The sequence below is a fragment of the Acomys russatus genome, chromosome 8 (genome assembly GCF_903995435.1).
Source record: "Acomys russatus chromosome 8, mAcoRus1.1, whole genome shotgun sequence".
Lineage (NCBI taxonomy): Eukaryota > Metazoa > Chordata > Mammalia > Rodentia > Muridae > Acomys > Acomys russatus.
This window is the reverse complement of record NC_067144.1, coordinates 15,660,114-15,731,833: the sequence shown is the minus strand read 5'-3', so window position 1 is coordinate 15,731,833 and position 71,720 is coordinate 15,660,114. Positions and strand designations below refer to the sequence as shown.

The window sequence follows — 71,720 nt, the reverse complement described above, 5'->3', positions numbered from 1 at the left end:
GGGAAGTGCCTCCAGACTCCTTCCTGCTCTGCGTCATTTTCAGTGACTGGTTCCTCCTTCCTTTGTTTCTTTGTCATCCTCTCCTCTGTAAAGAGATGATGAATCTTGTAGGGGGGTTATTCTGTGTACTCTCCTATCCCCCCTTTAGCCCCTCTCTTTGAAGCCCAGGAGCAGGAAATGTCGGAAAGACAAGTGGCAAACAGTCCAAAACAAGATGTTGAAACAAACGCAAGGGCCTATGGAACCCAGCCACTGAGCATCACCCCTTGGCCACCAGCACTGTCTTTCTCCACTGAATCTCAGTCACTGAGGAAAGGACTGGATCCAGAACCAGTTCTGGCCAGCCTTTCCAGAGCCTCCCACAACTCATGCCACCATGCTGGCTGCTGGTGGCCTTAGGGAACACAGCTTGACTTTCATTGATTTTTGGTTTTCAATTAGTTATGTTTACTTTCTTTTCCATATCTCTTCCCCCCTGCCCCCTTCCCTGTTTCTTTTCTCACTCACTGCAGACTTGATGGCACCGTGAACCAAATTGAAGGTGAAGCCAAACAGAGCAACCTCTCAGAGCCGGCCAAGCTGGAAGTCAAGTTTTTCGAGTGTAAGTAATCCCTTCCCCTCAGCAAGTGCCAGGCACAGGGAGATCTGCTGACGGAAAGCCAGAGCCCTGTGTTCAAGCACATCTGAGCCCTGGCATCAGGTTTCAATGCAATGCACAGTTCTTTTTTGTGCACCTACTGTGTGCTGTTCCCTGGGCTAGGTACTGGGATGCACAGGGTAAGACAGAGCCAGCCGTGTCTTGACAGGCTGGCATCCTATGTGAACACTGAGGAGGAACCAGGAAACTTGGCATTTCAGCAGACAAGACTCAGGGAAAAGCATAGAAGTAGGAGAGAGAATCCAGTCTGATCTCACAGGAAACAGGAGCCCCTAAGTTACTAGCCGATAGAGGAACAATTGGCCTGTATGAGAGACATAGTGAAGGCAAGTCTGAGGCCCGGCTCTGCCAGCCCCTAGTCACATTGTCGATGACAGATGGCCCTCTGAGTTCTGGTCTAACTTAGCAATGCACACGAGAAGCAGAGAGAGAGAAGCTAGTTTTGTTGCCTCTGTGGATACACTGGAGAATTCAGCTCAGACCTGGGAGGCATTCTTTTGCAGAAAATGCCTGGGAGCCCCCTCTCCCTAACTATAGGGCAGAAATTGAAGTCACTCTCCACCAGAGAAACCACCATCCTTCTCCTTCCTACCAACCCCACCCTTTCCCCCCACAACCAGTCAAGTCCCTAGAGTAGGGCAGGGAGGAAGTTCTTATAAGCCAGGAAAGGGATGCCGGAAGGAAGGATGAAACAGTTCTTCCCACACATGTGACTACAAGCCAGCACCTTCAGGTGAGCACGCTGTCCAGCCTTGTGAAGGAAGACACACTAGCCGTGCTCCACACAGCGTCAAGAGCTCTGTGCACGCTTGTTTCTCTTGTCACTTGTACAAACAAGGAAGCTGGGTTGCAGGGGATCTGAGTAAGACAGATAGACACTGAGCTAGGCGTGAGCCTGACTCTCCAAACCCTCATGTGAGAGTTGCCCCCATAACATGGATGGGAAAGGGATGGGGACGGGAGTGAAGGTGATGCGCCTCAGTTTCTCTCTCTCTCTTACCCCTTCAATCCTGAGGTCTCCATGGTAACCGAGGCTATACCTTTACCATAGGAAGTATCATATGCATAGGGTACGGAAGGAGCCCTTGGACCAGAGCTAAGAGAGGCCCGAGCTATTTGCTGGGGAAGCTGAGGACAAAGAGGCTCATTTGGTATAAAGAGTGTTCTCTGCTGCTGTGATAAAACACTGAACAAAAGCAGTGTGGAGGGTGGGGGGGTATTCAGCTTATAGGTTGTAGTCCATCACTGAGGGAAGCCAGGGTGGGAACTGAAGCAAAGACCATGAAGAGACATTAATAACTGGCTTGCTCCCCACCACTCATTCAGGTTTTTAAAAGACTTTGTGTGTGTGTGTGTGTGTGTGTGTGTGTGTGTGTGTGTGTGTGTGTGTGTGTGTGTGTTCTATCTGTATGTATACCTGCATGTCAGAAGAGGGCATCAGATCCAGGTATAGGTGGTTGTGAGCCACCATGTGGTTGCTGGGAATTAAACTCAGGACCTCTGGAAGAGCAATCAGTGCTCTTAACCGCTGAGCCATCTCCCCAGCCCCCAACTCATTCAGTTTGGTTTTATTTTATTTTATACAACTCAGGACCACCTTCCCAGGGGTTAATATCACCCACGGTGGGCTGAGTGCACCCTCTGCATTTATCAGTAATGGAGAAAATGCCCTACAGGCTAATCTGTTAGAGGCACTTTCTCAAGTGACGATCTCTCCTCCCAGGTGACTCTGACTTGTGTCAAGTTGTCACACAACTAATGAGCCCAAAGGGATGAAGTGGCTGTGGGGACCTTCTAGGTTAGATGGGAGATTATGGAAAAGATGGATGTTCCAAATAGAGATAATGGCACGGGAGAGGCCTGCACAGATGTCTAGGGCACGGGAAAGTACATCAAGTACAGGATGGAGTTAAGGAGGCCCCCATGAGCAGCAGGGGAGTGGCAGCATTCTGCAATAGAGATGTGAGAGCTGTCTGTGTTAAGGGGAAATGCTGGGTAAATTTACTCTTGAGAGATAGACAATGTGAGGGAAGGACAAAATGTTTACGTCTGGGTGGATAGAAGACCCTTGATGCCAATGACAAGGTAGGAGAGATTTTTTTTCCCCAAAACTCAAATGCAGAGTGACTAACTTCACCAACTGTGTGTGTGTGTGTGTGTGTGTGTGTGTGTGTGTGTGTGTGTGTACACATATAAGGACCCCAAGTACCAAAAGGCAAATCAGAACCAACTGTCCATCCAGGCTTCTGTCTGCCTTCTCAGCACCTCTCAACTTCCGTACTTATTTATATATATATTTATTTTGGGTTTTTTTTGTTGTTTGTTTGGTTGGTTTTTTTGATACAAGTTTCCTCTCTGTAGCCTTGGCTGTCCTGGACTCACTTTGTAGACCAGGCTGGCCTTGAACTCACAGAGTGCTAGGATTAAAGGCATGAGTCACCACCACCCGGCTCAACTTCCATACTTATAAAGAGAAACTCCAAAGATAGGAGGAAGCATAGTGGCTGGTCCTCTGGGCCTATGTTTTCACATAATTAGCTGGACCCTTGACACCCGGGCAAACTCCCATCACTTGCACAGACCTCCTTTATCACTCAGCTTCTCAGACTGAGCTGACGAACAGGAGCCATTATGGTTTTTGAATGGAGGGAATGGGTTGTCTAGAATCCAAAAAAAAGCATCACCCTGAGGGTACCCCTGCCCATGCTCTCATACTCCTGAGGTCTGCACACAGCCTCCCCCCACCTGATGCATCCTCTACCACTGGGATGTGAGTCTCCTTTGGCCTGGACCCTAGCCGTGGAGGTTAAATTCACAGAGGAAGTTTCCATATTGAGATGGAGAGGATGAGGCCTCAATCTGTCCTCTGAAGAACCTCTTTAAACTCAGGCCCCTCCACTCTACAGATGCCCATCACTGGGTTATTCTGAGCCCTTTGGTAGGAAAGCCTTATAACCTCAGGTCTGCAGCAGACCACTCAGTGGTTAAGAACACTGGCTGCTCTTTCAGAGGTCCTGAGTTCAACTCTCACCAACCACGTGATGGCTCACAACCATCTATAATGGGATCTGATGCCCTCTTCTGGCCTGCAAGCATAGATATAAGCAGAACGCTTGAACACAAATAAATAAATAGTTTATAATCTGCCATACCACAATTTGGAGAGAGGGGAAGTGTCTCAAGATAGAGTTTCTCTGTGTAGCCATGCCTATCCTGGAATTCCATTTTGTAGACCAGGCTGGCCTCAAACTCACAGAGATCCACCTGCCTCTGCCTCCTGAGTGCTGGGATTAAATTTGTGCACCACCACGCCTGGTTTACCACACTACATTCTTTTTTTTTTTTTAAGATGTATTTCTTAAATACAGTGTTTTGCCTGTGCACCAGAAAAGGGCACATTATAGATGGTTGTGAGCCATCATGTGGTAGCTGGGAATTGAACTCAGAACCTTTGCAAGAGCAGCTAGCCCTCTTAACCTCTGAGCCATCTCTCCAGACCCCATACTACATTCTTAAAGCTGAAGGGTTTGCTGAGATCACAGAAGAAGAAAACCCAAACAAATCAGCCTCTGCTTCTTCCCACCGGCAGGCTGTGCAGGAATGGTGCAGGGCACCCTCCTGTGGTGCTCCTGTGTGCACCTGTGTGCATCTGTGCCTGTGGTGCTAGTGCAGCCAGTCAGCCCAAGGAGGCAGTCAGAATCCACAGTCACCCAGCAGGCTTTTTCCATGTTACTGTGGGGGGAGAAGGGCATAAAAACAGATCTTTAAGCCGAGCGTGGCAGTGCATGCCTTTAATCCCAGCATTCAGGAGGCAGAGGCAGGCAGATTGCTGTGAGTTCGAGGCCAGCCTGGTCTACAAAGTGAGTCCAGGGCAGACAAGACTACACAGAGGAACCCTGACTCAAAACACCAAAAAAAAAAAAAAAAAAAAAAAAAAAGACCCAAACAAAACAAACAAAAAACCCTGGATCTTTACAATTGTCTTACACTAGAATCTTTGGGGTAGTTTTACTGTTGTTTTGAAATACCAAGCATGGCGGTACACACCTGTAATCCCAAGCCTGCAAAGACTAAGGCAGGGGTATTAGTTATAGGTCAACCTGGGCTATATAGTAAGACTATCTCAAGATTAAAAGGAGGATGCCGACGAGTTAAAGCTGCAGAGAACTAACTCCTCCAACCTCCACATATATGCTGTAGCACATGTACCCGTTCCCATCTCTCTCTCACACACACACACACACACACACACACACACACACACACACACACACACCTTTTAAAAAAGAAAGTCAATCACCTGAAGGTCTGAAAATGGAGAAGGGTAGGAAAGGGCACTTACATCTCTCACAGCCCCATATGTGTCCCACGTGAAGGTAGACAGGACACCCCAAATTAGAGATTGGGTCCCCAGAGCCCTGGCTAGGAAGGAGGCTTCCCTTGCCCTGGTCCTTCCTCATGCTTGCTACTTCCGGTCCTCAGTGATGCCCCCCTCGCCGTACTGGATCCTGGCCACTGATTATGAGAACTATGCCCTTGTGTACTCCTGCACCACCTTCCTCGGGCTCTTCCACTTGGAATATGTTTGGATCCTGGGAAGAAACCCTTACCTCGCTCCGGAAACAGTAACCAAGCTAAAAGACATCCTTACTTCAGATCAAATCGACATCAGCAAAATGACGACCACTGATCAGGTGAACTGCCCCAACTTCCTGTAAAGGGAGGTGCAGCCACTCCAAGTTGCTCTGCTTTGCGTTCCCTGGCTCCACCCACGCCCCACCCCACCCCACCCCACCCCTCATAAAGAGGAGCCAAGCAACCCGGGCCTGCACCAGAGGGAAAGCCTGGCTATAGAAGCCAATGGAGAGGACGCGCAGAAAGTTGGCCCAAACCCAACCAGACCCTACATTGTCATCCCGCTAGCCCGATAATAAACATTTTGCTGATCAGCTGTGATTTCAGTGGCTTCTGAGCTGGGTTTATTGTGGGAGATCCATTATCAGCTGATGGTTGGAAACCCTTCGGCAGGTATCCACGGAAGACCTTGCCACCCGCCCAAGGCTTCTGACAAGCAGCTTCATTTGCCAGTAGCTTTCCACGTCCCAGCTCAACTCCTATGACTCTTAGCTGACTCCTATGACTCTTCTGCAGGATTAGATATGTACCTACACACGTACATATACAAACACACGCAAATACGAACACAATACACATATAAACACACACACAGGCACATACACACAAACACATACAGATATATACACAGAGACATACATATACATGCACACCAGACACATAGACTATATCTTCTCTCTCTCTCTCTCTCTCCCCACCCCCACCTTTTTATTCTGAGATAATTTGACTTGACTGATTAAATGTTCCTTGCAACCAAAATAGCCTCAAGACAAAAGAGTTCATAATATAAGGTTGGGTGGGAAAAAAAGAACAGAGCATTTTAACTATGCTTTATTTATAACTGCACAGAATAATGGATTAAATCAAGTACTAAAAGTGAACAAAGAAAATGAAAGCAATTAATGTGTTAGGGAGGTAGAATTATGGGTAATTCTCTCTTATTTTTTGCAGCTGCTGCTTGTAGCGTCAGTCCTAAGACGTTTACAAGCCCTAGAACTTTCTTTTAGCTTAACCTTATTGTGGAAAGTACAGTGTCGAAACTCCCAAATGGGCCTCCTCTTTCCACAACTGTTTCAGCCCAGAAGAAGAAGGCCTTCCAGAACGATTTGCATGTTCCTAAGCTCTGGGCATCATTCCTAAGTATAGGACATGCTATCTTTAAATGTTTTCACTTACTAAAGCAATTATCACTTACTACCAGCAAGGACTCCTGCTCACAACTAGAAGACAAAAAGGGAGATACCAAGTAAATTAGACAGTTTACATTTCCATAAGTTGGCCAAGCACTGTTTTCTTTTGCAAAGGACTTTTCCCCCAAAGGAACCATCCTTAGAGAGTTATGAGTAGCTGGAGGTTTTCAGTGTTTGTTAAATATGATCAGTTTTTATGCCAAAGGTCAATATTTTGCTTAGTTATGATAGTAAAATAGGCTCAAGAGTTTTGTAATGTTTTCCCACAGAAAAGCTGATGTGAGCTCACTGGAAATCCCAGGGAGCAGCAAGGAGGGAAAAAGCACAGGGGCGGGGGTGAGGTGGGGTGGGGATGGGATGGGGTGGGTGGGGGTGGGGTGAGGGTAGGGGTGGGGTGGGAGTAGGGATGGGGTGGGGGTAGGGGTAAGGGGGTGCCAGCAGTTTCTCTAAGGGTTCCCCTACAGCATTATGGTTTTATACAAGAGTAATAGGCAAATTGTTGCTGAGGGAATACCTTTTTTTTTTTTTTTAAGTAGGGAAAACAATTCCAACACATTTATAAAATAACTGCCAGGCACACATCTGTAATCCCAGCCCTGGGCAGGTTGAAGCAGGTGGATCAGAGGATTCAAGGCTAGCCTAGGCTACATAGTGACACCTTGTCTCAGAAAACATTATTCTCTGCTTTATTCCTGTGAGGCAGGATCTCTCCCTGTACCTGAAGCTCAGAGTTTTCTGCTAGGCTGGGCAGCCTGCAAGCCCCAGCAAACCCTCTCGTCTCAGCCGTCCGCAGTCCTGGGGGCTGCAGGTGTACATGAGGCCACTTGTTGCATGGTTGCCAGAATCTGAACTAAGGTCCTTATGGTTGCACCACAAAGGCTCCTAACCACTGAGCAACCTTCCCCCTTTTAAGACCCATCAAACCGGCTCTTCAGCATCTTCCGTGTGCCCAGAAATCCAGGCACAGCAGCAGGTCATTCAGCTCTGAGATGACGGTCAAGAAAACAAGGTTAAAAGGGACTTGAGATAAGAGCTGTCAGATGCTGGAGTTCAGTGATGCACTGTGGTCAAGAATGGAAACTTTATCCACAAATCTCTTGGGTAAAAAGAAGGGAAATCAAGGAAGTGGTGAGTGAAGAACACACCATCAACATTCATCAAGATATGCATGCAGCGGGCTGCAAGATATGCATGCAGCGGGCTGCAAGAAGCATGGCCCTGGGAATACTCAAGGAGCTAGGGAGAGTTTCCATAAACAACCTTGGGCCTTGCAGATGCATGCATTGATGCTAGGGTCAATGGAGCTAGCTGAGCGAAAGGAACAACAACAAAAAAAAAGTTCCATGGTGTACTCCTGTAAGCTCCTCCAGACAACATTATAAGGATGAAGATTTGCCAAGCACTGTGCGTTGATTAGACGGCTGCCTGTAACCATTTAAAAGAGGTGACCCACTGGGCTGTGTCAGTGTTCATAGTCAACTTGACACAGCTTGGTCATTTGAGAGGACACTCTCAATTAAGGAACTGACTAGATCAGATTGGCCCAAGGGCATGTGTGGGGGTCAGGGTGGGGTGGGGGGTGGGAAGGTGGGAGTAGAGGGGGTGTCTTTATTACTAATTGCACAGGACAGTTCCCTGGGCAGGCAGTCCTGGAGTCCCAGGCTGTATAAGAAACCTAGAGATTAGCCCAGCCAGCAGCATTCCTCCTTTGTTCTGGCTTCAGGTTCCTGTTTGAGTTCCTGCCCTAACTTCCTGATGGTGGGCTGTGACCAGGAACTGTGAGCTGAATAAAGCCTTTCTGCCCCTTAGTTGTTTTTGGTCATAGTGTTTGTCGAAGCAAAAGACTCAAACTAGAACTCCACTGATTACCAAATAGCTATTAAATTATGCGTGTGGACCGTGGGGGTGGTGGCAGCAGTGGCAGCGGAGGAGGAACACACCTTTAATCCCAGTATTTAGGGAGCAGAGGCAGGCGGATCTCTGCAAATTTGAGGCCAGCCTGGTCTACAAAGTGAGTCGCATGATAGCCAGGGCTAGACAGAGAAATCCTGTCCCGAAAGAAAGAAAGAAAGAAAGAAAGAAAGAAAGAAAGAAAGAAAGAAAGAAAGAAAGAAGGAAAGAAAGAAAAGAAAGAAAACAAACGAGAGAGAGAGAGAGAGCGCACTTTCTACCTTGACTTACACTTCTGTTGTACTGTCATGTGTCCTTTTGGATTTGGAGCAGGTCTGGATAAGACCCCATCCAGGCCAGCGTACCTACAACAGACTCTTGACATGTTAAAGTTCCTGCAAGTAGCTTGCTTTTTGTTCTTTGGGCTTTTTCTTTGACAGGGTCCCACTCTCTAGCCTAAGCTGGTATAACACTCACTATGTAACCCACGCAGACTCCAGACTTACAGCAATTCTCTTTTCCTATCCTCTCAAGTGGTGGGGCTGCCGCCGGTATGTGCCACCACACCCATTTTGTGAGTCCATTTTTTAATATAAATATGCACATATATGTATATAAACATATATGTGTACATATATATATGCATATCCTCTAAAACTGTACACTAATGGAAGCCCAAAGCCTCCCTCCCATCAAAAAGAAAACACAGAAGGAATTTGAAGACCAGATGGGTAGGATGTTAACTTCTAGTAGAAGAGATTCCAGCATTGTGAACTGGTCAGTAGAGAAAAATTCCAAGCAGCTTATGTAGACAGCTACCAGCTCCACCTGCTTGCCATCACTGCCTTCTGTTTCCCACCCATCCCAGGGCAAAATTACTGCTAGAGTTCTGAGTCAGCTCCATCTCCAGGAGGTGACAAATGGGCCCAGGCGCTCCCTGGCCAGCTTGGGCAGAACTGGAAGAAGCAGGTGGCTATTCTCTGCCAGGGCATCATAGCTGTGACTAAGTGGGTGTTTCTTCTTTGCCTGCAGCCTAGTCTGAGACAAAAGCCCTTGTGCAAACCACACAGTCAGAGGACTCCCTGTATCCTTTCTCCATACTGAGGGAGTGGTTGGTAATGCCCAGGTCCAACCCATTGCGAGATGGTATGGGAATCTATAAAACTGAGGCTGACATAATGCATTTTTCTTAGAGGCATTTTTTCGACAGGCCATAATATGCACTGGAAGCAGCCTAGATGAGTCATTTCTGCACCTGCAAATTACTAGTAATTGCTTTGGTGGGCTGGAGGCTGAGATTGCCGGCATTTTTGTTAAGTCTCGGCTTGGATGACAGACATCTCAAGAGGCATCTGCCTAAAAGTGGTTGCCCGGGAACTTCCCATCACTTCTTCCTTTTGACTTCTTTCTTACCACTTCCTATAATCCTTGGTTATTGTGCTATTATTTGTTTATGTATTTACTGTTCGTGTCTTCTGAAAGCAGCAACCCTGCTTTTCCGCACACGTGCAACCTCAGAGCCTAGGACTGAGACACGTACTACGTGTTTATGGAACGGGTGGGTAAACGCAGAGGGTTAGGAGATGGCCCCTGGCCCAGAAATGAAAATCAGTGGCAGAGGTGAAAACAGAACCTAGATATAAGATGCCTATATCCAGGTGCCTAACCATATTCAGCTGAGATGGCTTCCCGATTTCTATTTCTGGTGTGTTCTCACAACTGACCGCTGGAAAATTACCAGCTCCCTCACGCGCATGTTCACTTTCTAAATGGGGAAGCTGAAGCTAGGCCAGGCGAAGTGACTTGAACAAAATTATGCTGCTCATCATAATTTAAACTTGAACTTGGACCCTGGCTTCTACTAAAGAAGTGTTTTGCTCATAGGATGATATGGATTTTCTTTTATGAAAACAATAGGTTTTTTCTCCCCTCCCCCACAAATGAAACAAAATATAAGAATAAAATATAATTAAAAAGCAATTTGTCTTCATGAGACAAAAGCCAACCCTACAGTATAAAGTCAGAGTTTGTTTAAAGAATTGCTTGAGAAACTGTCCTTAGGGTTTGTATCGCTGGAATAAAATACTGTGACCAAAAGCAACTTCTAAAACATATCTTGAAGTATAAGAGAAAAAGTATGGTTCATTAGTGAAAGATAAAAGCATTTTTCCACATTTCTAACAAATAAAACCCACAAGCTATCATTTTTGTCAGAATTAATTTCACTGCCAAATGAGAAGGAAGACAGTGATGGCTCATTACATCATTCTATGAAAAGAGTGACTCATCGCAAACAAGGCTAGTTTAGAGACTTGTCCCAGATCTCTGACAAGTCTTTTTTCCCTTTTCCTAGCCAGAGTTTTCTGTCTCTGTCTCTGCCTGTCTGTCTCTCTGTCTCTGTCTCTCTCTCCCTCTCTGTGTGTGTGTGTGTGTGTGTGTGTGTGTGTGTGTGTGTGTGTGTAGTCCTGGCTGTCCTGGTCCCTCTGTAGACCAGTGGCCTGGAATTCTCTGTCTCCAGAGAGCTGGGATTAAAGGAGTGTGCAATTAAAATAATGATCACATCCAAATAACCAACAATGCAAAGAAAACAAATATGACTCTTTTATTTTTTTTAATTTTTTTTATTTTTTGGCTTTTCGAGACAGGGTTTCTCTGTGTAGCCTTGGCCATCCTGGACTCACTTTGTAGACCAGGCTGGCCTCGAACTCACAGCGATCCACCTGCCTCTGCCTCCCGAGTGCTGGGATTAAAGGCGTGCGCCACCACCGCCTGGCCGCTAATTCATTTTAATTTGAGGACTTTGGGGGAAGGAATAAAAGAACATTTATTTCGGGCTGGAGAGCTGGCTCAGAGCTTAAGAGCACTGACTGTTCTTGCAGAGGTCCTGAGTTCAATTCCCAGCAACCACATGGTGGCTCACAACCATCTGTAACGTGATCTAATGCCCTCTTCTGGCCTGCAGATGTCCATGCAGGCAGAGCATTGCATAGATAATAAATCTTAAAAAAAAAAAAAAAAGAACATTTATTTCAGTATCTCATGTCTTTTAAAACTGTTTATACTTTCTTATTTCTTACTGTTCTCTGACAGTTTACACATGCACTTAGTACATTCTGCTATCACCCATCACTATTATGTACCCCCGCATCTCTCTTCTCTACGTACACATTTAGAGGGCAGTAGACACTATGCTGCACAACAGTAGTGTGTTTCGCCTTGCGCTTACAACCTCCCAAGGCAAGTGTTGTTAATCAGGCCTGTAGAACCCGTGAAACAGGCTTCAGCGTCAATCACAGGCTGCTTGGCTACACTGCAACAGTCCTACCACTACTGTACCGGCAGGCACGGCTTACCCTGGAGGCTGGTTTTGTAGTTTTTAGGTTTCACAGCTGGGTAAAACCGTTGTCTTTACTCCCCCAGTAACCCACATAGCACCTTCAGAATTTTGAAAGGTAATCAGCAAGGAAGACGTTTCTAGTTCGGTCAGTTTACTCTCTTTCGATCTTAAAGCGGAGGTATTCGATGTCTTCAGCAACAGGACAGTAGTTCTGACAGGTGAGCGAGAGGACTGATGGGAGGGAGGCTATTGTTTTGAGAACTCCTGGAGGCTCCCTGGCCAACACTTATGGAGGGAGCCATTCCTGGGACTGGACCTACATTCAGTAACTTATTCTTCCAGGAGCAGCATTGTCTAGCCATACAAGGTAACTCCTTTCAGTCTTGTGTTATTTGGGCTATAAGATAGTAGATTTCTCTGTAAGTTTCATAACCCTTTATTTCTGATTAACTTTGAATTAATTTTTCTGAATTTTATTTTTGATTAATATTTCTGACTTATTCCCTCTACTCCCCCCTCTTTTTTTTAAACCCCATCTCATGATTTTTAAAAAAAAAAAAAAATATATATATATATATATATTATTTTTGTGTGTGTGCATCTGTGTTTGCGTGCCCATGGAGGTCAGAAGAGGGTTTTGGACCATCTGAACCTGGAGTTACAGGTGCGTTACAGTTGTGTGTGAACCGCATAATTTGGGTCCCAGGCATTGAACTGGAGTCCTTTGCAGTAGGAGCAAGTGTCCTTATCCACTGAGCCAGCCCTCCAGCCCCTCTCCTTGCCCCCATCTCCTTGATTCTTTTAATTTTTTGTTTTATTTTATTTTTTGAGACACGGTTTCTCTGTGTAGCCTTGCTGTCCTGGACTCTTTGTAGACTAGGCTGGCCTCAACCTCACAGAGATCTGCCTGCCTCTGCCTCCTGGAGTACCGGGATTACTGTGTATGCACAGGTGTGTGTGTGTGTGTGTGTGTGTGTGTGTGTGTGTGTGTGTGTGTGTGTGGGCATATTCATGCGAATGCCAAAGAGGTCACAAGATGACATCAGATCCTCTGATGCTGGAGTTACAGGCTATTGTGCGCCACCTGTCATGAGAGCTAGGAACTGAAATCTGGTCCTCCAGAAGATCAGTGAGTGCTCTTAGCTACTGAGCCATCTCTCCAGCCCTGGAACTCACTCTTCTGTTGCCTTCTAAATGTTCTCTATCATTGACCACCCCTGGATCTCCCAGTTAAGACTAACACTCAGTAGAGGTCTTTGTGAATCACAATGCCCATATTTATATGGTGGCCGCTTTTGTTACCAAGCATTCCGCACAGTTTGGTGCTGAGGAATGGAGCCAGATGGTGTAGGGACAGAGGCTACAGGCCAGGGTGGGTGGAGGCTGTCAGGATGGGAAGGGTAGTGAGTGAATTCTGTTTTAACAGTGAAACGACTTGTCCACCACACCATCTGACACCTAAGAGCCATCTAGGCTGGCCTAATTGGCTCCCCAAGGCAGCTGTCCCAGGAAGGAAGGGCTTGGCAGGGTCCCAGAGCCTGGGAAGATTGAAAGAGTTCAGTGAGTGCAGCGAGGGAGCCAAAAACATTGTGGTTAAACTCTGCTCCGAGCTATTATACACTGACTTAATTGAGTTATAGTCTCATTCTTCAAGAAATTTAAGTTTTATCCTTAAGGATGCAAACTCGAGCTTGGTTCTTCTGAAATGCAAACGGAATGGCCAGTAAGCAGCATAGCTGAGCAGTGAGTAAGTGCATTAAGAATTCAAAACAGAGGCTAAGGCGATGTTAGGGAGCCATCTTCCACACAAGCAGAGGACCTTGCGTTTGGCTCCTTAGCATCCACTCAGTAGCAGCTAGTGTCTGAGACCCAGCGCTGGGGTGGTGAGTAGAGGCGGATTCCTGGAGCCCATGGGCTGGCCGGCCTAGCATGATCAATGAGCCCCAGGGTCAGAGTGAGATCACGCCTTAGTGTTTACTATTGCAACTTGGGGAGGGAAGGGGATATTTAGCTTACTTATACAGAGTCAGGCTCTGTCTGCTGAGGGAAGCCAAGACAGGAAGTCAAAACCAGGTAAGAACCTGGGAGCAGCTGATGCAGACATACGGTGGGGTGCTGCTTACTGGCTTTTCTCCTCGTGGCTCACTCAGCCTGCTTTCTTGTGGACCCCAGGATCACTAGGCGAGGGGTGGCCCCGCCCACAATGTGCTGGGCCCTCTCCCATCAACCACTAATTAAGAAAATGCCCTGCATGCTTGCCTCTGAGTCTGATCTCATGGAGGCATTTTCTCAATTGAGGTTCCCTCCTCTCACGTGACTTTAGCCTGAGTCAAGTTGACATAAAACTAGCCAGGACAGACCACGTCTCAAAGGGTAAGGTGGAGATGGGTCGAGAAAGACAACCAGTGTTAACCTCTGGCTTCCACAGGCATCAGACATATATGTACTTATGTGTTCATACATATTGACATGGGCACATCCATATACCATGTACCTACATGCACATGCATACAAAAAGTTTGTCAGGGTATTAGGGATGCTGTAGACTTCTACAAAATTAAAGCAAAATTGATACTGACTGCAGATATATCTTGGACAGAGTTAGGGTTCCAAGTAGAGAAACTATTAATGACAGACAGCAAGGAAAAAATAATATAATTGATTGCCTATAACACAATATAGTACAGGTGCCTCACTAAAACACATGGAGAAAAGTTAGTTTTTCACATGAGCTTCCCCCGCCCCGCCCCGCCCAGGTTGCTAGATAGTAAAACCCAGGGCGTTCTGAATGCTAAGCATGCCTTCTCCCACCAGGACACGCCCTCAGACTCCTTTGGCCTCATTTTTCATTTAAGACTCTAGAAAACTCCCAAATATGAGAAGTAGTAAAATGTCAGTTCTTTGGTGTTCTAGATCAGAAATACAAAAAAAGAAGTGTTGGAAGCCAATCTGGAGAGGGGCTGTTGACTCAATGTATCCATTTATTACCCAACTCACCCACTTCTTATTGAGACTATCTATGGCAGACGTCATGAGCTTGTTTGCTGGAGAGTAATAGAAGACAAAAAGGCCACTGTGACACTATGGACTCCAAAACAATGCTAGCACACAAGATGGAGAAACGCGAAGAGTTGCTGGGGGTCCCATGGAGGCACAAGCAGCTTTGCCTCCATGGACTCAGAAGTAACATTTAAATGAGGGGGGGGGGGGCAGAACTCTAAGGTAGGAGCCAGGAGTAACATTTCACACAAACTAGAAAGTGTCCCATGAAAAAGGGATGGGAGAGGATTGTAGACTCAACTTTCTTTTTAAATTTATTTTATTTATTGCATATGAGTGCTTTACAGAAGGTGGCACCAGATCTCATTATAGATGGTTGTGAGCCACCATGTGGTTGCTGGAAATTGAACTCAGGACCTCTTGAAGAGCAGGTGGCGCTCTTAACCACTGAGCCATCTCTCCAGCCCCAGACTCAACTTTCTTAACCAGAATATTTCATTAACAACTTAGTGACCGAGCCTATGTCAACTATAACCCGATTAACCAAAATGAGGATTAATGGACACAATAACAAAACCTTAAGGATATCAGTCCCGAGGAACGATTCTCCAGTAGGGAGCCACAGAATTTCTTTCACTGGAACCTTCCCTCCAGCGGTTTTCTCTAGGAGTGTCTTGACGGGCAGCGATGAACAGCCAAATCTATCCCAAGTCTCCAATCGGCCCTGCCTCCGGTTCTGGGCTCATTTATATAGCTCCTCCCAGAGTCTGTTCACGGGATCTTTTTCATCTGGTAGCAATTAAGCTCCTGCACGAGGTGGTGGCTCTTCTAGTGACTTAACATCACCGGTTCTCTCATGAGACCATTCCGATCCCACACTTGGGATCCTAAAGAACAGGTTTCTCTCCTTTAGAGGAGGGTTCTGTTCTTTTCATTTTGGGTTTGGAACCCTTTCTATGAAGCTCTTATTTGACAGACGGCACACATTTACCTCTTACGTCTCTGTGTCTCTCCCGCCTTGGTTTCTGTGCTTTAGGAGAGCCAACTTGCTATTTTTACAAGTGTTTCTTTTTCCTTAGGTTAAGGAGATAGGTTTTTGTTTTGTTTTGAAAAGGCTGGCCTAGAACTCCCTGGATTAAGTGCCCCCTCATGTTTAGGCCTCTGAGCATACACTATCGCATCTGGCTCAGGAGTCAGGTGTTTAGTTTATTATGTGCTCTACGCTGGATGCAAAAATTTCTGTGTTTTGGAGTACAGTGGTGCCTTTTAAAAGACAGTGTAACTAGTGAGAAGAACATTGGGAAAGAGGGTGTGTATGAAAGGAGTCCGTGATGGTTAAAAACAAAGGAGAGAAAAAGAGAAAAAACAAGAAGTTGGGTGGGTAGGGAGCTGGGGCGGGTCTGGAAGCTGGGGGAGGGAGGGGTGAATATAATCAAAATTCATTGCACAACAGTCTCAAAAATTATTAACACTGTTATTTAGGAGAAGAGGAGATGAATCTAGAGAGACATATGAAGCCAACGTGTGAAGGCTCAGGGGGTTTTGGCTTTAGCCTACGCAATAAGCAGCTACTAAAGGCTTAGTTCCTTAGACACATAGAGGAAGGGGCTGTTTGTCTGGGTCTTTAACACTGTGCATGATCAAACAGTTAACTTATAAAAATCATTTTGTAACCCAATCTCTTTGAAAGTATGAGAGCATAAAGACAAATGGACAGACAAGGGGAGTGTACAGACATCACACATTATCAAATAAAAGAATAAAGTTACATATTTGAGAACTCACTAAGTAGGACAAATGCAAACACAGTAGACAAGACTTCCTGATATGAATAATGACTATGCATAACTATATGGGCTTCAAACATTTAATGAAGTAATCATGGCGTTTTTATATCCATATCACATACAATCTGGGGTTTGCTGCTGTTTAACTTTATTTACATTTTATTGTGTGTGCACACATGTGCTCTACTGCACATGTCATACATGCATGTGGAGGTCAGAGGACAATGGGGGGGGGTCAGATCTCTCGCTTCACCATGTGGGGCTCTGGAGTCAACTCAGGTCACCAGGATTGGTGGCAAGTGGCTTCATTCACGGAGCCACCTCACCAGTCCGGTAACTTTTGTGTGAATGCACCTCAGTCTCTGTATTTGAAATCAGTCTCCTCTTTTCCCATTTATGAGTTTATAGAATAATAAAATGCAATCAAATCTGGCCAAATTGACAAATGGAATTACAATATAGGTCATTGTCTCCTTATTTTCTTCAATAATTTACAAACCAAGCCAGTGAGCAAGTGTGGAAATTTTTTCAATTACAAAAACCAAAATAGTTCTGAAGAGATGGCTCAATGGTAAGGAGCACTGACTGCCCTTCCAAAGGACCTGAGTTCAATTCCCAGCACCTATGCAGCAGCTCACAACTTTCTGACTCCAGTTCCAGGGGATCTGACACCATCCCACAGACTAACACACAGGCAAAACACCAATGCACCTAAAATAAGAATAAATCATTAAAAATGTTTAAAAAAAAACAACAACAACAACAAAAAAAAACAACAACAAAAAAAAAAAAACAAGAGCCAAAACCAACCTAACAAACAAACAAAACTGGAGTGATTTCTAGCTAGGCAGAAGATAAACTCAGCACTTAGCCAAAGGACTGACTCACATCACTTGCTAACCTTAGTCCCCCAAGTCGCAGCAGTTTATCCTGCCTTCCCAGTTTGGGACTCACAGGCTCTGAAAAGGACGAGTTGTCCAGATCCTTTGGACGTAACTCATTTTTAAAGGGCCTAGAAGCATCCAGAGACTAGCAAAAGCTCTATGTCCTGAGAGAGGCCTGTGTTCTGTCTCAGAAAAGCTGCCCTGGCCACTCCCAAGTTTCCACAGCACTCTGTCTTTAAAGAGCAACAGAAGGGAGTCCCAGGGACGCACATCAAAGACATTTTTCAAGCAGAGAATGATTAATCTTTGCTCTTGGCACCCTTTGGGGCTCTGTCTCTCTTTCTAATACTTTTTGTGTTTTGATCAGATAATATTGCCCCTGCAAAATCTGTCATCTTCCTGTCCGGGAAGGAATTGCCTGAAAAGAAAAAGGACACTGTGCCATCCCAGGCCAACAAAGAGCCACTGCTGATTCGGTGGGTATTTTCCAGAGGTTGGGGTAGGGGTAGACAGCTTGCCTGGGAGGATGGAACCAGCCACCGGAGCCGTTTCCAGCTTTGGGATTTAGAATTCTGCTCTTCCCGGGAACTCCAGTGCTGTTGGCCTTAGCAGTCCATCCGAGGGATGGAAAGCCAACGGACTCAGCTGCATGCTGAGGGTGCATTAAAAGCACAGCTCTTCCTCTTCCGCGTGCTACACTGGGTCAGGCAACCACCTGACCTAATAAAATAAAATCTTCAAACAAGAACAAAATGACTGGGAAAAAAAATCTTGGTTTTTTTTGTTGTTGTTTGTTTGTTTGTTTGTTTGTTTTCCCGAGAGAGGGTTTCTCTGTATACCCTTGGCTGTCCTGGACTCACTTTGTAGACCAGGCTGGCCTCAAACTCACAGCAATCTGCCTGCCTCTGCCTCCGGAGTGCTGGGATTTCAGGAGTGCACCACAATGCCCGGCTTCAGTGCTTGGGGTGGGATATGGGGGCCGGGGGGCTGCGGAAGGGGGGGGCACTTTACCTGGTGAACCATCTCACCGGCCCTATTTTATTTTAAACTCCTGTTTGTCTTTTGCCTGGAGCTTAAAAGCTACTTCCGGAAGCAGAATCCAAAATGGAAGATTCCACCTCACCAGCGGTCGCGCAGGAAATGTAGCACAATATTAAATGCGCTGCTTCTGGTGTTGGTTCCGGATGACCTCCTCCAAGCGCTTGCTTCCTTCACAGCGGAAGCGGGAGGGAGCTCTGTTTGGAGGCATTTGGAGATCTTTTGGCTGCACTGAGGACTAAACTGTTCTAAAATATGAGAAAAACCTGCGTGGGCACTCAAAAGCTTGCGGCCAAACTCCCACACTGTTTTCCAGGTAAGGGACGTTCATCTCTGTTCACTTTTAGTGGAATCACACACAGAATAGAAGGAAGAAAAAGTCTAACTTTGATGAGGGGACCTATTTCTCGAGGTCTCTCAGAGAGCTCACCTTCTGTGCTAGTGTTTTCGCTTACTGTAATAAAAAACGCTTTCTGTCAAGCTGTGACAGCCCTGTTCATTAGAGAGGGCTCCCTTTCTCAAGGCAACGCTTACCTGTGAGCCCAGTCACCTTTCAGTTTGGCCAAGCAGGAACAAAGCAAATGACCCAGTAATTATGAACTTGGAAAAAAAAGAAGTTTTGTTTCTTCGCGTCAAAACAACATTATCAGTCAGTACTGAGCTAGGCTCTGACAGGAGGGGTCACACAAATGCTGGACCCAGAACCACAAGAGGCAACATGACTTCCCAGGCTCAAGATACTCCTGCCCCTGGCTCAGACCTGGCTGACAGGCTCTAACGCGAGACCCAGTAGGAAACATTAGAACAGTGGTGGGCCCCACGCCAAGGATGGCTGTCATAGCTTTTCGCCTCAGGATTCCCAGGAGAACACACTCAGCAATACGACCAGTAAAACTGCTTCCCCTCTCACCTCCCTGCGCATTTCCCCTCCATGATCTCCATCCGCATCCCTTCCCTTACTGAGGCCTTGCCCTGGTGGGGGAACTCAGCCAGGGGCTAGCCTGGAAAATCTGAACAGTTCTCAAGAAACCCGAAGCTGTTCCCAGGAACAGAATCCTAAAGGCACCAAACTAACTATTGTCTCCTAGGCACAAAGACACAAGAGTCTCATCTGAGTGACATTACCACTTAAAAACAGAATAGAACCTTGTCTCCCTGGCCGCAGCAGACAGAAGTTGCTAGGAATCCTCTGTCTGGGCTTCTTGAGTCAAAGCTGGGGGGGAGGGGGGGGGAGGGGAAGGAAGTCCTGACCTCTCTAGTGGCTGGTTGCATGGTTTGGGTATCCCTGTGACAACCTCCCTACCAGACCGGCCCCAGCAGGCTGGGTGAATCTGATGGAGGCGGTACTTACATGTGCCTCAGTCTCCTTTGGCCTCTCATATGCTGCTCAGAGACCTGATCAGGAGAAAGCTGTGGAAAATAGCTGCACCGTGATGAAGATGAAGACTGCAGGGGGCGGAAAAACAAGGTTTCACACCTCAGCAGTTTTTAGCAACAGAAATTACTGGGGGCCTCCCCAATCAAGTGCAGGGAACTTGGCTCCCTTTGAGGGTGCTGAAAGTATGAATCTGTGGCGAATGGCTCCCCTCACTTCTTCCTGCCCCACTGCCTTTGCCTTCCGGGCGTCATCTACTACAGACAAACTACATGGAAGTGGCAGCTACTTCTTCTTTCAGCTTCTCCATTGGTTTAAGAGGTTAGACCACTCAACGCATGCTTTTTATGATATCATAAAAGTAACTGTTCTGTCTGTGGGTTTGTTATGCCCAAAGTTTAAAAGACTCCCCGAACAGACCACCCAAGAGCAGAGTCCCAATGCAATGGCAAGGAAGTCTTTAATGTAGGTTCGAACCCAGAACACACCTCCTATGCACTGACACAGCAGATGCAGGCAAGTGGCCTTGAGTCTCAAGTGAGAGGGGTTTTTATCGGTTTTAGACAGAGAAATGGATTTTACCAGTATATGATTGGATGGCATTTGGGCAGAAAAGCTGCAAGCAGGGAGTTACGAGCCTTGGCATTTCATGGTTGGTAATAGGTGTAGGGGCAAGTTGGCCTATAGAAAAGATTGGCTGAAGCCGTCATGGAGTGTTAGGAACTTCGGCCTGGCTTCTCCTAATAGGTTGTTGCTATGTGCCAGACCACCCGCTGGTCAGCTTGACCAGCAGAGAGTATATTTGGACTTTCCCAAGGTGAACTGATTGTGTTGCTAGGGAATATTTTTCTGTTTAGAATAGTTTGTGATTTTTCTAGAAGCTGGGTTCAGCCCTTGGCTAGGTTTACCACAAAATGGAGTTTGTTTTTCAAAATGGAGTTTGTCTGGTCCTTACAATTTCATAATAGATCTCTGAGGACCATTCCAATACTGATATTCCATGATTTTATAATAGGGAGTTAAATTATTAAGGACTGAGTATGGTGGCACAGGCCTTTAATCCAAGCCCTCAGGAGGCAGAGGCAAGTAGATCTGAGTTCGAGTCCAACCCAGCCTCCAAACAAAACAAAGCAATTATTATGAAGGTTAAATAGGAATGGGAGCTATACCCTTCAATCAGCTAACATCTCTTATCTTTGAGGAATGAGGTCACCCGTGGGCCACAGTTGTCTAGCATAAAACAGAAGTATCAACAAAGCCTCGTATAGCGATGGGAGAGAGTGCTTGACGGAGTACAAATCTGTACAGCAGACAGCAGGTCTCTGCTGCTGTGCAGTGCCAGGACTGAGCCTGGCGAACACAGAGGAGGGGCGGAGCGGGGCGAGGAGGGGCGGAGCTAGACGGCTGGCTTTGTTCTCGCCCCGCCCCGCTCTAGATATCGCGAGAGGGCGGGCCGGGCTTGGCTTCGGCGTCCGCGTCGCTCCCGCGCTGGGGCACTAGGCCGGCGTCCTCCGCGGGCGGCGGGCTACAGTGCCGGCGGCGAAGGGCCGCCCGCCGCGCGGCGTCGCCTGTGGCGTTGCGGTCATTGTGTCGTGACGGTGACGCCCGTAGTGGTTTCCGCGACAGCGGGTGCGGCTGCTTTAGCCCGGCCTGGGCTCCGCGGCTGCCTGGAGGGTCTGTGCAGCTCCCATCTCTTCTCCTCCAGGATCCCACTCCAGCAGCGACCCTGAGCCGACAGCCGGAGCGACAGGCAATGGCGGCCTCGGCGGCCTCACACCGGCCCATCAAGGGAATCCTGAAGAACAAGACCTCTGCGGCTTCCCAGGTGGTGGCCTCGGCCGAACAGCCCCACCGGAGCGTCGAGGAGGAGCTGAGGTGAGAGGCGGGAGGCCGGCCCGGCGAGCGGTTGCCGGGAGCCGACCTCGGTCCTGCCCGTCCGCCCGCGGGGTGGAGGGAGGCCAGAGGTGGCCGAGGCGGTGGCGTTTGTCGCGTTTTTTTCTGAAGTACGTGTGCACACTTTAAACCTGGCTTTTGAACTTTGTGTCCTTGGGAACACTTAAGGAATCAAATTGAAGTTATCAAAGCTTTAGCAGTTACGCTTTTATTATCCCGCAACCTAAGCCAAGTTATCTAAACTTCTTCAGCAAGTTACTTTCTTGCCCTTAAATTTCAACCTAGGTTCAGGGTGACGAGATCAAAATAAAATAAAAATAAAAAAATCAACCACAAACCCATTTCCCCACTAAGCATCTTACCGCATTCGTCCTCTCAGTTCCTGGTTTGTCATTATCTCCGTACTAAGTGAAACCAAAATGTTAAGGTCACTGATCTATATTTAGTGGAAAGTTATTATTGCTAAGTATTTTTTCGTACCTGCAAACTAGAGTTTTGGGTGCTTTCTAGCTTTGGGTCCTGTTCGGCATATTTCAACTCAGAATACTTCAGAGAGAAGCAACTGGAGATCCTGACGGTAAGCATTGTGTGTGGTAGTAAATGGCTGGAAACCACCCAAGGTCCATTAGTGAGAACTGGTGAAATATTAATTATGGTACATTTGTATAATGGAACAATATGCCAGCCCGAAAAGAGGGGGAGCGATGGAGGGGATATGTCTGGCTACAGAGAAAACTCACCAGGGTTCAGTGCTCAATTAAAAGAATGTTACAATGTATAACTAGCTAGTACCACTGAGTCAGACAGTAAGGGGGCTTGGAGATTGAGTTACTGAAAATATGAGAGCTCTTGCATTTAGAAATAAGGCTTAAGAAAAGTTACTGAAGTTAGTAGTAGCACTAAAATGAGGATGCTCATGAAATCTTGGGCTATTGGAACTAGGACACTCCTATATTAAGGATCTCATTTAGAATTGCAAGAGTAACTAGCTGGAAACAAATTTATGGGGGAATTTGAAGAAAATCCCTTGTGTGAGTTGGACTTAGTCTTGCAGACTAGGATGAGAGAGCCCTGTCCAAGGACACCTCCTCCCTCATGAGGGTGTGTGACTGTAACCTTACTTCACTATTCTCCAACCTCTACTTGAAGTAAACTACTTTAAAGGGAGGTGACAGTGCTGTGGGTCTTGGGAAAAACGGAATGCCACAGTGTAACAAATAGTAAGTTCAAGATGATTGAAAAAAATGTAACTGCTTGGCACAGCTTGAATATTAAGCAACAGGAATGGGGTTCTCATTGACCTGTATTATGCAGGTGAGCTTTTTTCCAATTACCAAGTGCCTTATTTTTCTGTGCCTTTAACCCCCATGCATTCTCAGATTTGATGCATGGTAGTCTGGACAGAGCATTATGGGTTAGCCTCCCCCCGATGCCCATTAGATAAATGGCTTCTTCTGAAAGAGTTCCTGCCAGGGCAGATTCACTTTAAAAGGATTTTATAAGCTAGTTGACTGATTGCCTTGACTGTCGTTGTAGCCCTAGTTAAGCAGGCGCTACTAAACTCCTAATTCACTGAAGTTCGTGATGTATGATTTCAGCTCATAGGAGATAAGCCTTTTCATAATCACCGTTAGAAGATGGTGAAGCAAGGAAATTATAGTAATAAAGCTATGTTGTTGTCACAGTTCATGCAGGCAGTATTAATAGAGCTTCTTTTTAACAGAAACGATAACATTGTAGGTACATTTGAAACTAACTTTCGATGTTTGATTTCATTAAAATTAATAACCCAATCTAATATTTAAACACTAAAAATAAATGGTTCTTAGAGTTATGATATATCTAGGGCCCAGAAACATAAAGGTAGCATGCCATTTTAACTTGAAATGTCAGAGCAGTATGTAACCAGATGGCCATCATATTAATGTGAAAACAGCCAGAGATCTAAGTTGAGTGTTGTTACTCTAGTAATAAGTTAATGTCCCGCAGATGCTAAGCATTGTTGTACGCATTGAGTCCGCAGCCCTAAAGAAAATAAGGGATTATGTTCTCCACAGCTTCTGGTCATACATTGTCATCATCTGATCATTACTTAACCTTGCTTTATGTGTTTCTACTTAAAAACACCTTATTTATTTATTTATTTATTTATTTATTTATTTTGGTTTTTCGAGACAGGGTTTCTCTGTGTAGCCTTGGCCATCATGGACTCGCTTTGTAGACCAGGCTGGCCTCGAACTCACAGCGATCCGCCTGCCTCTGCCTCCCGAGTGCTGGGATTAAAGGCGTGCGCCACCACGCCCGGCAAAAACACCTTATTTAATACATAGTGTTTATTAAATATCATTTAGTTCACGACTGGTAGCACTCATGCCTGGATGGAGCTTATCCATGGTCAGTTCACATCATGGCCTTCTTCCACTTAGTGACACTGGGCAACACTTCACACTCAGGAGCCACTCACCAATAGAAACAGAAAAGTGCATGGTCCTAAGTACACCACAAAGTGAATACCTGTGGCTAGGATGTAGCTCAGTGGTCAAGTGCTTGCCTCACATATACAAGACCCTGGGTCTGATCCCCAACATGGAAAGGAAGACTCATGCTTGTATGAAGTATGACCAAAGCATGAGATGTACATGTTTCAAAAGGTCAATGAAACCTATTCTTTTGTACAAGGAGTTCAGTAATGTATGTTAGTAATTATAACAACAACAAAAAAATCAAAGAACACTTTTATAATATGAGAGCTGGAAGCAACAAGCAGAGCCTTGCCATATTTGGCCATAGCTCGCAATATGTTCCCCATGGACAGTTTAACATTTTCCTACTGTCCTGATGTCTGTGAGCATCCACTACACCACCTCAATATTGGTGTTTAGATTATAGGAGCATTCCAGTAAGGAAATTCCCAAATAGAGAATCTGCAGATAAGAGTTACATGCCTTTATCCTATAAAATGCAATTGCTTCATCATCATCTCTCTCACCTGCCTCAGTCACTGAAGGATATTATCTTATATAGTAATAAATATCAAGAGGTGGTTTTCTTTGCGTAGCCCTGATTGAATTAATGGCTGTCGAGGCCAGCCCGGTCTACAAAGCGAGTCCAGGACAGCCAAGGCTACACAGAGAAACCCTGTCTCGAAAAACAAAACAAAACAAACAAAAAACAAATTAATACTGTCAGTGGTTTCCTTGGGTCACATTTCTCGGGTGCTAGTTTTAGGGGATTAATTAAAAATGGCGTGCCAGGTGAGGGGTGTTGGTGGCGCACGCCTTTAATCCCAGCACTTGGGAGGCAGAGGCAGGCGAATTGCTGTGAGTTTGAGGCCAGCCTGGTCTACAAAGCGAGTCCAGGACAGCCAAGGCTACACAGAGAAACCTTGTCTCAAAAAAAGTCCCCAAAAAACAAAAACAAAAATGGCATGGCAGTGGACGCCTTTAATCCTCAGCCCTCATGAGGCAGAAGCAGGCGGATCTCTGAGTTAAAGGCCAGCCTGGTCTACAGAGTGAGTTCTAGGATAGCCAGAGCACCACAGAGAAACCCTAACTTGAAACAAACAAAAAAAAAAAACGAAAAAAGGGGCTCCACAAATCCACCTATTTAGGAAAGTTAAGTATAGCACATTGCAACATGGTACCTATACTGCTCAACTGTTTTTGAAAACCACTGTCCTCTCCTGAGACTGTGTAATTCCCACCGTTTGAGGATGCCTCTAGTGCAATCCACAGGTCAGGAAGGCCTAGCCTAGCATCTAGAGTGAGCGTATGTGCAGTTCATTGAAAACATCACTTTTTTGATTCTAAGATACTCTCACCAGAAAAACAAACAAATTCTATGATTATAAGATGCTATTCATTTTAAGGTGTATTTTTCAGATACGGAGTGAAAATATTTGTTTACGATTACTAAAAATACGTTAAATGTTACTAAATCCTGTTTTAGGAAAGTTGTAGTTCCGTGTTTAATAAATCCTATCTACACTACTCATTGATTTTTATTAGTTCTGCCTGTCGATGAATTACGCATTTATATCTATCTTAATATAAGTCTTAAATGAGTTAAAATACTGAGTCTAGTACTCTACTCTTTAACTATCTTGATATAGAAATGCAGAAATCTCATTTTTCATGCTCTCAGGTTCTTTTACATAGTCTACTTCAGAGTTTGCTAGCCAGCACAATCCAGATTCTGTTGTAGTTGTAGATCAGGTAAATTCACCTTCCTAAAACTGTGCTTGAGAATGACAGTGGCCACACACATAACCTCTGCGCTTGGGAATTGGGGAAGTATGAGGAGTAAGAGTTCAGGGCCATCCTTAGCAACATATCCAGTTCATGGCCAGTCTAGGCTAGGTAAATCCCCACACCCAAAGGTGCTTAAATTCCGTTGGCTACTCAAGTATGTGGAGTGTTAAAATCAAAGCTAATTAAAATTAAAAGGCTATTTCCTAAAGGATACCTTTTCGTTTAATTTCAATTGTGGTTTCAGGTTTCAAAGTCTTGAATCTTTACTAAAAAAGACAATTGTTGAAATGTGAGATTAAAATTTAATATTTTAAAGCAAAACCTCTCTGGCCATTCTGAGCACTGCCGAAAGTATCAGATAAACAAGGAGAAGCAACAAGAAGTACTGGGAGATCTTTGAGATGGAAACATTGGAACTAACAAAATGAAATTCAGAAGTGGCTTTTACAGGACAGGATTTAAACAGTCTTCAAAGCAGTCATCAAGGGGGAGGGTGAAACAGATCATCCGGTGCCTTGGCTATCACTGCAGATAGCGCCATGTCCTTATGCCCCTATTTCTGTCCGTGGAATCTGCGACCTAGTAAATGTCATATAGCTCATGGGACTATTTTAGTTGAATTCAGGTTTGCCCCTTGGGTTTTGTTACTCTGCCTCTAACATTAATTCTATTAAAATGTTAGGGATGTTACTTCCTATACCTATTGTCTCTATTGACAGTTTCTTCTCTTCACTCGCTTCCTACTTAAGAATTCTTAGCAATTTTTTGAGCCTGTTTTATGTTTATAAAACCCTTATTTTCAAGATGATCTTTCTTGGATTTGAATTTGAACATTTCTAAGAAAGATTTCTTTTCCTCTTGATTTTGTACTGAGGAAGGTTAGTATAACTTTGAGTGTGTTAAGATTTTTTTTTTAGGTGGTTAGCCACTCTTACACACAGATGCATGTACGTGCGTGTGTGTGTGTGTGTGTGTGTGTGTGTGTGTGTGTGTGTGTGTGTGTGTGAGCACCTAACTTTTTTTTTCTTTTTTCTTTTGTTTTCGAGACAGGATTTCTCTGTGTAGCCCTGGCTGTCCTGGACTCACTCTGTAGACCAGGCTGGCCTTGAACTCACAGAGATCCGCCTGCCTCTACCTCCTGAGTGCTGGGACTAAAGGCGTGCGCCACCACACCTGGCACACCTATTAAGATAGGACAGTGAGGTAGACTTTTATTTCAGCTGTTACTTTTTACTTCTGTAGGCTACTTCTGTGTGTCATAGCATAGTAGTGTTTGGAGTACCTAATATAAATTATGAAACTTTATTTTCAATATAGACACTAAAAGCTTTTTCCTCCTTTTTTAATTTCAGTAAAAAGTCTCAGAAGTGGGATGAAATGAACATCCTGGCAACATATCATCCAGCTGACAAAGACTATGGTTTGATGAAAATAGATGAGCCAAACACTCCTTACCACAAGTAATGTGACATGGACATCCTTTCTTTGTGCCTTTTGCGTTTCCATTTGCATTGATACAATCTTCTAATTAACAGATTCTTTAAATGTTTTATGTTTCTAGCATGCTAGTTAATGCTCTTCCAGAATATGTCTTTGCTAATAATGTATAACTTTATATTATTGTAGTAGTGAATATTTATTGCGCTTAGGTGGTTGTTAGCTGCTGGTACACACAAATTACTGAGTTTTTCATTGCTGTTGTTTATGTGTTTATAATGTGTGGAGGTGCCTGAGGAGGCCACAAACTGAAGTCAGATAGATCCTTGGAGCTGGAGTAGAGGTGGTGGGAGCTGCTTGGTTGAGTGCTGACCAGTCCTGACTAGCAGCAAGTGCTTTTGACTGCTGAACCATCTCTCCAGCTCCCGGGGTTGTCTTCTTTGAAAGGAAGATGAGATTTGAGGGGGTTTTGCTCCCCAAGTAGAAACCAGAGGCTTTCTTTGTATTTTCGTTTTGTCTGTTTTGTTTTTTAAAGGAAAACAACATGGAAGACAGATAGCTTTGTGTTATTTTGTGTGATGCTTTAGTTCTGATACTATGATTTTGGGAATTTTGTCTCAGAATTACTTATTTTGAGATATGATCACACATTGTATTTTAGGCCGGCCTGGAATTTACTATATAACTCAAACTGATCTTGAAGTCAAAATAGTCCTCCTGCATCAGCCTCTTGAGTGCTGAGGGCATGAGCCACCAGGTCCAGTTAGAATTTTTAAAAATATGGTATGGCAGTATCCAAAAAGAGACAAAAATAATCCACTGGTAAGTATTAAGAGACAATACAGATTCTAAATAGAACACTTAATATTATGGCTAAATCTGTAAGTCACATGGCTTATTTTTTCCCCGGTTCACAAATCTTTATTTACCAATGGAGTGATACTTTCACTTTTCCTGGTTACCGCCCCTCCCGTTGAGGGTTCCACTGAGCTCAGTATTATGGCAGGGGAAGGTCCTGGTGCCCCAGCACCTGGTTTGGAGAAGGAGCTTATCCTTCTCTTGGGGTTGCTGGTTTTTGTTGTCTGGAACAAGGCAGGGAGGAGGGACCACTGGCCGTCAGCACTCAGAGCTCCATAATGTCCCCAGGTGGGGATGCTGGGTAGTAGGGACTTGAGGTATCCCCCAGCCTCAGCAGCCTGAGTGCCTCAGTGATCAGGCTTCCAGGAGAGCACCACAGAAGCAGCTCTGGGCAGGGGCTCCTGAATGGTGGCAGGGCTTGGGGAAAAGTCACAGAGGGACTGCGGTAGGGTGGTCATTATATAGGCTGAGTCTGGAGAAATGAGTGGCTGTGTTCTCCTCAGACAGGAACTAGGCTGTGAGTCTTTCCAGTGGTGGCCTGTGGGTCCCCACTTGGGGGCCCTTGCTCCAGGAGCTGTTGCAGGATCCACTTTTATTTTTTTTATAATTGTATTGACATGGTTTCATGTAACCCCGGCTAACCTTGAATTTGCTATGTAGCTGAGGAAGATTTTGATTTTCTGACCCTCCTGCCTCCATCTGTAGTCCTGGTCCTACAGGACCAAGCCCAGTTGTGTGTTATTGGGGCTTTATGAATGTCGGGTGTGGGTTACATCAACAAAAGAGTGCTATCCTTTAAATTAATGGGATTTAGGGAGATGATGTGATGCTAACAAATACAGTACAAATACACATAAAGATGTAAAGTCCATGACAGAAATAGTGAAACAGATAATGAAACTAAATAGAAATGAAATGTGAGGAAAGGAATATGTGAAGAAATTTGTGCCCTTTTTTCCTCTTAATTATAGAATACACTTTAAAATATATCTCAAACCCTTAATCAAACGAGAATCCAAAGGCAGGATTTTCTTCCTTCTTATTAAAGCTGATAGCCACCGCTTCCTTCTCTGTGTTAGTGGAGGATAGCCGTCCTATAATAGCTCAGGTCAGACATGACTTAGTGGGGAAAAGGGTTGGTTTTTTGTTTGTTTGTTTGTCTTGATAACATTTAAAATGTAAGTCTGAATGGTAGAGCTGCACAGAGATAGCTTGGTCACTCTATGACAGGCTCGTGTTTACATGGAATAGGCTAAACTAGAATCTTATATTGTTTCAATGTACATATTAGTTTATGTTTTTTTATAGATACACACAATTCATTTGTAACCTAGAATTTTCTGTTGAACATTGGTACAAGTCAACAAATTATATTTCTTATATCCTACTCTACTTAAAATTTAAATGTTCAAAGTTTTTTTTTTCACATTTTCCTTGATTAAATGTATAAGCCAGCAGGGTTTTTTTAACATGTAGTTTTTTAATATGCATAAAATTCCTACAGTGGCTTGAATAGTACAGCTGTTTGTCTTTTGTTTGGTTTTGCTTTTTATTAAACTCTTTACAGCCTGAGTCCAGCCGCTCCTTCCTCTCCTCCTAGTCCTATCTTTACGTCCCATTCCTCCCTGCTTCTTCTCAGAAGGGGAGGCCCCCCCCAAGGGATACCAACCAGTCCAGGCACCTCAAGTCACAGCAGGGTTGAGCACATCCTCTCCAAGTCTGCCTACTTTTATAGTCTGCCTACTTTTATAGTACACGAGAGCAGAACTTTTGCTAGTTAACTTTTAAATCCTATTTATTAGGACTTTAGGGTCTGTATTCATTTGTTTTCTCATTGCTGTGACCAAATGTCTGCCCCCTCCCCCCAAAAAAAGCTTGAGAGGAAGAATTTCTGTTTCTCTTGACTCATGGTTTCAAAGGTTCATGGTGTCTGTCTGTGGTTGCTTGAACCCATGTACTTGGGATTGCACCCTGCTCACAGAGGGGATGTGAGACAGAAAGGTTTGTTTTGTTTTTTGGTTTTGGTTTTGGTTTTTTGTTTTGGTTTTTAGTTTTTTTGAGACGTTTCTCTGTGTAGCCTTGATCGACTGTTTTGGACTTGCTTTTGTAGACCAGACTGGCCTTGAACTCACAGTGATCCACCTGCCTCTGCCTCCCAAATGCTGAGTTTTAAAAATACTTTTGTTTTGTGATTCCATATATATTTCAAATATATTCTTTCCCCTCTCTTAATTTCTTTCTGATCCTCTCACCTCCCTACTCACCAATTTCCTTTTTTCTTTCATAGATTCATTTGTATATCAGTTGTTCTATGAAAAAAAAGAAAAAAAAAGTGCCCAGCTCTTTCTCTGAAGTAGGAGAAAGAAGCTAGCGTGCAGTAGGCACTCCAGAGTCTATCACACTGAACAACAGGGCCATACTGTGTTCAGGCAGTAATCCTGCATTGGAAGCTCTTTGAGAGAGTTCCCACAAAGGAGTGGTTACTTGGATGTTTCTGTGCATTTTTTAATCCAGTGAAGTTGGCAGTCAGAATTAACCACCAAAGGATCTAAGTTTATTTTTTTCTACTCTTATTGTCTATGTAGACCATTTCTTTCTTTCTTTCTTTCTTTCTTTCTTTCTTTCTTTCTTAAGATTTATTTATTTATTATGTATACAGTGTTGTGCCTACATGTAGCACCTGCAGGCCAGAAGAGGGTACCAGGTTTCATTGTAGATGGTTGTGAGCCATCATGTGGTTGCTGGGAATTGAACTGAGGACTTTTAGAAGAGCAGGCAGTGCTCTTAACCTCTGAGCCATCTCTCCAGCCCTCAACCATTTCTTTCTTAATGGTAATATATAAACACGAATTCCAACCAGCTCAACATTCTCAGTGCCTCTTTGTATTTCCAGTAGTTACAAAGTTGAGGCCATCTGGGCTGCATAGCAAGACAGTTAGTTCCCTTTCAAAATAATAAAATGGGTTATTTTGCATTATTGTCCAATTGCCTCATCAGATAGAAAAATTGACATTTTTTAGGGGTTCTTTTCCCTAGATAGTTTGAGTTTTTGGTACTTTATTTTTCTTCTTCTTCTCCTCTTGTTACGCTTTATTTTTGATTGCCGAGGATTGAACCTGGGGCCTTATGCATGTCTAGCAAGGACTGTACCACAGAGTTACATTCCCAGCCCAGTGCTATTGCGTAGAAACTATTTTAAAGTTAAATTTCAAAGATGGCAACAAACCTCTCAATAAATTATTTTTTTAAAGATTTACTTAGTTGTTATTTATACAATATTCTGCCCGTATGTATATCTGTGCTCCAGAAGAGGGCACCAGATTTCGTTATAGATGGTTGTGAGCCACCATGTGGTTTCTGGGAATTGAACTCAGGACCTTTGGAAGAACAGACTGTGCTCTTAACCTCTGAGCCGTCTCTCCAGCCCAAAAATTGTGTTTTCAATCTTGGTTTTCTAGCTATACAGTTTTAGTGTATCAGTTTTGATAATGTGCTTGTTAATGGAAATGTGCTTGTTCTTTGTAGTATGATAGGCGATGATGAAGATGCCTACAGTGATTCAGAAGGCAATGAAGTCTTGACTCCAGATATCTTAGCTAAGAAGTAAGTATTAGTGCACTTCCTATAGAGTGTTAATTGTACAAAGTCAAGACATTTCCTGTTGTTCTGCTTGTGTATTTGTAAATAAGAGTCTGTGCTTACCAAGGGTTGGGGGCTTACTGACAATTAAACCCAGGGCTACATGTTAAATACTTGATTAACACTGAGTATGATTCTCAGCTCCTACCTAGATTTTTCATATCAAATATTATAGTCTTTTTTGATTTCTCTCAATCTAACCATGAGGTGGTTAGCAGTAAGGTGCTGCTTACTGGTCTCTACACCCATTCCTACTTTTTCAGTTACAGTTCTTTATCAGTTAATGATTGTTTGGGGGTATTTTTATGACTCAAGTTGAATGTGTCATTTCAGAAGTACACTTATCTTGACAGTTACTAATTTCTTCATAAATATTATTGTGTAGATTAGCTGCTGCTGAAGGCTCAGAGCCAAAGTATCGGACTCGGGAACAGGAAAGCAGTGAAGAGGAAGATAATGACCTTTCACCTGAAGAGCGAGGTAGGTTATCCATTCAGCTACTTTTAGTGTGATGGCAGTAATTTCTGTTAAAATAAATTTATTTGGAAGATTGGAAAAATACTTTCATATTTGGGAAGTGGTGGGCAGGGAAAGAGAAAGCAATAGAACATAGAATTTATAATTCAGATTCTCCATATGTGAGTTTCTTATATAATAGTATTCCCCCCATTAAAGAAGTTGGAAGAAATACTGCCATATTCCAAGTATTTGCAAATATTCCTTTTGTATTTTTTTACTGCCTCATTGAAAGTAGACATTCAGTAAATGCATAATGACATCAATGATTTTAGCATCATTTATTATTTGAATGATCTTCAAGTGGATAGATTACTTCATTGCTTATGCCTTTTCTGTTTGAGGATAGTGATGCAGGGCTGGAGGTGTAGTTCAGTTGGTAGAGTCAACTACCTAGCATGCACGGAGCTCTGAATTTGAGCCTCAGCATCAAATAAAGTGTGTTTTTTGTAATTACAACCTAGAGAGGTGGAGGCAGAAAGATCAGACGTTTACCCTCATTCTTGACTGTGTAGTACAAGGTCATCCTGAGCTACTTGAGACCCTGTGTCAAAGGGGGAAAAAGGAAATTGCCAGGCAGTGGTGGCACATGTCTTTAATCCCCGCACTTGGGAGGCAGAGGCAGGTGGATCACTGTGAGTTCGAGGCCAGCCTGGTCTACAAAGCGAGTCCAGGACAACCAAGGCTACACAGAGAAACCCTGTCTCGAAAAAACATCATCATCATCATCATCATCATCATCATGAAATAAATAAATAAGGAAATCTGTATAGGTTTTGTGGGACACAGAGCAGCGATGTCTTAGAAAGGAAGCTCTCATTACAGGAGGTAAGAGGCCCTTGTGGTCCAGAGAGATGTGTCCAGTTAAAGCATTACTGCCTACGTGTGGTTTTGTTTACGTGGAATACTGCTCATAGAAGGAATTTTTAAAAAAGATTTATTTATGTGAATTCTCTTATCTTCATGTACACCTGCAGGCCAGAAGAGGGCATCAGATCCAAGTATACATGGTTGTGAGCCGCCATGTGGTTGCTGGGAGTTGAATTCAGGACCTCTAGAAGAGCAGACAGTGCTCTTAACTGCTGAGTCATCTCTCCAGCCCAGGAATATGTTTTTCTTGCTGGGTTTTTTTTTGTTTTGTTTTGTTTTGTTTTTTTAATACTTTTGGAGCTATGTGAATGTGTTATCTTTTCAACATACAATTGGGTTGGAGAGATGACTGTTGCTGAGTGTATACTGCTTTCCCAGGGAACCTGAGTTCAGATGGGTCACAATTGTTAATAACTCCAGCCTCAGGCACCTGTACTCACAGGTGTGTAGTGTGCACTCATGTCCTCACTCTATGGACCAGACTGTCCTCGAACTCAAGAGATCCACTTGCCTCTGTCTCCAGAATGCTGGGATTAAAGGCATGGGCCACCACTGCCTGGCTAAAAATAAATCTTTAAAAGAATATAAAATACCCATTGTCCATTGGTATCTGTAGGTATTGAACCTGGAGACTCCACCAACAATGATTCAGAAATATTTGAGGGAAGAAAAATGAGCCATGTAAAAAGGACAGACTCGTTTTTCTTGTCATTTATTTCCTAACAGTATAGAATAGCAACTATTTACAAAGCATTTAACCAAGAAACGACAGAATTATAAATTATGGTTATTTTAAAATACCACACCATCATACATGAAAGATTTGAACATTTATAGATTGTGGTGCCCAGGAGCCAATCCCTCAGGTACTGAGGGATGACTTATACATAGTTCTTCCATTCTCTTTATAAGAAAATAATCAAAATATGTAGCTCAATGGCAGAACAGTTGGGTAGCACTAGTAAAGCCTGTTTACCAGAATCTCAGGCCAAGCCCATTGTCAGCATTAGAATCTGACAACAGCACAAGGAGCCCTGAAGAGGGTTTCCAATAAGAATTGTTTCTAGGTTTTCCTACATTATTCTCCCAAAACTTTTATCTACTAAGGGTGAGGATTTTATTGATGTACACTATCAGTTCTCATTAAGGGTAATCTATCCATCAATTTGTAGTTCCATGAGTCAACCTGTAGAGGGTGCCTTTTGACCTATTTATATAATTTTATGAAATAAGTTCCTACTGGTAGAATTACTAAATTATGGATGTTTTTCACTTTAAATAAATAATTACATGTCAGGAAAGTATTTTGAATTTACAAAGGATCTGTTTGGTTTTTTTTTGAGACAAGGTTTCACACAGTAGCCTAGGCTGGCCTTGAAGTTACAGTGATTCCCTGCCTGATCCTCATCAGTACTGGCCTTAGAGCTGACAATAATACTATTTTTTAAGCACATATTTGCTATTTTTGTATAAATGTGTAGGCATTTGAGCCAGCATATGAGAAAGTTAGAGGACAGATAACAGGAGTCAGTTCTTCACCAGGTGAAATCTGGGATTGAACTCAGGTCATTAGGTTTGGCAGCAAGCACCTTCACCTGCTAAGCCGTTTAATCAGCCCAGATATTCCTCCTTCTTTCTTCTTCTTGTTGTGGGATTTTTTGTTTGCTTGTTTTGTTTTGTTTTGTTTTGTTTGAAGACAGGGTCTCTCTAGGTAGCTCTGTTTGTCTGGAACTCACTCTGTAGACCAGGCTGGCCTCAAACTCTCAGAGAGCTACATACCTCTGCCTCCTGAGTGCTGGTACTAAAGGTGTGCACAACTATGCCTGTCTAACCCAGATATTCTTAAGAAGAGAAATCTAATGTATAGCACAGTAATTAAAATTATTAGCTGTGGAGTCTGAGAAATACGTTTGTGCTCCAAGTCCAATACTTGTTTAAGTTGCCTAATTTCACAGAGCCTCTAGTTCTTATTTTCTAAATTGAGAAATGTTTGTTTGTTTGTTTGTTTGTTTGTTTCTGGGTTTGGCTATGCAAACCTGTGGTATTAATGACTCAAGAGGCTGGGGCATTATGATCTATTGGAGTCCTCAAGTTCAGGACCAGCCTGGGAAGTTTAGTGAGACACCACCACCCCATCTCAAACAAACAGACTTTAAGCTGTTGGTGAAATGAGGTATTTAAAGTACTTAGTACTGGTCATGTTGTATTCTAATTGGCAGTAAATACTAACTTTTAATAACTTAATATAATTAAAATATCTTCATAAAAGTAGCCTCCTTGAGTTCATATAGTTCATAATATGTAGATATGCTTTTTTTTTTTTTTTTTTTTTTTTTGCATTATGTTCCTCTACTGTGTAGAACTGCAAAACGAATGGTAATAATCAAAAGAGGATTAAGGGATTGGGAATATGACTCAGTTGCTATAATACTTGCCTAGCATTCACGAAGCCCTGGATTCCATCCCTAGCACTGCATAAAGGGGGCTGGTGTCACCTGCCTGTAAGCCCAGTGTTAGGGAGATAAAGAGGATCAGAACCTCAGGGTCATCTTTGGCTTCCTCATGTATTTGAGGCCAGCCTGGAATGTGTGAAACCTGTTTAAAAAACAAAACAAAACAACAACAAAAACCAAGATGGAGACCATTTATGTCAGCTTTCTGAGAAATGAGATTAGTGCGTGCGTGCGTGCGTGCGTGCGTGCGTGCGTGCGTGCGTGCAGGCTGTGGCTGTTTCTAGGGAGGATGTTGCTCCTTGAGAGCCGCATACCTTATTTTTTGAAAGGGCTTCTTACTAGGACTGAGACTCACTAATTAGGCAGAGCTCTCTGACCAGATTTGCCTGTCACAGCCTCCCAGTGCTGGGATTACAAATGCCCAACACCATGTCTAGTTTATTTGGTTACTGGGGACAAACTCATGCTTCTCTGGCAAGCATTTTACCTACTCATGTGACTTCCCAGCTCCTGTTTTACAGACTTTTAGGGTGAGGTTTTGTGCGCGCGTGTGTGTGTGTGTGCACGCGCGCGCTCACTTGAGAGTGTGCATGCAAGCGTGTGTGTACCATGTGTGTACCTGGTACCAAAAGAAGGCATGAATCTCCTGAAAATGGATTATAGTCATTTCTGAGCACTGTGTGGGTGCTGGGACCTGACTCTCGATCCTCTGCAAGAATAGTAAATGCTTAAACAACGAAATGTCTGTCCCGCCCCTGTGGAGATTTTCAGATTATATAACTTAGAATAATAAACTTCTTTGTTTATATTTAACAAAAAAATACTGAATATAAACTCCTAAGAATAAGAATTGAAATTGAACCTATAAGCATTGTGGAAGCTGGGAGTGGTAGTGCACATTTAATGCCAGCACTAGGGAGGCAGAAGCAGACTGATCACTATGAGTTCAAGGCCATGCTGCTCTACATAGAAACTTCCAGGACAGCCAGGGCCACATAGTGAGACCCTGTCTGGAAAAAACCAAACCAAATAGCATTGTGAACTATATGGTACTGTTCATTCCAACAAAGATTAAGAATGATAGGCTAAGTATGTCGATCACTGATGAGGCTGTTTGCTTAGTATACCTGAGCCCAAGGTTCAGTCCTCAGAACTATAAAAAGAGAAGGAACAGTTTTATTTTTAGTGTGAGTCTGAGAGAGTAGGCTACTTATATTGTATTGATAAGTATGACAGCTGCTTTAGGCATTTAAAAGTGCTACCAGTTTCTACTTAGTATACATATACATATGAAAAAAAAATAACACAAAACATTATTTACCTTTAGTTTATGTGATTATTAAAATTTATACTATATATTTCATCTTTTAAAATATTTTATGGTATATATAAAGTAGTGTGCACTTGTAAAAACACTTATATTGAGAAAATATATAAACTGTGTCTGTATAAATTACATCATTGAAACGTTGAAAAAATAGGGAGAAACCAGAAACCTTTGGCTCAGAATAGATAATTATATCTCACTACTTGAAACCAAACCTTTTACAAAGTAGAAGTGATCACTGAGTCTATCGTAGATAAACTTGGATATATGACCATGTTAACAAAATAGTAAGTGTGGAAACAAATTATACCATAACATGTGACTCATTTTCAGAAAAAGGTTAGCTAAGAAATGTTAATAATCTCTGGATGTCTTTGCCTTGTTCTCTTGTGTCTGAAAATCATGCGTACTAGGCACAGAATCCAACCACCTCTGTCTCCCATTCCTGAGTGAGGAATTTGGAAGTGTTTTAACATTTCTATTACCAATATATCTTACTTTGATGAGTAAAGGTGTGGGTGGATATTAGCTTTACCTTCACATCTGTATAGTTAAAGATGTCGTTAAAAAGTTAAAAATAGCTGGGCATGGTGGCGCACACCTTTAATCCTAGCACTCGGGAGGAAGAGACAGGTGGATCCCTGTGAGTTCAAGGCCAGCCTGATCTTATAAAGTGAGTCCAGGACAGCCAAGGCTAACATGGAGAAACCCTGTCTCTAAAAACAAACAAAAAAGTTAATCATAGATACCCTGGTACATGTCTGTGTACCATGCTACTAAGACGGCTGAGATAAGTAGAAAAAAGAAAACCTGACTGATAAGATCTTGGTAATAATATAACTATAACACTTAGGGGAGGGAATTAGGGTACACTAAGAAAGGACTTTGGATACCCTTATTCTGCTGATGGCTGTGCTATTTTGTAGGTAAAATCATCAGTAAAGCAAGGATGATGAAATTTTAATTATTTTTATTGACAACTTTATCTTATTCATCTTAAAGTTACTTTTATTTGTGAGTGTTTGCCTACATTATTTGTATATGTTCTACATGGCCCAACAAGGCCAAAAGAGGGCACTCAATCCCCCTGGGTCTGTGAGGTTACTGATGGTTGTGAGTTTGCATGTGGGTGCTGGGAACTGAACTTAGATCTCTGCAAGAAGCAGCAAGTGCTCTTAACCATTGAGCTACTGAGCTGTCTCTCCAGCCCTTTATTAATTAATTAATTAATTAATTAATTAATTAATTAATTTATGAGTGCTTGGGTTCAAATCTTAGAATCATTTCTCTGTTTCTTCATGAATAGTTTAATGAACTTCTCTTTTTAAATTTCTGAGTGCCCTGTCTGCATGTATACCTGCAGGCCAGAAGAGGCCATCAGATAGTCATGAGCCACCATATGGTTGTGGGAGTTGAACTCAGGACCTCTGGAAGAGCAGCCAGTGCTCTTAACCCCAGCCCTCAAGGAAGTTCTTTTAGTAAAATATGGCAGTTGTGTTAAATTGCCACTAATTATGTTTTTGAAGTAGTGACAGTTTTTTTTTAAACAGATAAGCATTTTTTTAAAGGAAATATTTTCTTGGTGAAGTAGAAGTCATAATCAAGCCTGGTATGTGCCTATTTAAGTCATTTGCACGTTTTATTCTGTGCTCAATTGTGTATGCATGGTCAAGTGGAGGATGCAGAGGACAGCCCCCAAGAAATGATCTTGCCCTACACCATGTGGGCCAGATGAGCTGTCTCGCCAGCCCGGGTGCACTCCTATAACATTAAGTAGCATTTAGGAGGCAGGAGAATTAGGAGATGTAGGTAACTCTGTGCTGCATAGAGAAACCTGCGGGGAGGGGGGTAGGAGTGCATGGAAATGAAAATACTAGCATTGCTCATAATTCTTGACCCAGAATTAACCACTATTAGTTGTTGGATCTTTTTCGTAATGTGTGTATATGTCTGCAGGCTTTGTGCATTCTTCATTCATAAGATTATAGTTTACTTTTTGCCTCTCATTCAATGCTTGTTGGAACATTTTGTAATAGCTTTGTCCATTCCTAATCATCGATTGAGGTGTATACTTGAGTCATTTAAATAAAGAACTAGCAACATGTTTATAAGGTTAATATTTTAGATTTTGTAGGCTGAATCATCTTATTACAAACTACCTGACTCTGCCATTGAGCACAAAAACAGCCTTCAACTGACAAACATTTAAATGAGTGTAACAGTATTGCACTGACAGAATAGGCCTGGACCAGTTGGTCTCCCAGCCAACTCCTTCTAAGCTGACAGTACACTTTTAAATCTTTTCTAGAGAAGAAGCGGCAGTTTGAAATGAAAAGGAAGCTTCACTACAACGAAGGACTGAATATTAAGTTAGCTAGACAGTTAATTTCAAAAGACCTACATGATGATGACGAAGATGAAGAAATGTCAGAAACTGCAGATGGAGACAGCATGAATATCGAAGAGTCAAATCAAGGTCAGATGCCTTAAAAGTATCATTGGCACTGTGGACTGTGCTTCTCTGTGCCTACAATAGTGCGCTGCATTTTGCTTAAACATATGGAAAATCCCTCAGGACATCTTGCTGATTTGCTTTATTGTGTATATCAATGTTTCTATAATTTCAGTCCTTTTGACCAATTTAAAAATAAATTTTATTTCTAAAGTTAATTTAATAACATTATATATTATGTGGGTTGTTTTTGTTTGGTTTGGTTTGGTTTCTTTTCTTATCTATTACTTGGTTTTTAATAAGGATATTTGGTTTGACTATATGAAGTCATATTTTATTGTTGTTTTGCAGTGAAAACTGAACCAGGGCCTCACAACATACTATTAAAACTTAAAGAAAGCAGGGATTTTTGTTGTGTTTCGTTTTTTGTTGGAGTGTTGTTTGTGGGACTTTATGTGGGTGAGATGGTCTTATACTGTATCACAGGGCTTATACTGAAATCACAGCAGTTCTGTCTCAGCCTCTCAAGTGCTGACAATCACTAACCACCTGTCTTAAAACAGAACAAACCCATGTTTTTTTAATATGGAAGATTTGTTCTGACATTTCCTTTACTATACTGACAATTATTTTGATTTCCATTCTTTCTTTTTTAATTTAAATTGAGATAAAGCCAAGCTGTGCAGCCCACATGAACTTCACTCCACCTCCCTCAGCCCAAGTGCTGGGGTTACAGGCGTCCACTATCACATGCAACTTCTCTCTCTCTCTCTCTCTCTCTCTCTCTCTCTCTCTCTCTCTCTCTCTCTCTCTCTCTCTCTCTCTCTCTCTCTCTCTCTCTCTCCTTTTAAGTCTTAGACAACTAGTTTTTGCAGCCTAGCAATTGGAAATCATAGGAAATATGTTTTATTAAATTTGTTTTTGAGGTACACAATCAAACCCAGAGCCTTGTATATATCTACCACTAAAGTATATAACCCAACACCTATTTTTGATCAGCTGTTATTCTGTTTAGCAAAAGTGAGCCAGGCATGATAGTACACATCTGTCATCTAGCACTAGCCTTGGCTCAAGAATCACTGTGAGTTCAGGCCTGTCTTGAAAACGCAGTGGTTGTTCTACCTCCCTAATGAGATGGCGTGTGTAGCCACAGCCTCTGGTTTATACTTGTATGCTGATATCCTCTGTGGCAGTGTAATTTATCTGTGGGGCCTAAACTGGTTCAAGTAAATAGTTGTTATATTTTCATGTGCACTGTGAAGCAGGAGTAGTCCTGTGATAAGAGATGGTAAATCACTATCTCACTATAGTGTCCGGATTACATTATGTAACTTGAACAAACGTCATCCTAGTAATTGTTAAATCTTTCTCTTCCTGTAACCTATTTTTAATTGATCAAAAATAGGGACTGGGGCATACTTCAGTGCGTATGCTGTCTCCTAAGTGCCCTGAAGTCTTTGTTTTCCACCCCCACCCCCACCCCCACCCCCACCTATCTAAGGAACTTCCCATCAGCTTCATTCAGATTCTCACTTTAGCTGTCAACTCTCAGTGTGTGCTAATACTCCTCATTTGCTGCTGAAATTTTTTACCCAACTCAACACAATGATTAAGAATAAAGGAAAAATCAATATCTCTTTTTCATTTTCTCTCTTCATTTCTCTCCCACCCCCCCCCCACGCCATAGGTGGGTTTTTTTTTTTTTTCCAAAAACATTTTAAATTTATTCTTTGACAATTTTACATATATTTTGGTCATACCCACTCCCCAAGTTTTCCTTCTAATTCCTCCTAGACCACCTCCAACCACATCTCCTCCCAACTTAATGTTCTCTCAGCCCACTCAATCCAGTCAGTGCTGCCTGCACGTGCATAGGTGTAGGCCCATCCACTGGAGCATGGGCTTATCAGGGCCTACATCTCTGAAGAAAACTGACTCTCCCCAGCAGCCATCAGCTACCAGTAACTCCTCTGCTAGGGGTTGGGTGGGGGGTCTTGTGATGCCCCTCCTTCATCCATACTGGAATTTGACTGCCTTATCTTGTGCAGACAACCATAGCTGCTCTGCATTCCTGAGTAGAATGGCGTTTGTCATATCTAGAAGACACTACTATGTCACAGCAGTCCTCCCCAGCTTCCATGTTCCCTGAGCCATGGCGGGGATTTAGATACCTCATTTGTGGCTGAGCACCCATGGTCATTTACTATCTTCACTTGGACCTGTTGTGAGTCTCCATATTAAGCAGTTTCTACTGTATAAAGAAGTTCTCTGATGAGGGATGAGGGCTACACTAATCTGTGCCTAACAGCTCTTGAAAAATTTTTACTGGTCATTTGTTCATCTCTGCTTATTAGAGATTAAACTTCATAGACTATATATAAATGTGTTTTCCCAGGTAAGTATAATAGAGTATAAAATGTGTTAGCTCTATCCCTGAGTCTTCTGAAGTGAAAATTAAAGTACCCTCGAATAGTATAACTTTCATAGCATCTTAAAAGTGCACAGGGATGGAGCACGCTGTACAGTGAGACTGTTAGACAAGTTTCATATCTTCAACTTTTTGCATCTTAACCCTTCTTAACTAAACTTCAAAGACTCCATGTTTTGCAAAATTTACTACTTTTAGAACATTGGGAATTTCCTTCATCTTCCCTTCCCTTCCTCTTTTCCCTCTTCTCCCTTCTTTTTGCTTCATTCCTCTGTGTATTTCTGTTTCCATACGTAGAGAAGTGAACTTGTTTGCTATCAGGTAGTTGGAGCTATAACACTTAACTTTCCTTCTGTGATTTCTTACAATGTCCATTTTGAAACCTATTTGCCCTGTCTCTACATAGATATTCCTACTTTTAGAATATTTAATGGTATTTCTAGATTCTTTAAAATCAGTCTAGTTTTGCCTACATGTTACTGTTAATTTAATGGTATGTCCTAATAATGCTTATTATTAGGCTTATAATTATTATGGTGGTATTATTTACACACTTTGACAATCAATAAAGAAACACCTGATATATTTTATAATAGCCTTAATTCACCTGGGGCATGGCACATATTACCTCCTCAGTTGCCTTCCATTATCTCCCAGCCTCCACCCCATGCCATCTGCTTCTAATAATTTCTATCTGGGCTGCCTCCCATCCTTAATCCCAAAGTACTTGCTAAGGTTGTTCATCTGGGCCATTTCTTTCCACGTGGAACTTCAAAGTTCCTCCTCTGGGCCTATGTGGGTCTTTTTATCCCTTGGCTATCCTCCTCTTTATTCCTCCCCCTTCCTGTCTGCTTCTCCTTCCCAAGATCCTCTCCGTCCCAAAAGCCTTCGAACCTTCGCCACACCTACCTTCCTCCAGTCCTGCCCAGGTATCAGCTTTCTTTCTTTCTTAGTCAAAACAGGGAGACAAGATTAAGTAATACTTGGAGGGTACCTGACAGTCTGTGGTAAATATCTCGAGGACAAGCAATTAACAAATACACAGCACCAGACCCTACTCCAACACCTCCATGAAACACATCTTACTGATTTATTACAGTTTTTATATTTGCTTACTACCCATGCCAGGGAAAGAGTTTAAGTTTTGGCAGTTAATTTCCAAGTTGGTCGTAGTTGGGTAATACCTGAGGAAACCCAGGACTGCCAAGGCTACACAGAGAAACCCTGTCTCGAAACAACAACATACCTGAGGAACCCACCTAAGAGGAGGACTGAGGCTGTGGGGCTCAGAGTTTCCAAGGTTTCAGCCCACGTACGCTTGGCTCTGTCACTGTGGGCCTGTGGTGAGGCAGAGGGCATGGTGGTGACCATGGAGGAGCAGGGCACAGTATAGCCACCAGGAGAGTGTCCTGGTCCTTTAGCTTAAGCTCCACCTCCCTAAGCGTATAGTGCCTTTCAGAGTAGACTGAAACCCTCAGCACATGAGCCTGTAGGCATTTCATAGTCAAATGATAACTGCAGATGATACTGACTTTCCCCTTTTATCTTTACAGGATCTACTGCAAGTGACCATCTGCAACACAAATCACAAAGTTCATAAAAGAAATGTGTTCAGCAGCGCAGTCGTTTGTCAAATACAAACCTTGTTCCTATACTACACTGCTTCTTTGTTCTCTACAATTCGTGACTTACATACCAAAATACACACCAGTTACATATTGCCAAGAATTAAATGGTAACTCTAGAGACTGCGTAGATGGAAAATGCCTAATTACGCATATATTCTTGTGCCTCATACTTCACCATAAATACAGTGTAATGTCATTAGTCCAAAACTGCTTTACTTTTGTAAGAACACTGGTTAATTTGTATAAGATATTATATAGCTTTTTATGCTTTAGAGATTAAATAATGTCATAGGGGGAAACTAATTTATTTTTGTCACTTCTAGATGGTGGTACCTCTTATAAAATGTTTGCAGGCGTAGTTTGATGTTTTTCTTCTTTTAATCAAAAGCCTATATATACAGTGGGATATATAGATGGATAAATATTTAGGCTGAGAGATATTTTTTAACATTTATCTTTAACTTGTTTGGGCTAATTAAGAAGGTGTCTAAGAGTTAATGTTCATTTTCTGCTCTGACCTTTAAAATTCCTGTTGCTTTTCCTTGTTCTCAAAAGGAAAAGGAATGATTTTTTTTTTTTTTTTTTTAAATCCAAACTGGTTTCCCCCATTCCCACCCACACTCAAATAAATTACCAGGTTAAAGTTGCACTGACATCTGCACTGCTTGTTTTAGTACCCTGGGCAGACCTCAGATGAAGTTCCTAATACCATGTGCTATCTCTGCATTCCCTTTATTTATATACCTGTCTTAGCCTCTCTCATTTCCTACTCCCTTCTGCCTGTTCACATATAGTTGTAAAGATTGTATTACAGGACGGCAAAGGCTGTTGGACGTTAGGAACTCCTCTTGCATATTCTGTCATTTGGTACTGAATGTATGGATTCTAACTTTGACACTTGCTAGGTGTAATACATGAAGGAACTAGATCTAGTAGTAGCCATACACTGGCAGGAAGGGCAGCTCAGCAGCTTGGTCTCTATACTCCAGTGATTGACAGCTTTGTCAGTAAATGGCTAATAATAGTTCATTTGACTTTAGACCTTAGAAAACAATTAACTGAGGCTTTTTTGCACAAGGAAAGCATTGTATGTAATCAGAATATGATTGTTCCTGAATGTCCTGACAGAACATTTTTAAATTTAAAGATGATGAAGAGTCCCTGCTATAAGGGAATGTGATAATGCACACTATGACAGATGAACTTGATTCCTTCAACATGGTAGAAATTATTAGGATTTTTCCCCCCTGAAATGAAGTGTAGTTCCTGTGTGTCTTAGTTTAGTGATGGTTTCTTTTGTAGTCATTTATTTGTATTGTAAGTTTTTGGTAGCACCAAATGAATCTGTTATATGACAGACTTTTAAAATAACCTCTGTATATTATATATATATATATATGAAATGGCTTTTATTGAACAGCTATCTTCCACTTTAAATTTATGGAACTATCATGATGTCAAAATAAAGTGGGAAGAGTCCTTGCTATTACAAGAATATGTTTGTTTTGAATGTCCTTTTTAAATGGGATTTAACCAGAGTAGTTCTGAAATATTTGTGCAGTATTTTAACCAAACATTTTAGCCAATGGACACTGTTTTACACACTAAGCCATGTATACCTCATTTTTGTAAACTAAGCCTGTTTGTGGAAATTCAGTCTATATGTGTATGTGAATATGTTCATGTACCCAGACCTCTGCTTTGCCTTTTCTCTTTTTGATTTCTTTTGAATTTGTTTTTATTATTGTGTATGTATGGTTGTTTGCCTCAGTGTCTGTGCACTGTTTGCATGCATTTCCTCTGAAAGCCAAAGGAAGATGACTGTCAGGTCCCCTGGTGCTGGAGTTACAGTTATGGTCTCCTCTGTGGGTCCTGGGAATTGAACACAGGTCCTTTGGAAGTTCTTAATTGCTGAGCCATTAATCTAGCCTCTCCCACTTACTGTGTACTTAGAAAGTATCCACCTGCTCTGTGGATCTGTAGAAATGGCCTCTTAGACAATGAAGAAGAGGTAAAACTTAAACATCTGCTTCTTCATAGTTTCTATAATTTGCTTCCTAAAACTTAAAATCACAAGTAAGATTTCTGGTTTGACAAAGTAGATAATTATTTCAGAGGAATGGGATAGGCCTAATAGCATGTCTGTAGGATTTTAATTACTTACAACTAATAAAAATACTTCCTCCAGGGCACCATGGAGATGGCAAGCATGAGGGTCTGAGTTTGGACCCAGCACCCAAAAAAGCTACATATGGTCAGACATGTCTAACTCCAGGGCAAGGGAGGCAGAGACAGCTGGATCCTGGAACTTGCTGGCCAGCCAGTGAGAAGCCGTGCCTCAGAAAATAGAGTTGAGAGTAGTTGAAAAGGACCTGTAGCATCCATCTGTTGACTCCACAAGCATGTGCAAAAGAACACAAGGACATCACAAGATACTTAATCAAATTAACATTTGTTCGAATTGACAGTGGATTTTTATAAACTGAAGATGGTGCTGAAGGGGTTGAGGGTCATACTAGGTAGATAGTGGCTCATCACCATGGCGGGTTGGGGAGCTGGGCCTATAAGATGGCTTTAGTGCCTCAGAAAGTTTGTCACATAAGCCAAGTAACCAGAGCTATGGTGGGAGGAAGAGAACCAACTTTCAAAAGTTGTCCCCTGAGCCCTGCACATATGCCATAGCATGCAACCTGCCTGCTGGTGTGCACACATGTGTGCATTCTTCTGTGTGTGTGTGTGTGTGTGTGTGTGTGTGTAATGAGTGCACACACTCAACTAGTCTGTGTGTCTGTAAATTTTTTGTAAACTTTATTTTTTCCTTTGGAGAAAGTTATCTATTACTGGTCATTTCTAGCTACTATAGATAGATTTGTTTGTTCATTTGGGTTTGTTTGGTTGGTTTTGGTTTTTGGTTTTTTGGTTTTTCGAGACAGGATTTCTCTGTGTAGCCTTGGCTGGCCTGGACAAGCTGGCCTGGAACTCACATCCATCCGCCTGCCTCTGCCTCCCAAATGCTGGGATTAAAGGCGTGCGCCACCATGCCCAGCCCAGTAGATAAATTTTTACTTGAAACTTTTAAATCATTTCCTCTGCATGACACTTTTGTATCACTGCAGTTTAATCATTAATCCCTCACAAAATCAGTGGGATAATAGTTTAAAACATGAACCAGGAAGAATTGGCTTCTATGTAATTTGTCCACTGTAAGATTAGTGAGTTTCTAGGTGGGAGGTGTGGTCCCTGGCTGGTTATAAGCCATTATAGTCTAGTGCCAGGTGACTATTACTCCCAAGTGTTTCCAAAACGCCCAGCCCGTGCCTTCCACTCTCCTAGCCAGTTGATATCATAGGCGCTACTCACTGGGAAAGGCTAACCGGCCAGGGTTCGTGGCTGCTGCTCCAAAGCTCCAAAGCCTGGCTACTATGAGCTTCAGGTCCCATATTTGAAATGTGTATTTGACTCATCTAAGTTTTCATTTGAGGCATTATTGGGGGAGGTGATGATACTAGGTAAGTGAGGGTGGGTTTGGCAACTGTTCAGTCATGATTTTATCACAGCTGCCCAGCCTGAAATTATTGTCAGTTAGAGTCTGCCAAGCATTTCAGTGGTTAGCAATGAGTTACTGAAATTGGAAGGGAACTTTTGTAAACTATTCCCCTACTTAGTTCTTTCTGGATTGGTGTCAGTGTTGACCAGAAATAGATTGTGCTGACTAATTTTTTTTTTTTTAATCACTTGACCTCACTTTAAGAAAGGAAAAAAAAATCGAAAGCTTTGCTGTATGTTTTGTTTAAACAAAATGGTTCAGTCAGAAAATGTGTTAGGAGTAAAGTGCTAACATGCACGAGAGGCAGCGCGGTCGCTGTCGTCGTGAAGGGGTCCTTGCGTAAGCCATTCCTTGAGTGTATTTTCTTCCCATCCTCCTATGCAAAAGAGACTCCATTGAAACCCAAGTACTTTTTCTGTTGTAGTAGTGCACCATGCCAAGCTAAATGGAGAAATATGGCTTTAAGATTCTTTATCTTCTTTAAAGATTTTCAAGCTTCTATGTGCATCCCTAGCCAGGAAGAGAAGCCTTGAGAGAATAAGGGAGGTGTGAGCATTTGCTCACTTTTTCCAGCCAACTGAGGCCTCCTTCCTGGTACACACTACTGAGGAAGGGGGCTTTGTTTTTGTTTTTGATGGTTTGGTTTTTTTATTTTGAGACAGTCTCATTAGCTAGCCTTGGCTGGCCTGAAGCTTGCTATGTAGACCAGGCTAGCCTCAAGTCATTGAGATCCCCCTGCCTCTGCCTTCTGAGTGCTGGGATTAAAGGCCTGCACCACCACACCCCAGCAAGATGGGTATTTTATAATTAGCAAGACTGCTACTTAGCAGATTTTCCTGCATATTTCCTTAAAACCAAATTAAGATACTTTAGTCAACTACCATAAAAATCAGAAATAGCAAGTCATTTGTTAGTACCACTGCTTTAGACAGAATGTTAGATTTCATCAGTTAAAGCACATTTTTGGGTCGCTAGAAAATTCAGTCTAGGCCCAGGAGGCTAGGAGAGAAGGGTCTTAGCAGGGCCACAGCATGGAAGCCCCACTCTAGCTTAAAACTAACGTTTCTAAGATGATTGGGAAAAGCAAGTAGGTACCCCTCCCCAAGGAGTGTCTCCTTTTCCATGCCAAGTTGCAGAGTCTGGTATCAAATGACATAGGTTGTCAGTCATCCTGCTTTCAATCTAAAGGTAGCCAGGCATTGTGGGGATGACAGGTGACTGAACTGCAGAGTGAAATGTGTCGTTGTCAGTGTATGTACCAGGGAGTGCAGGTGCTCTTGGAGGACGAAGGACAATGTTGCAAGTCTCCTGGAGCTGGGGTGTGAACAGTCCAACAGGTGCTGGGAGCAGAACTGGGGTCCTCTACAAGAGCAATCCAAGTTCCTAACCACTGAACCATCTCTCCACAGCCTTGTTTTTATTCTACACTTCAAACGAAGAGCTAGAGTTTATATTTCAGATAAGGGCACAGGCATAAACCTCTGAGGAAGAAACTTTGGTTTTTCTTTTTGCTACATTTGTATGGGGACAAAGATGAGGTGCATGTGTGAAGACCAGAGAATAATTTAGTTCACCCCTTTCTACTGTGTGGGCCCTGAGCATCAAACTCAGGTAAGCAAGTTTGGTGGCTTACACTTTACCCACTGAGTCACTGACCAGTTCCCTTGATTTGGTTTTGAGGCAAAGAGTCTCATTGTATATGTAGCCCAGGCTAGCTTCAGAAAGTTGGTTCTTAGAACAACTCAGACAGATAGATAATTATTGTGAACAAAGTCAAAATACATACTAGCAACATAGAATGGAGCTCTATGAGTTTTTTTGTTTTTATTTTTTAATCTGAATTCCCTTGACCTTCTGCACCATTGTCCCAGAGTCAGTAACTTGGCACTACATTAATTCTTAACTTTGATTTTTCCCTCAAAGTTACAAATGAAGGTGACTAACTCCACTACCATCATGTATCCGGTCTCCTCCGCCTGCCCTGGAGTTCTCAGGCAAGCCACCATCATCCTCGTCTGCATTCCCAGGGAGCCTTTCTAGTCCACTAGTCCACACGGCAGGTGTTGTCATGCTACTTACAGCCCTTCAGAACTGGGGAAGACTGCAGGCTGCTACAAGACTGCCGTCCTCCCCACCTGTTCAAAGCTCATGTCCTACTGAGGACTTGCTCCTACTTGTGTCTTCCAGTTTCTCACTTCCCCAGGTTTCCCCAGTTTTAGGACCTGTAGTCCCAGTACTCAGGGAGGCAGAGGCAGGCAGATCACTGGGGAGTTCAAGGCCAGCCTGGTCTGTAAAGTGAGTCCAAGGCTACACAGAAACCCTGTCTCAAAAAAACACACAAAAAAGACATTTTACCTCATTCTTTTAGATTGTCTTCTGGATTTGTTATGTAAAAGCGAAGAAGTAAAACCTTTTGATTTGGCAGTTACTTAAGATGATAAAAAGAGCCACTGTTGCATTTCTAGCCTGAAGATGTACTTAGGCCAATGAAAGATGTAAAGTGGGAACATAGCTCAGACATTAAGAGGCTCTCCTAAATATTAGGTGAAACAGCTTAATTGCCATAACAGGAGGGCCCCCACAAGTCCTCAGCACACAGATGATGCAGGTTGTCTGTGACCTTGCTGAGAAGGACTTCATTGCCATTAACAGTAAAAAACAAAAAAGCCAAGATGTAAGACCAGGGAAGTATATAGAATGGGGACTGAAGCTGGCAAGTGCAGGCAGCTTTTCAAGACATTCAGACTAGAGTAGTTGGGGGCAGGGTGGTACACTTACAATTATATTTTAAAATAGCCTTGGGGAGATGTTCATCCGTTTTTTGGGTAGTGCTTAAATATTAATCACCAGCAATGATAATTTGAAAGGAGAGCTATGAAAGTGTCTAATCAATCATCCAGGCTTTCCATCTTTAAAGTAGCTCCTCACTGAATGTCTCAGTAGGCCTCATCGTATTCTTCCACCGTAATGCAGTACCTAAACAGTGTTTTCTATAGTGTGACTTTGAGATGTATGTTAATATTTTCCATTATTTTCATCTTATTTGCCTTCAAAAGATCATCTATTTTTAAACCTTTAGTCTCCAGGCAGATGGCAAGATGGCTAAGAAATCTTTCTCTGTCACAGGCTTTGGTGTGTGTTATGTTAGAGCCTCAAACTTTGTGGTTCTTTGTTCACACATCTTGTTAGCAAGTCCCCGCCTTCTAATTTTAGTAACAATACAAATTAAAATGTCTATTGTTGTCAAAAAAATAACTATTTAGGAAACCATTCAAAATTACCACCCTTTTCATGTTAAGTTTTGGACAGTAAGATGGCAAGGCTCGTAGAAAGGGGATATTCCAGTGCTGCCTCAGAACACTTGAACACCAAACTAGACACCCAGGCCTAATTTTGGAACTCAGCAGTCAAAGCAAGCTTGTTCAAAGTGTGTCTGAGAAAAACTAGGTCTTGACTTCACTTCTGCTTAGCAGTGTATACTGAACTCCAGCTTTCCCACCAAACAATGCTGCCCCGCAGAAGAGTGACTCCCTGCCAGCATGCTGTGTGGTACATCAAGATGCTCTCCCTTGACCCCACTTCTTACCACCCCTGATAAACTGTCACTTTCCTTCAAAATCTCACCCAAGAGCCCATCAAGATGGCCGTCAAGTAAAGATACCTGCTGCCAAGCTTGCTAGGGGCCCTCTCACCTCCATGTGCTCACCCTGGCACATGGACATACAGACATACAGGGTTGTTTGCTTGTTTTTACAGTCTTCTAACCTTGTCTGGCTTTTCTGTAGCTTTCCATCCCCCTTCCGTCCTGTCTTTGCTAATGTATACCTATCTATGCCAGATGGTAATAACCCAGTAAGAGCAGCTATGACTGTACATAAAATATTACCCAGCTAAAAGCACCTGGCTCCCTTAGCAAGCAAGGTAAAATTGAAGTCCTTTCTGCCTAGTTCTGGTCTGTCTAGTCTGTCCTTTCTACTGTGTGTCTCTGGAGTTGGGTAAAGCTCAGCTGTTCTTTTCTCTAGCCTAAGTCTTGAGTGTCTGATCAGCAGCCTTCTAATATCCTGCTCTGGGGAATCAGATTCCACCTCCTACTTTCAGCCTTTCCATATGTGATTTTGGTTCCTTTGAGTTCCTGGTACATTATGCTTACTTCTCCTATCTCATGTTCTGTGCTGTTTGTGTTCCTGCTGTCTCTTTCCTGAACTAGTCTGTCTTTCTCATACTCTCTAATACATGGAAAGGAACACGGGGAGTGGTGGTTTTTTCAAGTTGTGGTATGTTCATGATTAAAGCACTAATATGTAGTTCTGATCTGTAATGACGGAACCTTGTTATCAGTTTACAACTGGATGTCGATTCGGGGGGTGACTAAGAAAGCATCTTGCAAAGATTCTTGTGCTTTACACCTATTTCTGGGGGAAAAAAAAAAAAAATATATATATATATATATATATATATAACAAAAACATTGTAGGGACTGGGAAGATGGCTCAGCGGTTAAAAGCACCAGCTGCTCTTACAGAGGACTGAGTACCGAGCCCCAGATGTCAGCTCACAACCGTCTGTGACCCCAGTTACAGATCTGAAGCCTCCTGGCCTCTGTGGGCAGCAGATGTGCACATGGTGTATGTACATGCATTCAGGGAAAATACCTATACACATAAAAATATTTGGGGCAGGGGAAGTCACTTTTTATTTCTCTTGTCTCTAGATCTGGGCAGCAGACACAATTGCTGGATTGCCAAGTGATGCAAAACCACCTCAGATCCAACAGACACCTCAACAGTTTTATTCTGGCTGAGGTTTTCCTCCCTGGGCAGGAACTTAGAGCACTCAGAGGAAGGCTGGGACTAGTGACCCCTGACTCTGCTCAAGGAGGAGTGGAGTAGGCTGGCCTTGAGGAGCTGGCTGCCTCCAGGTGTTGGTCGGCAGAAGCACATGGTGTTTTCTGGAACTCAGTGGCTGTGAGTCCACAGAGATGAGAGTGTTCATTTCAGTAGATGTGTGGGGTTTTCAGAAAAGAGGTGTCAGAACACTGCATCTTCATCCAAAATAGCTTTCTGGAGGCACTGGGTGCCTGGATTTAGAAAGGTTAAAAATAAAAACAAAACATTTTTTTACATCTTTTTCAAATGGTGGTGAAAATAGGCTATGCTTAGGGACTAGGCACAGTAGCTCATGCCTGTAATCTCAGGACTGGGGAGGCAGAGGCAAAAGAATCACCCACCAGTTCCAGGCCATCCAGTGATACAGGGTGTCCAAAAGAGAGAGACTCATGCCAGGCTTGGTGGCGCACACCTTTAATTCCAGCACTTGGGAGGCAGAGGCAGGCAGATCTCTGTGAATTCAAGACCAGCCTGATCTACAAAGTGAGTTCCAGGATTTCCAGGGCAGTTACACAGAGCAACCCTGTCTTGAACAGAGACAGACTGCTTGGCATGAGGACTTTGCGAACTGGTCAAGATAGTTTCTTGCATAACCCAAATTATCAGTGTTTCCACCAAGTTTTACTAAATCCTTGGAGAGTTTCCACCTCCCTCTCTCAGTGTCGGCTGATTGGAGGCTTGTTGGGCAGCATTTTGTTATCCACATGCACCTTGATCTGGTTCTGCAGAGAAGTTGGTTTGGGCTGCTATTCAATTCTATGAGGCTGTGCTATGGTGGCCATGACCTTAATCCCAGCACCTGGAAGGCTGAGGTAGACAGATCTCTTGATTTGGAGGCCAGCCGGGTTTACAGAGTGAATTACAGGACATCCAGGGCTACACAGAGAAACCCTGTCTCAAAAACAAAACAAAACAAAGAGAACAGATAAAGAAAGGTGGGCCTAGAGAGATGGTCAGTGGTTAAGAGTGCCGCCTGCTCTTCCAAAGGTCCTGAGTTCAATTCCCAGCAACCGCATGGTGGCTCACAACCATCTATAATGTAATCTGATACCCTGTTCTGCAAATAGAGCACTCATATACAATAAAATAAAATTTAAAAAAAGGAAGGTGACAATGGGATGGCTTCCCTTCCGCAGAGGTTTGTTTTGCTCTGACTCTTGTCCTTACACATTAATTTCCCCCTTACAATCAAATAACAAAGGTGCTCTGTAACTAGTGTGAAAGAGACAACACCAGCAAACAGAAATGGAGTGGACTGCAGGAATGGACTCACTCATGAAGACAGAGCAGAAATGGGGCTCCCATGTTACCACGTGGAACAGACCATAGTTCCCGAAAACTAACACAATAAAAGTGTGACATGCACAGGCCATTTCTAGGGAGCCAAAAGGAACTGGGACTCATTTTCAAATTTTAGCCAAACTCCATGAATTAAGGGCAAAAGGGGAGGAGTCCATCTCTAGGGAAGAGATGGGGACGGTGTGCTCCATCAGGTCCTTCCCACGTAAGCACCTTGCTGGTTAAAGCTCCAGGGAGGCCTCACCTACTAAATATCTGAATTCCATGACATGGCATGAATGTATACACTAGCCTTTCCGTTTAAAAAGCATTGTTCTGGAGCAGGCATGGTGGCACACACCTTTAATCCCAGTACTCCAGAAGCAGAGGCAGGTGAGTTGCTTCAGTCTGAATCCAGCATGGGCTACATAGTGAGTTCTAGGCCAGCCAAAGCTTCAGAGCAAAAAATAAGGGGAACTGGAGAGATGGTTGAGTGTTTCTAATAGCACTTGTTCTTGCAGAAGGGAGGGCCTGGGCTCACTTCCCATTACCCATGTGGCAGCTCGTAAGTGTCCATAAGTCCAGTTCCAAGGGATTCAATGCCCTCTTCTGACCTTTGTAAGCACCAGGCACACATATACATACAGACATACATTCTAGCAAAACGTGTGTGTGTGTGTGTGTGTGTGTGTGTGTGTGTGTGTGTGTGTGTGTGTGTGTAAATGTAAATAAGGGGCTGGAGAGATGGCTGAGAAGTGTTAGTTGCTCTACCAGGGGACCCAGCTTGAGCTCCCAGTGCCTACACAGCTACAGACAGTAACATGTCTGTAACTCTAGCCCCAGGGGTATCAATGCCCTCTTCTGGCCTCCAAAGGTACCAAACTCAACCCTAATACCAGAAATAGATAAACAAAAACATGGATCTTTTCTTTATACTCATAAGTAAATTTCACATTGAAAAAATGAATTGCATATTCTGAAATAAACCCACATTAATGAATACAGTTCGCTGAACATCTTATTCATTAATAGTAAATGGCTAGCACCGGGCACTTTTGTTCTAGAATTTGTCCTAAGGGAGATCACACACACACACACAGAGAGAGAGAGAGAGAGAGGAGAGAGAGAGAAGAAGAAGAAGAAGAAGAAGAAGAAGAAGAAGAAGAAGAAAAGGAGGAGAAGGAGGGCAGAGAGAGAGGAGGAGGAGGAGAGAGAGAGAGAGAGAGACATGGTTCGGCTATCACCATTGTTTTACCAAAAGGGAAGCTGCAAACACATAAACAACCTGCCAAGCCCACACACGGTAAGTAACATATCCAATACTCCACCGTAGGCAGCGTCCAGGGCCTGTGATCTGTGTACCACGTCATCCTTACAGCCGTTCTACATGGCCCTGTGTGTCTGTTCCCACTGTGTTCTTACTGTGAGCACACTCTGCTACGTGCACCCACCAGGAACATCTGCCATCTGGCACTGTCACCCACCATGCTTCCTTTTGCTCCCTTCCTCCTCCTCCTCCTCCTCCTCCTCCTCCTCCTCCTCCTCCTCCTCCTCCTCCTCCTCAGATATCCCAAGCTCATCCTCTCCTCAGTGATGAAAACACCCTGCTGTCTGGGCTGCCTTCTTTCCAACTACTGTCTCATTTGCTCTCTTCTTTTGTTCATTGTTACCTCCTTTGCCGCTTATAACCTCTTGCCTCTTGCTTTATTTTTCTTTTCTTTTTTCTTTCTTTCTTTCTTTTTTTTTTTTTTTTTTTTTTTTTCTTCTTCTTCAAGACGAGGTTTCTCCGTGTAGCCTTGGCTGTCCTGGACTCGCTTTGTAGACCAGGCTAGCCTTGAACTCACAGCAATCTGCCTGCCTCTGCCTCCCAAGTTTGGGGACCACTGCCCGGCCCCTGCTTTGTTTTTCTATGTAGCACATTTGTTTTTGTTTTGTTGTTGTTGTTTGTTTGTTTTGGGGGGGTTGGTGTTTTTTTGTTTGTTTGTTTGTTTTGTTTTGTTTTTGAAGCAGGGTTTCCTGTAACCTAGGTTGGCTTTGAACTCATCATGTTCCAGCACTGAGCTTGAACTTACAAATCTCCTTCCTCCATCTCCAAGTGCAAAAAGTACAGAGCGCACTGCTAACCATGCCCATGTTCTGCAGCGCTGGCGGTCAGATGCAAGGCAAGCCCTCTACCAAGCGAGCTGTAGCCTGTTCTTGAAATGATATTTTTGTTTGTTTTTGTCACGTGCTAGGAGGCAAACCAGGCAGGTGTATGTGTAGGGGTGTCTTCCTTGTGTGACTAGAATGGAGCTAGGCATCTCACAGGTGTCAATCAAGTGAATATAACTTTTTTTTTTTTTTAAAGAACCTAGAGTTAGGCAAAACTGAAAAATGAATCCAGTATCTCAAATGTATTGTCTAATAGATGGTTGGGAATAAAGGGAAACGGAAATCTCCCTACCCCCTCAGCCCCTTGTGCCCCAATCCTGGCCTGGATGGCCTGTTATCTGTTTATCTTGTTTTTTGCCTTTGGGGTGGTTACAGAATCTTTCTGAAACTGCCCTCTGCTTCAGTCTTTATAGCCAGGAAAGCACTGCAACAATGGGCCTTGTAGTTTGTATTTTTTTTTTTTTTTAATTAGTAGTGGCTCTGACTTATGTTGTTTCAGAGAAGAGTATGTTTTTATCCATGGCTAAGGCCTTGAAATAGTTATAAACCCATCCTTGTCTCATTCCCCCTTGTGGCTAGGATACTTAGCTAAACCCAAATGTTTACTTCATCAGAATGAATTCATTTTTCAAAATGGTTGAGGTTCTGGTCCTCTCTTACAAATGACTTCATTTTTCTGGGCCTTAGTTCCCTTATTTTGTGAGGATAATAATAGTCACTACTTCCAAAGACCAAGGGATTGTGGGAAGCACCAACACAGTGGCAGCTCTGAGCTGTGTATATCTCCATTTCTGTTGGCACCTAGTCTAGGACCCAACCTACTCCCACCTGTGTTGCCCATACCCCTAAACAGGCCTCCCCATGACCACCCTGTCTCCTACTCCTTAGTCGCCCACAAAGGAGCAATAGTAGACTCCTTAAAACTTAACTCAGATCGCTGTGGGGTTAGGATGCTGAGGTGAGAGGATCTCAAGTTTGAGGCTAGCCTGGGCTACATAGTCAGTCTTAGCTCAGAAACAAAGATCATTCCTCCTAGTTGCAAAGTAATCGAACCCTGCTCCCAAAGGTGCCCACACCCTAATCGCTGAAAGCTAAAACCATATTATTAGCCATGCTAGGCATCACCTGACCACTAAGCATTATCCCTGCCCCTGAGTTTATTACCTTATATAACCGAAGTGCCTTACGGGTATGAATGAGAGTCTTGGCACAGGAAGACTATTCTGGTTCTTTTAAGTGATCTTTCAAAATGGATGAGCCTTTCTGCCTGTGGTTAGTGGCCAAGCTGCACTGTGGGTACCTTTGAAGACGGAGGGCGGGAACCTCTAGGAGCTGAAAAGGCAAGGAGATAGGTCTTCCCTCTTTGAGTCCAGAAGAAACACAGCCCTGTCAACACACTGATTTGATCTTAGTCAATTAACTTCTGACCTCTAGAATTGTAGAGTGAGTTTGTGCTATTTTAATTAACTAAATCTGTGGTAACAGAAGGGGGCAGAACCCTCCAGTGGCTTGCCAGAACATATCAGGTCTTAAAACCGCCACCTGCAGTACCCTCAAGTCCCTGACTTCATTTTCACCGAAGTCATCCTTGTCCCCTTGGCTGCAGCCATACGGGCCCCTGGCGGTTTCCATTCAGGGTCGGTGCACTGGCTTCCTCTTTCTGGACTGATTCACCCCTAGGAATCCACAGAGCTGTCCCAACCCTCCCCTTGATCCCTGATGGCATGTCACTGCTGTGAGCCTGCCGCCTGCCCGACAATACAAAAATAGTCACTTGTGCCTTTTTTTTTTTTCCCCTGTGACATGTCCTGCCACCTCACCCTTTGTGACCGAGCACCTGATATCATTTAGTCATTGCGTCGTAAGTGCTCAGTAAATAATTTATTAAGTGGATCGAATGGATGGTTGAGGGAAAGAGACAGGAAGGAAAAGACAGAATATGCAGCAACACAGAACAGCTCGAGGGAGGACTTACCCAGGCGGTAAGTCGCACTGCAGACGAAGAGAACGGCATGTGGGAGGTCATACGTGTCCAGGGGCTGCACATGCAGAGGCAGTATGACAAAGCCACGACACTATCTAAGAAACTGAAGTATGCATGGAAGAGTGACTTCATGGCCACCAGGGCGGGCTCTGGACCTGGACAGCCGCGTGGGTTCTTCCTTGTCCCTCCCCCTTCCGTCCTGTGGGCCTTCAATGCTTGCTTACCCTCTCTGTAAGGAGGATGTGCCCTCCTCAGTGAGTGACCCATGAGGTCTTAGATGCATCCTGGGGAGGGGGGTAGTGTGAGTTTACCACCATGGTTACTGGCAACAGAGATGTTGATGAGGTCAGTGGTGAAGATGATATGATGGGTCCTGGAGAATTGATTTTGTTTATTTTCAGTGTGAGTGTGCTGTTGGTAGTGGGTTTTTGTTTCGGTTTTGGTTTTTTGTTTGTTTGTTTGTTTTGGGGACAGGATCCTGCTATGAAGCCCAGGCTGGCTCAAACTCCCAATCCTGCCTTCAGAGCTAAAATGCTGAGATTGCAGTTGTAAAGGCTCACTATAGCTTCAGGAGGGAGACTGACAAGGAGGCAAAATAAATGATGCCTGAAAAGAGCTGTGCAAAGGCTTTGAGTTCGTCTTTGAATAAAAAACGATTAGTCCTATTTTCATAAGGTTTCGCCACCTAGCTAGAGGCTTGGTGGCTCGTGTGAAAGAGCACAGTGAGCTTTTGCTGATTTGAACGGTGCTTTGACAACCACAGGTTGTGACTCATATTATAATGGGCCACAGACCAACTTGATAGGCCAAAAACAGCTTAGCAAAAGCAATAATAGAAAAGAAAACGGAGCATTTGGAAAGGAAAAGTCATGCTACTGACATGTCTGTTCACTTACATGCTTGTATTTATCTTTGCATATATGTATAGTGCGCCCTCTCTCATGGGTCACCAGGATGTGCGTTTCTGGCCAGAAGTCCTGGTTCCCCAAGTGTGAGAAACACTGCTTGAGGGAACCTGTTCTGTTTCTTGTCCTGCAAGCTGGTTGTGTCACGGGGTGAGTCCCTTCCAGGATCTCTTGACATCCTTGCCATTCTTTGAAATTATGATGGAGTCATAGGAAATCTTCCTCTTTGGGGCATGTGGCCAGATGTCTTTCCAGTGAGTTAAGAGACAAAAACCAACCTTTCCTCAAGGCTTAGCCTCCGGGGAGTCATTGGCAGAGCACAGCCACACAGCACAACGGCTGCGGGAGGCAACTCCGCACCCCAAAGCACTCTGCGTTTCCAAACCAGGGAGTAGGAGGGAGGATGGGGAGGTGTGAACTACTCATCTCCATAGTGCCACCCACCACCCTGCCTCGGAGAGTCACGCACTTGACAAGCTGCCCGACGCTCCTTGGCAATGTCCCTGCCCACCTTGCCAATACATGTATATTGTGCCCACTCTCGTGGGTCACCAGGATGTGCATTTCTGGCCAGAAGTCCTGGCTTCACAAGTCTGAGAAACACTGCTTCAGGGAACCTGTTCTGCCTCTTGCCCAGCAAGGGTGGTCATAGGCTAATCTGGGAAGTTTCAAGGTCCATCAGAAAAGGGAGGGTCCCACAAGCTGCAGTCACCTCTGCTGAACTTCTCTTCCTGTACCTGGTGTGGAGGAGGGGTGACACTGGTTAGTCATTTGCAGTTTAGTGCCACTCGTTTATTGGGGGGGGCAGCACACCGTTGGCACTACCTCATTTTGTATTTCACTCTAATACATCTTCTAGTTCCCTGAGAAAGGTGAGAGAGCCAGGGGTCAAGAGTATGAGGGACCAGAGCAGTGGTAGCAGGGACCAGAGGGGCCATGGTGAATTTCTATTATTTGAATCTAGCACTTTCCTCGTTGTTCTGTTCAAATACCTGCCAGAAACAAATTAAGAGAGAAGGGGTCTGTTTTGGCTCTTAGCTTAAAGGGATGCTGTTCATCGTGGCGGGGGGGGGGGGGGGGGGAATTCATGGCAGAGTTCACAGAGCTGGGAACGTGGTGCAGAGGAGGAGTGAATCCAAGAGCACACTGGACCCAGAGCTAGGTCATATCCTTCAAAGCTCCACCCCCAGCCAGCCAGACCTCACCAAACGCAGCCTTCCAAAACACAGCCACCAGATGGGGACCAAGTGTTCAAAAGCCTGAGCCTGTAGGGGACATCCGAGGTTGAAGCCGTAGCTGCTACAATGTGACCAGTTTTGAGGAAAGTACATGTGAGGGCAGCAGGATGCTCAGAGGCACGGAGGTGGCTGGGGGGGTGGGGGGTGGGGTGACCCCTGCACTTAGGACCATGTTGTCTCTAACAGTTTATTTTCTGTGCTCTCTGTTTTTACGAACTGGAAACATCTCCTGTCCGGCTACATCCCAGAGCGCATACATCTGCTCTTCCAGATGTGTAGTTTGGGACTCAAAGTATTTTGGCAAGTAATGTCAACATTAGAATGTTTTTAAATGAGACCTTTTCTCTGGTGAAATGAAACTTTTTTGTTTTTGTTTTTGTTTTTTTGTTTTTCAAGACAGGGTTTCTCTGTGTAGCCTTGACTATCCTGACTCGCTTTGTAGACCAGGCTGGCCTCGAACTCACAGAGATCCGCCTGCCTCTGCCTCCCAAGTGCTGAGATTAAAGGCGTGCGCCACCATGCCCAGCAACACTAGGCTCTTTCTACCGCAGATTGGCAGAATGAAAACATCTAACAGCACCAAGCACTAGTGAGCGTGTAGAGCAGTGTGAACTCACAAAGGGTGAGCAGAGTGCACACTACTTGAACACGAGCAGACAAGCTGCCTTCAGCTTAGCATTTCTGCTCCTGAGGGTGTGACCTGGAGACGCTCTAGTACACACACACGGGAGACACGGGCCAAATGCCGACGGCAGGGCTGGTTTCTGAAAGGAAAACTAAAAATAAAATATATTCGAATAGCAGTAAAAAGGAATGTGAAAAGTTCTTTATGAATGGATCTCATGACCACGATTTTTTACTACAAAGCAAAAGATGGTAGAATATACAAAATTCCACATCCCTCATACAAAGTGGAGAAATGAGCAGACACAAAGAATACACAGACATCCTTTACGCACATAAAAGTAAAATAAACGGCTGGAGCTACAGCTCAGTGGTGCTTGGGGGTAAGTGAGGAGAGGGAGGAGAAGAGAAAGAAGAAAAGCGAGAAAAGGAAGGTGGCTTAGGTACCTGTGTGTGTGTGTGTGTGTGTGTGTGTGTGTGTGTGTGTGTGTGTGTGTGTTTTGAGACAGGGTTTCTCTGTGTAGCCCTGGCTGTCCTGAACTCGCTTTGTAGACCAGGCTGGCCTCGAACTCACAGGGATCCGCCTGCCTCTGCCTCCTGAGTGCTGGGATTAAAGGCGTACACCACCACGCCCAGCTCTATGGTACCTTTCTATTGCTGTGAAGAGACCCCATGATCAAGGAAACGTATAGAAGAAAACATTTCATATGGAGCTTATGGTTCCAGAGGGTTAGAGTCCAGGACCATCATGGCAGCAGGCGGGCAGGCAGGGAGGCAGGCATGGTGCTGGTGTAGAAGCTAAGAGCTTACATTTAACTGCCTGAGGCAGTTAGAGAGACTAGACCCGGCATGGGCTTTTGAAACTTCAAAGCTAGCTTCCAGTGACACACCTCCTCTAACAAGGCCACACCTCCTAATCCTTCCCAAACACTTCCACCAACTGGAGACCGAGTATTCAAACCTATAAGCCTGGGGGAAAGGGGCATGTTCTCATCCTAATCGCTGCAATCAATGAGAGGGCTTAGCAGGAGAAAGTGTTTGTCACCAAGCCTGATGACCAACGTGATGGAAGGGAAGAACAGGCTTCCAGAGCTTGCCCTCTGACTTTTGCAGGTGCCAACCATAGCATGACTCCCCCAGTAAATAAAATGCAATTTTTAAAAGGAAGAGAAAAAGAGAAGGACAAATAAAAGACAGTTGAAGAGAGTAGTTATTTCTGAGGGCTTGGTGAGGAGAGAGGGGTAGTGGGGTGAGGAGAGAGGGGTAGCGGGGAAGTCATGGGAGGGTTCTGTTGCACAAGCTGGGTGATTGGTACAAGACATGCATACTACACAATACACACACACACACACACACACACACACACACACACACACACACACTGGTGGTAATGGGCAGCAAGGGCCAGAAGCCTGAAACAACACAATACACATGGGAACCTCTAGACCACTGGTTCTCAATCTCCCTATCGCTTTGATCCTTTAATACAGTTCCTCATGTTGTGGTGATGCTCCCCCCATGATAAAATTATTTCATTGCTACTTCATAACTATAACATTGCTATTGTTATGGATTGTAATGTAGCCAGGCAATGGTGGGGCACGCCTTTAATCCCAGCACTTGGGAGGCAGAGGCGGGTGGATCCCTGTGAGTTTGAGGCCACCCTATCTACAAAGCTAGTTCCAAGACAGCCAGGGCTACACAGAGAAACACTGTCTTAAAAAACAAACAAACAAACAAACAAACCAAAATAAAATGAATCGTAATGTATCTGATACGTAGGCTATCTTATCTGCAAGCCCTGTGAAAGAGTTATTTGACCCCCAAAGGTGACCTACAGATTGAGAACCACTGCTCTAGCCATTACTGTCTCCAGGTAAAAGGATGGCAAAAAAAAACCCCTAATATATGCCCTATCTATGGCATATCTACTTGCAACCATGCCCTGTGTACACAAAGGGCACACAGACAGGTGTCAGCGTCTGTCTTTGAAATCACAGTCAAGGCGGTCAGTGTGGTCAGCCTCATGGTGGAATCATCCGTACACAGGGGCATTGGAAGGGTAGATCAGAGGCCCAAACCCAGAAGGACGGTCTCCTGGAGAAGACACTGAAGTGGACTGAAGGGTGAGTAACCCGGCTTCTTGCTGCAGAACCGTGTTGGTGACGCTGGGAAGCAACCCTAGGGCCTCACACATGCCAGACAAGCTCTCCTTACTAAGTTACACCCTGAAGCCCAGAGGTCGGCTTTAAAGAGGGAATTTAGGTTGAGTGAGGTCATAGGGTGGCGCCTCAACCCAAAATGACCGGTGTCCTCATGGGAGGAGGAAGGGCTGTGCCACAGAGGCATGTGTACCGGAAAGACCACTTGAGGATCCAGCAGCAAAGGGAGAGGCTCCGGGGAAACCAAGGTTGCCAAAACCTTCATTTTGACCTTCTGTCCTGCAGAATTATGAGGCAACTATTTCCATTTTTGAAGCTGCCCGTCTGTGTTACTGCTAGCCAACAAACACCCTGTGAGTGCCCCGAATATCCAAGGAGTTCTTTAGGTTAGGCAGAGCACACTTGCCTTGACACTACCAAAGCCAGAGACCGGCTGTCACTCTTCCCCCTCCCCCCTCCTCAGACACAGGGAGAAGCACTTTCCTGACAGATGTACTTGAGCCATGGACAAGAGCAGCTAGCTGCAGCTGTGCAGGATCCCACGGGGACAGGAGGGACAGCAATGGGGGCTGCACATTGTTTTCTGAGGCTGTGGTGATGCTGGTGGGTTGTGGCATCTGGAGTGAGTGACTGAGTGTCCCCCTCCATGGAATAGTTCTAGTCTGTAGTTTTGGGCCTGTCACTGCCTCCCTGGACCTCAAACCCAGATCTCAACCCTCTTAACAATCATCTGTAAAGTTTTAAACACTAGTGTGAATTACATAGTTTACATAGTACATGGCTTATATAAGTTAAGATGGACCTATTTGAGCCGGGTGGTGGTGGCGCACACTTTAATCCCAGCGCTCGGGAGGCAGAGGCAGGCGGATCGCTGTGAGTTCGAGGCCAGCCTGATCTACAAAGTGAGTCCAGGACAGCCAAGGCTACACAGAGAAACCCTGTCTCAAAAAACAAAACAAACAAACAAAATAATGAAAGTGAGGCAGTGAGACAAGTTGCAGATGACTATAATGTAGCTCTGTGGGATGCTACCATGGTGCTTTGGAGTGATGTGACTAGATTAACTTTTTTTTTGTTGTTTTTGTTTTTGTCTTTCAAGACAGGTTCTCAGGGCCTCTCTGTGTAGCCTTGGCTGTCCTGGACTCACTTTGTAGACCAGGCTGGCCTCAAACTGACAGCGATCCACCTGTCTCTGCCTCCCAGAGTGCTGGGATTAAAGGCGTGCACCACCACGCCCAGCTTAGATTAATTTTTTAAAGATGGTTTTTAGTAGCAGAACAGAGGCTAAGTTGGAGACTCTGATATGGGAAAGTCAGACCAATTAAGATGCTATTTGGGGCCGGGCAGTGGTGGTGCATGCCTTTAATCCCAGCACTCGGGAGGCTGAGACAGGCAGATCTCTGTGAGTTTGAGGCCAGCCTGGCCTACACAGTGAGTCCAGGACAGCCAAGGCTACACAGAGAAACCCTGTCTCAAAAAACCAAGATCAAAAAGAAGAAAAGAAAAGGAAGGAGGGAGGGAGGGAAGAAGGGAGGGAGGGAGATGCTATTTAGAACAATCCAAATAGGAAATGAAGCTGTAACCCAAGGCAATGAGCCTGAAGGCAGCACAAGCTCAGAGCTGGGACATGGGGAAACATAACCCCGAAGCCTGGTTAAATGGGGGATTTCTAGGAGAGCACCCCGAGAACAGACTGCAGCTAGATCCAGAGCAGAGGAAGTGGATTGACTGTTTCCAGTAAACAAAGAAGAAGATTAGGGAGCAAGTCCTTGGCCACTGGTTGCCTTGGAGCCGTGGAGCTGCATTAGAGCGGAGAGGGGCTTTCCTTCCGCTGTCCTAGCAGGAAGGGCCAGTCTGAAGGAAGGTGTTTTGAGCGGAAGTAGAAATAGTCATGTTTGCCCAGTATGGACCCTGCAGTAAGACCCAGAGTTGGTTAGTGTTTGGTTCGGGACACATTACCCTAAGCCTGCTTTCCTACCTCAGCCTCTTGGCTTCTGTGTCTTAAACACTGGATGCTTCCTTGACTTCTAACCATCTCTAGTTAGTGACCACCTACTTCATTTCTGGCTTCTACCAGGTCCCAGAACTACCCTTAGCCAGCCCTTGGGTTTCAGCTTGAAGGCTGCTCACCACAGTGGGCTCCGAGACTCATCCCTAAACCCCTGGGACCCCAATTCAGTAGATGAGGCTCTTACATCTGAATTAAGAGCTGTAGGTCCAGCAAACAATACAGATGGTTCAGTTATACAGTTATACACAGCAAATGAATAAGGCTGGAGAGATGGTTCAGTGGTGAAGAGCACCACCTGCTCTTCCAAAGGACCCGGGTTCAATCCCCAGCACCCACATGGCAGCTCACAACTGTCTGTAACTCCAAGATCTAACATATTGTTTCTTGCACTGTAAATTTGTCTCTCCTTCCGGCATACCGGCATCATTAGCTGAGCTCATAATCTGGTAGGTAAACACATGCATGTGCATGAGCAATGACAGGGCTTTGACTGAGGAGGGCATCCCTGGGGAGGACTGCATCTAATTATTCAATTCTTTAAGTGTTTACTATGTCCCTAATAAGTGAAACTCAAGGGCTGACAAGATTCAGAAACTCCAAGTGAAAAGAAGGAAACAAAAACAAAAACAAACCAAAACAAAAAGCCAGCCATGGTAGTGCACACCTGTAATCCCAGCACGGGGAGGCAGAGGCAGGTGGATCTCTGTGAGTTTGATACCAGCCTGGTCTACAAAGTGAGTCCAGGACAGCCAGGGTTATCACACAGAGAAACCCTGTCTCGAAAAAAACAAAACAAAAACAAAAACAAGAACGTAATGGCAGCACCTACAAGGATAGAGCATGGAGGGGCATACAAATCCTAATATTATTATTTATTGGTGCAAAGGGTTACTTATTGGAGAGCAAAGGGTTAATTTGGCTTGAGTATGCTTGGCCACAATCCATTGATTGAAGACAAGGCAGGAACTTTAGGCAGGAACTTGGAGGCAGAAACTAAAACAGAGGTTGTGTAGAGATATTGCTTAGTGGCTTGTTTCTCCTGGCTTGTTTGGTTTGTTTTCTTAGGTACTCCAGGACTACCTGCCCAGCCAAGCATAGCACTCCCACGGTGGGCTGGGTCTTCACGTCAATCAAGAAAATGTCCCCCAGACTTGGCCACAGGCAATCTGATGGAGATGTTTTCTTTCTTTTGTTTCTTCCATTCTTCCCTCCTTTTGGTTTCTCCAGACAGGATTTCTTTGTGTAGCCTTAGCTGTCCTCAAACTCAGAGATCTGCCTGACTGTGCCTCTCCAGTGCTGCGATCAAAGGTGTGTGCCACCATCACTTGGATGGAGGTGTTTTCTTACTTGAGGTTCCTCTTTCTAGGTGACTCTTGCTTGTCTCAAGTTAGCAAAATAAACAAATGAGCAAACGAACATCACCACCAATCAGGACACTAGGCAAGTCTTCCCCTAGCATTTTTTGACACTGGGTCTTATTATGGAGCTCAGGCTGGGTTTGGCTTCCTATATAGCCCAGTTAGCCCTGAATTCTCAACTGGCTTGCCTCAGACCTCTCGGTACTGGAATTACTGGCTTGTGCCACCACACCCAACCTTGACTAAATTGATGGCTAATACTTCCCTCAGAGAAATTGAGAATTTAGGCCAAGAGATAAAACCTGTTTCCTCTGGTTGGTTGGGTAATCTTGGGAGCTGGCTCCTGCAAAGTCAGATGGGCTGAGCGTCTGTACAGATGAAGCAAACATTGATGTGGAAAAGACAGACAGGAGAGATCACCCAGGCTGGCTTTGCAAGCCTTGTTGCCCAATCCTGCTTGGGGTCCACTGAAAGCCTGGACTCCTTGTTCTGGGTTATACCCCCACCTACCATAGACCCTTCGTTTTGGGGTAACTGATAATAAAACAAGCCTTTCTTTTTCTTTTTTCTTTTTCTTTCTTTTTGTTTTTTGTTTGTTTGTTTTTGTTTTTTTGAGGCAGGGTTTCTCTGTGTAGCCTTGGCTATCCTGGACTAGCTTTGTAGACCAGGCTGGCATCGAACTCACAGCGATCTGCGTGCCTCTTCCTCCTGAGTGCTGGGATTAAAGGCGTGCGCTACCATGCCCAGCCGAAACAAACCTTTCTGATACAGATGAAACGTCCTTATTTGGAGTAACTCACAGTGAAACAAAACCTTTCTGGCCAGGCATGGTGCCACAGGCCTTTGATCCTAGCACTCGGGAGGCAGAGGCAGGTGGATCTCTGTGAGTTAGAGGCCAGCCTGGTCTCCAAAGTGAGCCCAGGGCAGCCAGGGTTGTTACACAGAGAAACCCTGTCTCAAACAAAACAAAACAATAACCCCCGCCCCCAAAAAAACCTTTCTGATACAGACGTATGATTTAATGTCTCATGTCTTCCCATAAAAATGGCCGGTTGAAGTACAAATTGGAAAAGGAGGACAAGAGGGGATAGCTGACAGCTCTCGCAGGAGGGGAATGGAGGGTGTGGTGCTTGGAGGCAGGAGAAGCAGGAAGATGCACACTTTCCTCCTAGACAGCTGGGCAACAAGGAAGGAGGATGGGATTATAAATAGGCACAGGAGCCAGCGGGCCACAGAACGCTCTCGGTGACCACGAGAGGAGTGAGCCATAGCTCACAGAAGGCTTGAAAGGATGACACGGTTTGAGAACAGCACTCCTCCCCCCCTCCCACACCCCCCTCCCAACCTATCTGGCCACCGATCAGAGATAGCCGGGCCACCCAGCATCCTGTTCCTTGTGGTAAAAGCAGTGGCAGCTACAGCTCCCACAGCCTAGCTCTGTTGCCTCTCTGCTCTCTTAAAATACACTCGAAGCAACTGCATAACTGTATAAATAGCTGGGGTATACAGCTTAGTGGTAGAGAGCCTGCCTGGCGCGCGTGCGCACGCGCGCGCGCGCACACACACACACACACACACATACACACACACAGCTTCCACTAGTTTTTCATTCACCGGAAATGGGAAAAGCTGAAGGAAAATGGACTGGTGCAGAACTGGGTGTGGGAAATGACCCAGGAAATGCAGCCGAGTGGAGGAAAACAAATCTAGAGGGGGCATCCGGCCGCTGGGGGTGGAGGGTGGGGTTGGGGAGGGGGGCGGAGGGTGAAAAAGAGCACTGGTGGGTAGGGGTAGGTAGGGGTGGGTAGGGGTGGGAGAGGCACAGGCTGGAATGAAGAACTTACCCAGAAGGCCAAGTTTCTGCACGGAATGTTTCAGATGCCACAAGCCTTGAGGTGGGAACATTTGAGTCTTGTCTCAAGTACATATGTGGGGATAGACAGACAGACATCCTCTTTCTGTAAAGCGTCTCCTACCCACTCATCCAAACCAGAAACTTGGAGCTGTCTTCTTTTTTGGCCTCCTCCCTTGGACTCAGCTCTACATTAGACCCCGTTGAAGTCTCTCCTAAGTGGCTCCCAGTTCTATCGATCTGAAACCTCAAAATGGCTTACAGCATCTCACCTCTGCCCTAGGAACCCTGCCCCTTCCGCCCTCTCCCCGGCCCACTCCCCGTTTAGCTAGGGCTCAGACTATGTAACTTTTTGTCTCTTCAGTGGCTTACAGACACAGTTACCCAGAGACAAGGCTTTTCCTAGTGTGGCTTCTGTCTCCCTCCCCAGCTTTCTTTCTTCTTCCCCGAAGGCAAGTGCTCTATTTATAGTTCCTGAAGACCACGAGCATCCCTTGCTTCTGTGCTTTAGTCACCTAATTCCTGTGACTAGAAGTCCTTGGGGGACCTTCCTTGTCTGTTCCTCCTTACTTTTGCAGGATTCCTTATATCTGCAGAGGCATGAGCACCCTTGTTCCCTCCCCTAGGAGATTTCAGTGTCAATGTATAAGCAGACACTTGCAGGCTCTCGTGCAGAACTCACCAAGGCCTGAAAGCTGGGGGTGGGGTCAGGGAAATGGGACAATGGGACGGGACAGGACTGTTGATTGCACTCAGAAAACCCAGAACTTGGGGCTGGACAGATGGCTCAGCAGTTAATGAAGAAGCATTTGCTGCTCTCCCAGGTGATGAGAGTTCTGTTCTGGGCACCCTTGTCAGATGGCTCACAACCATCATTCACGCCGGCCTCAGGGAATCCGATGCCTCTGGCTTTCCACAGGCACCTGTACTGGTATGCACAAACCCCTGCCCAGGTATGCATATCTACACATAATTTAAAATAATCAAGATAATTCTTTAAGGAAAAAAATCCCCAGAGCTTAAGATAAAGTCGAGCCCAAGTACATGCCCAGGGACGTTATTGAATAAAAGAAAATAGGAATAGATGCTGAAGCCGCCTCGGCTGACGGCAGGAGCTGGGGTGGAGCCCTCTGAGCCAGGGGCCGAAGTGCTGAACATGGGCGTTTATTAGCTGTTTTATAAGACACAGCTGTCACTACTCTCCTAGAGAAACTACCTCGTTAAGACTCAGCCGGCCCATTGCGGTAAGAAGCCCTACTCCTAGATGAAGAATTACAATGAAGCAATCCCACCCTCTCTTGGCTTGTTAGGGACCAGGAGCCCTTGGGGCCTGCTGCTGAAAGGTTGCTGCACTGCTGTGCTTTTTCTCTGGACATCTGGAAATGGAGCAGCAGACTGAGGTGCTGAACAGCACCGGGAGCAAGGGTTGAGAGGGCATATTAGGATCCAACACACATAGAAGTAGCTAGTGGCCCCGAGACTTCTTTTTATGGCCTGTGCAGTGCTTCCTAATAGTTTAAAAGGGCCACCGACATTTGAAAATGGGAGTTTTTACATGAAAACCTAGCTGTTTGGTATTTCATAAAATCTGAAGGTCTGGCCTGGGGAGATGGCTCAGTGGTTAAGAGCACTGGCTGTTCTTCCAGAGGTCCTGAGTTCAATTCCCAGCAACCACAAGGTGGCCCATAACCATTTATAATGAGATCTGGTGCCCTCTTCTGGCAGGCAGGCACACATGCAGGCAGAAAAATTATATATATAATAAATAAATAAATCTTTAAAAATAAAATCTGAAGGTCAGGTAAATTAAACAGTCACCAGCGCTGACTGTGCACAGGGCGCATGCTTTCTGCAAACTTCAGCTTCTACCGCTCTGAACTGCTTGTACGAAGCCAACTTCGTCCATTCATTCACATTACGTGCTGGCTGCCTGTCTGATACCCAGTCTGCAGAGACAGGCAGCATCGATGACATATTATGTAATATAAATTCAAGGGAGGTACCAGGCCCATAGAGAATAGAAAGGAAGATCCTAGAGAGATGATGGTCCAGCAGTTAAGAACACGTGCTGCTCTTGAAAAGGACCAGGATTCTGTTCCCAGCACCCACATGGGAGCCCACCCATTGTCACCCTGGTTCCAGAAGATCTGGTGCCCGTTTCTTGCCTCCAGTGGCACCAGGTACACATATGGTGCATATCATACTTTCAGGCAAACACACACACACACACACACACACACACACACACACACACACACACACACCAGGGGCGGGGAGTAGGGCAGAGAGAAGGTATAGATCCTAGAAGAGGAAAGATACCTGGATTCCTGTGCATCCCAGTTCCAGTACCTGACCTCAACCCCCTTTTGTTAAAGCCCTTTTTCTCTGGATAAATCACAATGCATTCGGCTAAGCCAAGGCAGTGAGTTCCTGGGGAGTTTCTGGGGGAGGGGTGACAGCAATGAGGAAAGCAAGATGGTGACATGTTTAGACAACACAGCCTCAGATGAGAAGTTCGTGCATGAAGATGGGATGTCAGCATAAGTGATGAAGTGTCAGACTTGCTGACCACCCATCCTGAACCAGCAACACAGCTGGAAAGGGACACTAAACAGCCTCTGCCCAAGCAGTTGCGTAGTCAAAGGGACCCTCAGGGGAATCCCAGGACAGTGGGAAAGGCCGGCTACAGTGTCCATGGTTCTAGAGAGTTGGGAGAGAGGAAGACTGGGAAAGGTTTTTTTTGGGGGGGGAGGGGGGTTGGTTCTTTGAGACAGGGTTTCTCTGTGTAGCCTTGGTTGTCCTGGACTCACTTTGTAGACCAGGCTGGCCTCAAACTCACAATGATCCGCCTGCCTTTGCCTCCCGAGTGCTGTGATTAAAGGCGTGTGCCACCACCTGGCTCGGAAAGGTTTAATGTTTGACCATTTACATACTTTTATTGTAGTTGTTGTTGTTATTATTATTATTATTATTATTATTATTATTATTATTATTATATTGATTATTTTTGAAACAGGATCTCATAAGGTAACCCAGGCTATCTAGGAACTCTCTATGTAGTCCAGGCTGCCCTGGAACTCTCTATGTAGCCCAGGCTATCCTAGAATTCTCTATGGAGTCCAGGCTAGCCTGGAACTCTACATGCAGCCCAGGTTGGCCTCAAACTCCTGATCCTCCTGTCTTAAGCTTCCATGTGCTTGGGTGCACCACCAATATCCACCAACTTATATTTTGGTGTAGTATGGATTGGGCCTGGTGACTAACTTTAACTGTGTCCAAAAGAGAAGGAAAGAGAATCCCAAGGAGGTGACATTTGAGCTGTGTGACTTCGTTGTTTTCATTGGCAACAGTATCTTACCTGGGGCCTGGTGCACTGGAGGGAAGTGTGGTACTGCTACCTATGTCCTCACCTTCAGTACTGCACAAGCAGACAGCCACAGGGCAAGGCAAATTCTCAAGGGAAGGGCGGGCAGTTTGTAGTCAAGAGTTTGGCATCACGCAGCTTGTGTTGGCCAGAGTCACCTGGAATGTTATTTTTGTATCTAGGAGGCCTCAGTTTCCATTATTATAAGAATGATGATATTGGTTTTCTACGATTCAAAGATCTACAGCAGGTATCAGGGAGGAGGGGAGCTCAAGTCAGCACCACCTAGGAGACTCTTACATATTAGCAAGTTTGGCTGCCAGCTTGAGGCACTGCCTTGCCTCCTGTGCACAGCTTCTGTATGCTGGCCCTGAGGAAATAATTCCCAGAAGATTTGTGCCTCGGTGATGTTGGTTCCTTATTAACTACAGCTGATTTTTTTGGTCCCACTTAGTTAGCATCACCATTGTCCCAATGAAGCAGTGGGTCTCAACCTCCCTAATGCTGCGACCCTTAAATATAGCTCCTCATGTTGTGGAGACCCCCAACCACAGAATTATTTTTGTTACTACTTCATAACTGTACTTCCACTGCTGTTATGAACTGTGATGCAAACATCGTGTTTTCCAACGGATGGTCTTTGGCAATCCTTGTGAAAAAGTTGTTTGACATCCAAAGGGGTCACAACCCACAGGTTGAGAACCACAGCCACAAAGCACTGTTTAGCTGCAACGGTGCTGCTCTCGTGTTAATCACAGCTGATTCTCCAGCCTCAGCTGACCAGAAACCACAGGCTCTTAATTAAGACTTATCAC

General features: G+C 44.3%; 2 protein-coding genes and 1 pseudogene across 2 annotated transcripts in view; 2 read left to right on the top strand and 1 right to left on the bottom strand.

Annotated features, from left to right (window-relative positions):
- Apod (apolipoprotein D) overlaps window positions 1-5,639 on the top strand; it is a 16,669-nt gene extending 11,030 nt beyond the window's left edge. Inside the window, exons 3-4 of the mRNA XM_051149731.1 lie at window positions 513-601; window positions 5,141-5,639. Of these exons, the coding sequence (XP_051005688.1) occupies window positions 513-601; window positions 5,141-5,376 (325 nt within the window). The 3' untranslated portion in view covers window positions 5,377-5,639. The remainder of the gene's footprint in view (window positions 1-512; window positions 602-5,140) is intronic.
- A 15,766-nt stretch (window positions 5,640-21,405) lies between these two features.
- Window positions 21,406-44,122, top strand: Ppp1r2 (protein phosphatase 1 regulatory inhibitor subunit 2). Its single transcript, XM_051149730.1, has 6 exons — window positions 21,406-21,669; window positions 27,290-27,397; window positions 31,758-31,835; window positions 32,257-32,351; window positions 39,346-39,513; window positions 43,471-44,122. The coding sequence occupies exons 1-6, from the start codon at window positions 21,548-21,550 to the stop codon at window positions 43,515-43,517; spliced, it is 618 nt and encodes a 205-aa protein (XP_051005687.1). The 5' UTR covers window positions 21,406-21,547; the 3' UTR covers window positions 43,518-44,122.
- LOC127193196 (host cell factor C1 regulator 1-like) lies at window positions 28,498-30,676 on the bottom strand (annotated as a pseudogene).
- Window positions 44,123-71,720: the final 27,598 nt, after the last annotated feature.

Excerpts from the sequence above, each read along its gene's own strand:
- Ppp1r2 (XM_051149730.1), top strand. The coding sequence starts at position 21,548 with ATGGCGGCCTCGGCGGCCTCACACCGGCCCATCAAGGGAATCCTGAAG. Across the intron at positions 31,836-32,256 it reads CCAGATATCTTAGCTAAGAA|ATTAGCTGCTGCTGAAGGCT; the intron begins GTAAGTATTAGT and ends ATTATTGTGTAG. Across the intron at positions 39,514-43,470 it reads TATCGAAGAGTCAAATCAAG|GATCTACTGCAAGTGACCAT; the intron begins GTCAGATGCCTT and ends TTATCTTTACAG.